A 72,089-nucleotide genomic window follows, 5' to 3' on the forward strand; every position below is an offset into this window, starting at 1 on the left:
ATGGACCAAATCACCTGATTCTGTTCCTGTGTCTTGTGTCTTACCGTGACTGGATGATGGATCCTTCTTATCCCGTATCGTCTGTGAGATGTGAGGGACAATAAAAGATTGTTTACTGAGGTCATTACATCTGCCTTCAGTGTTTAAATTTCAGTGAGTTTTGTTCTTAGTAACATTACACAGAAATGTTTAGTTCTCCTTTTCATTATTAATGTGCTTCATTGTCTCTCTGGTTAAAGTTAGACCTGTGGTGAGAGATTTATTTGAAGAAAAACCCCAACTGGAGGCAAACCACGACTGAAGACGAGGGAGCAGCAACAAGTGAACCAGCCCGAGGACTGAGAGCACCGACTGGAGAGAACCCATCTGACTCGGAGATTCCAGTGATTCAGTCAGGAGAAAGTTTGGTGAGTCTCATTCACTCAAACACTGGTCCTTTAGACATTACATTCCTGTACAAGGGAAGGTAGGAAATAGTTGGGAGTGAGACTGAATGTGCCCAGCAGAACCAGTTATGCCTCTGTCAGACCCAGTTGCAATCACTCCAGGTCTGGTAATGTGCTTCCAGCAGCCCAGCCCTTTGAAACCACTCCCATTCCCTCACAATGGTTACTCAGTAAAAGATCTTGCATCCTCTGATGTAGCTTTTGGTCAGATCTGATTGGGGAGAGGGAAAGAGAGGGGAGTGTTTTTACTGACTGTCTTTCAAAAACAGTATTTGTTTGAACTTGCTGCAAACTCTCTCCCCATACCCTGTACTTTCTCAACCAAATTATTGACATAGATGACAAGTAGCAATGGGTGTAACCCCAGGGAACGTCACGAAGCATGGAACTTGAGTCCAAGAAACAGCCTCTCATCATCACCCTCTGCCTCCTACCACCCAGCCATTCCCAGACTCTGGGGCTCTGTAACAAACTCAATGTTAACCGGAAGATTAGTCAGTGATTAAGATGATGAGAGAATTGTGGCCTCCTGAAAGGACAGGCGAGCTGAGCTGTCTGATTCACTGGACCAGTTCCACCCTCGTTGACAACGTAATTTACCCCTTGCCCATCCACCCAGGTCATGTTACTTCTGATCACCCACAGTACCCCAACCACCCTCCGTTCCACCAGTGGCCCCACACCCTTCTGACCATTCACCCCACACCGACACATAGACAGGCCCCCTTCACCCACGTCCACCCTCCCAGCTTGGGGAACCACAACAAACTGATCCCGCGATCCCGACACGGTGCAAAACTAAAACCAGGGATGCAAGACTGGAGAGCCCGGAGCCTCCAGCTGTCCGGCTCGGTCCCACCCCTTTCCCATAGCAATCAGCCCTCGATTTACACAAACCCGAGATTAACCCCTTCCTCACCGCCACCTGAACAGGAGAAACACCCGCATCAGCTGGGGTTGAGCTGCAGTTGGTCCCCATATGAGTTAAAGCTCCCCGCTGTCGGATATGGAGACCAGAATCGTACGCGGTAAAACCACATAACAATTACAGCACGGAAAAAGGCCATCTCGGCATTCCTAGTGCGTGCCGAACGCTTACTCTCACCTAGTCCCACTGACCTGCACTCAGCCCATAATCCTCCATTCCTTTCCTGTCCATATACCTATACAATTTTTTTTTTAATGAAAAAATCGAACCTACCTCTACCACTTCCACTAGAGGCTCGTTCCACACAGTTACCACTCTCTGAGTAAAGAAGTTACCCCTCATGTTACCCCTAACCTTTTGCCCCTTAACTCTCAACTCATGTCCTCTTGTTTGAATCTCCCCTACACTCACTGGAAAAAGCCTATCCACATCAACTCTATCAATCCCCGCATAATTTTAAATACTTCTATCAAGTCCCCCCTCGACCTTCTATGCTCCAAAGAATAAAGACCGAACTTGTTCAACCTTTCTCTGTAACTTAGGTGCTGAAACCCAGGTAACATTCTAGTAAATCTCTGTTCTCTCTTGACATCTTACGTATAATTTGGTGACCAGAACTGTATATAGTGCTCCAAATCTGGCCTCACCAATGCTTTGTACAATTTTAACATTACATCCCAACTCCTATACTCAGTGCTCTGATTTATAAAGGTCAGCATACCAAAAGCTTTCTTCACCACCACATGAGCTTCCTCCTTCAGGGAAATATGCACCATTAGTCCTAGATTTCCTCACACTGTCTACAAGCTTTCTCTATTTGTGAACTAACCTCCTCTCTCCTAGACTCTTCAATTTGATTCCCACCACCCAACCATTCTAGTTTAAAGTCTCCCCAGTAGCCTTCACAGATCTCCCCACCAGGATATTGGACCGCTAGGTTTCAATTGCAATCCGTCCTTTTTGTACAGGTCACTCCTGCCCCAAAAGAGGTCCCAATGATCCAGAATCTTGAATCCCTGCCCCCTGTTCCAATCCCTCAGCCACGCATTTATCCTCCACCTCATTCCATTACTACTGTCACTGTCACGTGGCACAGGCAGTAATCCCGACATTTCTACCTTTGCAGACCTTCTTCTCAACTCCCTTCCTAGCTCCCTATATTCTCCTTTCAGGACCTCTTCCCTTTTCCTACCTATGTCATTGGTACCTATATGTACCACGACCTCTGGCTCCTCACCCTCCCACTTCAGGATATGTTGGATGTGATCAGAAACATCCCAGACCCTGGCACCAGGGAGGCAAACTACCATCCGGGTCTCCTGACTGCTTACACAGAATCGCCTATCTGACCCACAAACTATTGAGTCCCCTATTGCTACTGTCTTCCTCTTCCTTTCCCTACCCTTCTGAGTTACAGGGCCGGACACTGTGCCGGAGCCACGGCCGCTGTTGCTTCCCCCAGGTAGGCTGTTTCCACCCACCCCCCCAACCAACAGTACTCAAACAGGAGTACTTATTGTCAAGGGGTACAGCCACTGGGATACTCTCTAGTACCTGACTCTTCCCCTTCCCCATCCTAACTATGACCCACCTGTCTGCCTCCCGTGGCCCCGGTGTGACCACCTGCCTGCAACTCCTCTCTATCACCTCCTCACTCTCCCTGACCAGACGAAGGTCATCGAGCTGCAGCTCCAGTACCCTGGCACAGTCCCTTAGGAACTGCAGCTCAGCGCACCTGGTGCAGATGTGCACGTCCGGGAAGCTAGGAGACTCCGGGACCTCCCACATCCGACACTGAGAACAGCAAGCTGCCCTCACACTCATAATTCCCAGCATGGAACCGTAATCCCACGGTGGATTTGTTCGGTGACTTGTGAACAGACGTGATTAATGTCCCTGCAACTGGGGACTGCATAAATAGTCTAATAATTGTAATCAGACACACAGTCTCCTCGCCTTTCTCCCTCACCCCTAGCTACTTACCCCATTTCCCTCACCACACCCTCCTCACAGTTCCTCTTCCTCATAGGGCCCTCTACTCCAACCCTCCCTTCTTGCTCCCTCTCTCCCTCACTGTCTCAACTCTCCCTCACCCCTTCCTTATCATCGCCCCTCTCAATCATCCCTCTTCCCTATCCCTCTCAGTTACACTGCTACTTGACCAGTCTCCCACTCTCTTTCACCCCTTTCCTTGCGCTCTCCTTTTTTGCCACTCTCTCTACCCCTCTAGTAATAAATCGTACTCCTCGCTCTTGTTTCTCTTCATCTCCTCACTCTGTCATGCCTCTTTTCATTTCTCTCTCACTCTCTCCCTCTGCATCTCTCCATCTTTCTCTTACTCTTCCATTCTCTCTCCCATTCCACAATCCGTCCCTACCCCTATCACCCGCCAGCCCACTCTCAATATCAGTCACCCTCTGTCTTCCCCTCTCCATCTCCTCCTCTCTCACGCACCTCAATCAAACTTGTCTCTCACTCACTCACCTCCGCCACTCTGTAACCGCCTCCATTACCGGCTCTCAACCTCTCTATCTCTCTCCCTACATCCCACCCTCCCCCCTCTCTCAAACACTCTCCCTGCTGGCTCCCGTATCCCACACTGTCTTCCCCTCTTTCTCACCCTCTAAATCTACCACTCACCCCACGCGTTCTCCCTCTTCGCTCCCTGTCAGTCCTCCTTCTCCTCCCCCTCTCTCCCATCACACCCCGCACTCTCCACCCCATCCCATACAGTGGTATGCAAATGGCTGGGCACCAGTGGTCAAACTTCCTGTTACTGTGAATAGTTAAGTGAGTAGAGGGTGAACTGGTCTCCAAAAGTCATAAAATTAAAGACAAAACATTCTTTTCAACATTTTAAGCAAGATTAGTGTATTATTAAAAACAAAAAATGCTGGCAGAACTCAGCAGGCCTGACAGCATCTATGGGAGGAGGTAGTGACAACGTTTCAGACTGAAACCCTTCATCAGGAGTTTAGTGCATTATTTCTGTTTTTGTACAATTTTAGAGTGGGAAAAAAAAAGGAAAGGAGCACCATGGAAAAGTTTGGGCACCCCAAGAGATTTGAGATCTCAGTTAAATTTTACCAAGGTCTCAGACCTGAATTAGCTTGTTAGGACAATGGCTTGTTCACAGTCATCGTTAGGACAGGTTATGCAAATTGCAAAGCTTTATAAATACCCTGACTCCTCAAACAGTCTGGGGCCTGGGATGGTGGTGAGGGAAGAAGTGTGGGGGCAGGTGTAGCACTTCTTCCGTTTGCAGGGATGAGTGCCCGGAGGGAGGTCCATGGGAAGGGATGGGGGAGATGAATGGACAAGGGAGTCGCGTAGGGAGCGATCCCTGCGGAAAGCCGAGAGAGGGGGGAAGGTGAAGATGTGGTTGGTGGTGGGATCACGTAGGAGGTGGCGGAAGTTGTGGAGGATTATCCGTTGGATCTGTAGGCTGGTAGGGTGATAGGTGAGGACCGGGGACTCTATCCCTGGTGGGCTGGCGGGGGGATGGGGTGAGGGCAGAGGTGCGTGAAATACGGGAGACGCGATGGAGGGCAGAGTTGGTAGTGGACGAAGGGAAGCCCCTTTCTTTAAAAAAGGAAGACATCTCCTTTGTCCTGGAATGAAAGGCTTCATCCTGAGAGCAGATGCGGCGGAGGCGGAGGAATTGAGATAAAGGGATAGCATTTTTGCAGGAGACAGGGTGGGAGGAGGAATTGTCTAGGTAGCTGTGGGAGTTATTTGCTTTGTAGTAGACTTTGGTGGACAGGGTGTCTCCAGAGATCGAAACAGAAAGATATAGAAAGGGGAGGAAGGTGTCGGAAATAGACCAGGTGAATTTGAGGGTGGGGTGAAAGTTGGAGGCGAAGTTAATGAAGTCCCAGGCCCCAGACAGTCCTTTCAGGTGAGGCACCACTTCACTTGCAAGTCAACTGGGATGATATACTGTATCCGGTGTTCCCGATGTGGCCATTTATACATTGGGGAGACCCGCCGCAGACTGGGAGACCGTTTCGCCGAACACAGGCGCTCTGTCCTCCAGCAGTGGCGGGATCTCCCTGTGGCCACACACTTCAATTCCACAGACCACTCCCACTCCAACATGTCTGTCCATGGCCTCCTCTACCGTCAAGATGAGGCCAAACGCAGGTCGATGGAGCAATACCTTATCTCCCGCCTAGGTAGCCTCCTACCTGCCGGCATGAACATCCAATTCTCTGCCCTCCATTGAAACTCCTGCCCCACGCCCTTACCCCCATCCCTGTCTATTATTTTAGTCTGTTTCTGTGTTGTACATTTCTAGAAGAACCTGAAATATTACAACAATTCACTCTAAGCCCTTTTAACAGCTGTGCGGACCAACCATTCACCTCAGCACGAATTTTTTATATGGCGTTAAAACTGTGGCACTTTATGTTAATAATACATAAAAGAAAATCCCAGCTGCACATCAAGGATGACTATTTGCATGAGACTGTTCCAGTTCCTGTGGGGCCAGGACCCATGCAGCTCAGGAGGAAGAGGGAATAATACCAATGGAGAGAGTCAAACTGAGCCAAGGCACAGATTGGAGACGGCAGAAATACCCCATTCTTATAGAGACAGGAAGAGCATCGGGGAGTTGCTGGTCATTCCAGATACCAGCACTCTGCCCAGTCAGGAGATGATTTCTCTGTCCAGCTTGTTTTGAACCTCACTGTAACCGTGTGATACCAAATCAAACCTTGGCAACTCAAGTGATCTCATCTGAAATGTTGTCCTACACACATTGATGGATTTTGAAAATCTTTTTACAGGTTAAAAATGAGAAGGAATTTGTCTCCAGGAATCTCAAACTTGGCACACCAGTTTTGCTGTCTCTGTCCAGATATTTAAGAAGTGGAGCAAGGGATTCAATCGACCATCCTTCCTGCTCAGACTGTGGGGAGGGATTTATTCGGTCATCTGACCAACTGGCACGCCCGTCATTTTACACAGGAGAAAGGCCATTCACCTGCTCAGATAGTGGGAATGGATTCACTTGGTTATCACAATTGAAGGTACATCCGCAAGTTCACACTGGGCAAGGCCATTTACCTGTTCTGTGTGTGAGAAGGGGTTCAGTCTGTCTTCCCATCTGTGGACACACCAGTCAGTTCACACTGGGCAGAGGCTGGTCATCTGAAGAATTTGTGGAGAAGGATTCACTCGGTCATCTGATCTAATGGCTCACCAGCTAGTTCACTACGGGGAGAGGCCTTTCACCTGCTCGGACTGTGGGAAGAGATTCATTCAGTCATCCACCCTACTGGTACATCAGCGAGTTCACATTGGAGAGAAGCTGTTCACCTGCTCGGACTGCGGGAAGAGATTCACTCAGTTAACCCACCTACAGAGTCATCAGCGAGTTCACACGGGGGAGAGGCCATTCACCTGCTCAGAATGTGGGAAAGGATTCACTGAGTTATCCAGCCTACAGAGACATCAGCGAGTTCACACTGGGGAGAAGCCATTCACCTGCTCAGAATGTGGGAGGAGATTCACTCAGTCATCCACTCTACTGAGACATCAGGGAGTTCACACTGGGGAGAAGCCATTCACCTGCTCAGAATGTGGGAAGAGATTCACTCAGTCATCCACCCTACAGAGTCATCAGCGAGTTCACACTGGAGAGAAACCATTCACCTGCTCAGTCTGTGGGAAGAGATTCACTCAGTCATCCACCCTACAGAGTCATCAGCGAGTTCACACTGGAGAGAGGCCATTCACCTGCTCAGTCTGTGGGAAGAGATTCACTCACTGTTCCAGCTTACAGAGACATCGGCAAGTTCACACTGGGGAGAGGCCATTCATCTGCTGAGAATGTGGGAAGGGATTCAGTCCCCAACTACTGGCACACCAGTCAGTTCACAATGGGGAGTGGCCTTTGTTATGAATCTCTAGGTTTTGTTTGCTGTGGACTATCACTTTAAGAGAGTGAGAGAGAGAGAAATGAAGAAGGTGAATCAGTTTGACTTGCAGCCTTTTTACATCGCTCGCAGCTTGTTTAGTTTTAACCAAGGACACAGACACTCAGAGTCAGATGGGGATGAAGGAGGAAAAATGGAAGGATCGAAACCAGGGAACCAGTGGGCAAGGGTCTCTGTTTGGAATTTTCCTATGCCCACAAGGGTGGGTTACTTATCGATTCAGGAAACGTCGAATGTGTGGTTGTTACCTTGTTTGATCCATAGGAGTGGATCTGTTTTGGGGTATTCTGTGAAGACCACTGATGTGTTAACCCTTGCCTAGATGTGGTGTGATAATTCACTTGACGATACCTCTTGTGCCAAGTCACTTTCGGTGATAGTTCGTATGTGGATTTGGAACGATGATAGATAAAATCTACAGCGACTGTTCTCTCATTTTACCACCATGGAACCTGTGGAATTCAACATAATTGCCTTCTCTCGACATTTACCCTGAATTACAAATATCTCTCTCATCACCTATTCCATGGTTGAACTGAACTTTCATACTTTACCATCTCAAGACTCCAAGCCTTGTTTCCCCCGAGAATAGTTTGGGAGTTATATTTACACACATATATACACATGACACTTAACTTTTGTTTATCTTTCTTAAGTTACTATATTATAAGTGGATTGTATTAAAGATTGTTTTAACATCAAAAACAGACTCCAGGTGTAGTCCATTGCTGCTGGTTCATTTCTAAAGCGTAACAATTCAGAATAAAATTGGGGCCTGCAACCAGAATATGAACAGATTTGGGGGTGTATTGATTAGTTATCGATTTCATTGGGGAAATTTGCTTTTGATTTATTTGTGTGTGGAAAATCTGCAGCAACGGATGTTGATAGATGTCTGGAAGCACCAACATCTGAGGCATTAGAAGTTACCAGAAGGATTGAGTTGTTGAATACTGCTAGAAGGTTCAAACTTGCTAAGGGGAAACCGACAATGTGGAGGGATCAGATGCAGAGGGTAATAGCTGAACATTATGTATCTGAGGGTGTGTATAAAGTGGAGGAGTTGGAGGTGTTTCCTGAAAGTAAACATCGTGAGCTTGAGCTCCAGGACAAGCGAGAAAAAATTAAAGATGGAAGCTGCGGAAAGGCAGAGGCAGCTTGAAACTAGACAGGCAGAAAAACAGAGGGAGGAAGCAGTAAGACGGGCTGTTTGAACTGGAAAAGATAGAGAGATTGCAGCAAAGGGGTCTAGCATTAGACTCTAGTGATAAGTTGAGGCCAGTCAAGAAGTTAAATTGGTACCACCATTTGACGAGGTAGAGGTTGATAAATACTTCTGGCATTTTGAGAAGTTTGCTCAGAGTTTAAAGTGGCCAAGAGAGGGTTGGCATATTCTCTTACAAAGTGCAATTCAGGGGAACGCTTAGCAAGCCGATTCTGCTTTGGCAGTTGATGAAGCAGCTGATTATAGAACACAGAATAGTACAGCACAGTACAGGCCCATCGGCCCACAATGTTGTGCCAACCCTTAAACCGTGCATCCCATATATCCCCCCAACACCTTAAATTTCTCCATATTCCTGTCTAGTAGCCTTTTGAATTTCACTATATCTGCTTCCACCACAGACTCAGGCAGTGCATTCCACACACCAACCACTCTCTGAGTAAAAAAAACCTTCCTCTAATATCCCCCTTGAACTTTCCACCCCTTGCCTTAAACCTACGTCCTCTTGTATTGAGCAGTGGTGCCCTGGGGAAGAGGTGCTGGCTGTCCACTCTATCTATGCCTCTTAATATCTTGTATACCTCTATCATGTCTCCTTTCATCCTCCACCACTCCAGAGAGTAAAGTCCTAGCTCCCTTAATCTCTGATCATAACGCATGCTGACTAAACCAGGCAGCATCCTGGTAAATCTCCTCTGTACCCTTTCCAATGCTTCCACATCCTTCCTATAGTGAGGCGACCAGAACTGGACACTGTACTCCAAGTGTGGCCTAACTAGAGTTTTATAGAGCTGCATCATTAACTTGCAACTCTTAAACTCTATCCCTCGACATATGAAAGCTAACACCCCATAAGCTTTCTTAACTACCCTATCTACCTGTGAGGCAACTTTCAGAGATCTGTGGACATGTACCCCAGACCCCTCTGCTCTTCCACACCACCAAGTATCCTGCCATTTACTTTGTACTCTGCCTTGGAGATTTCACCTTCCAAAATGTACCACCTCACACTTCTGAGAGTAGAAGCAAAAAGTAGTAAGGTGAAAAGTAAAAGTGGCAGGCAGGCAAATCCAGGGCAAAAATCAAAAAGGGCCAGTTTTCAACATAATTGTATAAGGGCTAAGAGTGTTTAAAAACAAGGCTGAAGGCTTTGTGTGTCACTGCATGAAGCATTTGTAACAAGGTGAATGAATTGAATGTGCAAATAGTTATTAATGAATATGATATAGTTGGGATCAAAGAGACATGGCTCCCAGGTAACCCAGGATGGGAGTTCAACATCCAGGGATATTCAATATTCAGGAGGGATAGACAGGGAAGAAAAGGAGGTGGGGTAGCGTTGCTGGTTAGAGAGGGGATTAATGCAATAGAAAAGAAGACATTAGCCTGGAGGATGTGGAATCAATATGGGTAGAGCGGCGTAACACTAAGGGGTAGAAAACTCTGGTGGGAGTTGTGTTCATGCCACCTAACAGTAGTAGTGAGGTTTGGGATGGCATTAAACAGGAAATTAGAAATGCGTGCCATAAAGGAATAGCAGTTATAATGGGTGAGTTCAATCTACATATAGATTGAGTGAACCAAAATGGTAAGGGTGCTGAGGAAGAGGATTTCTTGGAATGTATGTGAGATAGTTTTCGGAACCAAAATGTCGAGGAACCAGCTAGAGAGCAAGCCATTCTAGACTGAGTATTATTGAGCGATGAGGAAGGGTTAGTTAGGAATCTTGTCGTGCAAGGCCCCTTGGTTAAGTGACCATAATCCGGTGGAATTCTTCATTAAGATTGAGAGTGACATAGTTAATTCAGAAACAAAGGTTCTGAACTTAAAGAAGGGTAACTTTGAAGGTATGAGACAGGAATTTGCTAAGATAGACTGGCAAATGATAATTAAAGGGTTGATGGTGGATATGCAATCGCAAGCATTTAAAGATCACATGGATGAACTACAACAAGTGTTCATCCCTGTTGGCAAAAGAATAAACCTGGGAAGGTAGTGCACCCATGGCTAACAAGGAAAATTAGGGATAGTATCAATTCCAAAGAAGAATCATACAAATTAGCCAGAAAAGGTGGCACACCTGAGGACTGGGAGAAATTCAGAGTCCAGCAGAGGAGGACAATGGGATTAATTAGGAAAGGGAAAAAAGATTATGAGAGAAAGCTGGCAGGGAACATAAAAACTGACTGTAAAAGCTTTTATAGCCTTTTAAAGAAAATGATTGGTTAAGACAAATGCAGGTCCCTTACAGTCAGAAACAGGTGAATTGATCATGGGGAATATGGCAGACCAATTGTATAACAACTTGGGTTCTGTTTTCTCTAAGGAGGACATAAATAATCTTCTGGAAATATTAAGGGACCGAGGGTCTAGTGAGATGGAGGAACTGAGGGAAATACATGTTAGTAGGGAAGTGGTGTTAGGTAAATTGAAGGGATAAAAGGCAGTTAGCTCCCCAGGGCCAGATGGTCTGCATCCCAGAGTGCTTAAGGAAGTAGCCCAAGAAAAGGTTGATGCATCAGTGATAATTTTTCAAAACTCTTTAGATTCTGGATTAATTCCTGAGGATTGAAGGGTGGCTAATGTCACCCCACTTTTTAAAAAAGGAGGGAGAGAGAAACCGGGGAATTATAGACTGGTTAGCCTGACATTGGTGGTGGGGAAAATGCTAGTGAGTTATCAAAGATGTGTTAACAGCACATTTGGAAAGCAGTGAAATCATCGGACAAAGTCAGCATGGATTTGTGAAAGGAAAATCATGTCTGACAAATCTTATAGAATTTTTTGAGGATGTATCTAGTAGAGTGGATAGGGGACAAGCAGTGGAAGTGGTATATTTGGATTTTCAAAAGGCTTTTGACAAGGTCTCATACAGGAGATTAGTGTGCAAACTTAAAACACATGGTGTTGGGGGTATGGTATTGAAGTGGATAGAAAATTGGCAGACAGGAAGCAAAGAGTGGGAATAAATGGGACCATTTCAGAATGGCAGGCAGTGACTAGTGGGTTACTGCAAGGCTCAGTGCTGGGACCCCAGTTGTTTATAATATTTATCAATGATTTAGACAAGGGAATTAAATGCAGCATCTCCAAGTTTGCAGATGACATGAAGCTGAGTGGCAGTGTTAGCTGTGAGGAGGATGCTGGGTGACTTGGATAGGTTAGTTGAGTGGGCAGATTCATGGCAGATGCAATTTAATGTGGATAAATGTGAGGTTCTTCACTTTGGTGGCAAGAGCAGGAAAACAGATTATTATCTGAATGGTGGCCAATTAGCAAAAGGGGAGGTGCAACAAGACCTGGGTGTCATTGTACACCAGTTATTGGAAGTGGGCATGCAGGTACAGCAGGCGGTGAAAAAGGCAAATGGTATGTTGGCATTCATAGCACAAGGATTCAAGTACAGGAGCAGGGAGGTTCTACTGCAGTTGTACAAGGCCTTCGTGAGAACACACCTGGAGTATTTTGTGCAGTTTTGGTCCCCTAATCTGAGGAAAGACATTCTTGCCATAGAGGGAGTACAAAGAAGGTTCATCAGATTGATTCCTGGGATGGCAGGACTTTCATATGAGGAAAGACTAGGCTTATACTCGCTGGAATTTAGAAGATTGAGGGGGGATCTAACTGAAACGTGTAAAATTCTAAAGGGATTGGACAGGCTAGATGCAGGAAGATTGTTCCCGATGTTGGAGAAGTCCAGAATGAGGGGTCACAGAGGGGTCACAGATAAAGGGGAAGCATTTTGGGACCGAGATGAGGAAAAACTTCTTCGCACAGAGAGTGGTGAATCTGTGGAGTTCTCTGCCACAGGAAACAGTTGAGGCCAGTTCATTGGCTATATTTAAGAAGGAGTTAGATATGGCCATTCTGGCTAAAGGGACCGTGGGTACGGAGAGAAAGCAGGTACAGGGTTCTGAGTTGGATGATTAGCCATGATCATACTGAATAGTGGTGTGGGCTCGAAGGGCCGAATGGCCTACTACTGCACCTATGTTCTATGTTTCTATCATCCGAACATCAACTCCCTAATCATTCTGCATCACTTATTAATTCCTTTTTAATTGATTATGGCATAATTGAAATTTGGAGGGATATGCATCCTAGTGATAGAGAATACTCTTTTCTTTCTCACATGTTCATAATAAATATTCGAAAATTGACTATTTTATAGTCGACCCTCAATTTCTATTTAATGTTCAGAAATGTGAATATGATGCAATTGTTATCTGTGATCATACTCCTTTAAGCCTAATATTTGAACTGAAAGATGTTGCTTCTACCAGACCACTTAGGTGTTTTCCAGAACATTTGTCAACAAAGCTCTGAATTTGTTGAGTTTATTGAAACTCAGATAAAAAATTTCTTTTTCTCTTTAATAACACAGGAAATGTCTCAAAGTTAGTAATTTTGGATACATTAAAAGACTTTAGGTGGTCAGTTTATTTCATATATAGCTAAACTGAAGAAACAGAATGGAATTAGATAAAATCTCAAAACAAATTAAAGAATTAGATAAAATCAATGCTATCTCTCCAAGTGTTGCTTTGTTTAAAACAGGAGTGGAATTACAATCACGGTATAATTTATTACTAACATATCCTATGGAAGGATATTTAGTTAAATTGAAAAGTCCGTTTTATATTTTTTGGGATAAAAATAATAAGCACTTAGCTTCCCAATTAATGGCAGCTGGAGCTGAAAGACAATGTTTAAAGATTCGTAAAAATAATGGAGATATATCAAGTAACGATGAAGACATCAATAATACTTTTCAGGATTTTTATTCTGATCTTTATAGATCTCAACTTTCTGCAGATTCCTCCAAAATGAAGGCTTTATTTTTACATAAGATTAAATTTACTCACATTACTGTTGAAGATCAACAGATGCCTGATGCTCCAATTATTGAGCATGGAATTCAGAAAGCTATGTTGTTAATGCAGTCAGGTAAAGCTCCTGGACTTGATGAGTATTTGGTAGGATTTTACATAAAAATTGAAAGGTTACTTTCTCCATACCTTTTGGAAATATTTCATGAATCCTTTGAGAAAGGTAGTTTACCTTCTCTATTTCCTTAGCTTCTATTTCCTTAATCCTTAAGAAAGATAAAAATCCTACTGAATGTTCATCATATAGACCTATTTCGTTATTAAATTTGGATTCAAAATTTCTCTCTAAGATAATGTCTAACCACTTGGAAAATATTTTAACTAAGATTACCTCGATGGATCAAACAGGCTTTATTAAAGGCCGTTACTGTTTCTCCAATGTTCAGAGATTGATGAACATTATATATTCATCTCTATCTAAGGAACCCCAATGTGTTATCTCTTTCGATGCAGAAAAGGCATTTGAAAGAGTTGATTGGTCATATTTGTTTAAAGTTTTAGAAAAAAAATTGGCTTTGGTAATAATTTCAATAGGATTCAAATGATTTATAAGAATCCTATTGCCACAGTTATTACTAATAATTTCAGGTCCCCTTTTTTCACGTTCACGGGCACAAGACAGGGTTTTCCATTATGCCCTTCATTATTTAATCTTGTACTGGAGCCTTTGGCCATAAAACTCTGTGAAGCTAAAAATAATCATGGTATTTCTATAAATTGAACCATACATAAGATTTCTCTTTACACAGGTGATCTTTTGGTTTTTATTTCAAACCCTGTGGAATCAATTCCTAATCTTTTGGAAACACAAAGATTTTGGTAAATTTTCAGGATATAAACTTCAATAAAAGGGAATTGTTTCAATTAAATGCCCCTGTGTTTATATATAATGATATTCCATTTAAAATTGTTCATTCTTTTAAATATTTAGGTATTATAATTACTAAAAAATATAAAGATCTTTATAAAGCTAATGTAGTTCTTTCAATGGACTCCATGAAACAACTATTTTCTGGATGGTATTCACTTACTCTTTCTTTAATGGGTCGTACCCATGCCATGAAAATGATGATTTTACCTAGATTTTTATATATTTTTCAGAAAATTTTCTTTTCATGAATCTTCTATTTCCTTAATTTGAATTATTTTCAATGGTTCCCTTCCAATTTTATTTTACATAAAAAGATTTTTATATATTTTCAAAAAAAAAGTTTGATCAAACTGACTCACTTATCTCGTCCTTTATTTGGAACAATAAGGGACCAAAAATTAATAAGTATCATTTACAATAATCTAAAAAAAATGGTGGTCATGCACTTCCTAATTTAAGACTATTATGGGGCTGTTAATATTCGACAATTATGATTTTGGCTATATTGGCTTGATAAGAGCCCAAAACCAGCTTGGATTGATTTGGAATTAAAAGCTGTCAAACAATTTCATTTAATCTCATTATTAGGAGCTCCACTACCTTTACTGCTCTCTAAAATTCCAAATTTAAATCTCTACGCAGTCATTAAACAGTCCTTACGGATTTTGTTTCAGTTTCACAATTTTTAAAATTTTAAACAACTTAAATTGTCTGGTTCTTTATATCGAATTTTTTTATTTAAACCTTCAATAACTGATCCCATTTTTCTCCTGTGGAGAAATCACGGGATCCGTTCTTTTGCAGATTTATTTTGTGATGGCTGATTGATGACTTTTGAAGAGTTAATTAGCAAATATTCTCTCTCTCATATACACTGCAATATTTTCAGGTTAGACATTTTTTTTACAAGAATACTTATCTAAGTTTCTATATATGCAAGAACCTGATTTGTTGGATACAATTTTGAATTTGAATCCCGTAGTAAGAGGTTCCATTGGTAGAATTTATAATTTATGTTTACTATAAAAAGGTATCCTCTCACTAAAGATTAAAAAAGATTGTGAGAGAGAACTTCATATGACCTTTGTTAATGAAGATTGGTTGCGAGTTCTGAAAATAGTAAATTCTTCTTCGATATGTGCCAATCACGGTTTAATTCAATTTAAAATTGTTCACCGTTATTATTTAACAAAGGTAAGATATCCAAAATATTTCATAACATAGACAATAACTGTGATAGGTGTAAAACTGAAATAGCCACTTTGTCACATATATTCTGGTCATGTTCTTCATTAAAATCTTTTTGGAAATCTTTGTTTTCTACAATTTCTAAAGCTCTGAAAATTAATTTACAACCTAATACATTGACTGTTTTAATTGGAATAGTTCCACATCATATTCAGGGTATTGCATCTTCACAGAAACATATAATTGCATTTGTTACATTGTTGGCAAGAAGGGCTATTTCATTAAAGTGGAAGGATACCTCTGTCCCTACATTAATTCAATGGTTTTCTCAAGTAATGTTATATCTGGGTTTGGAAAAGAAAAATGGAAGTAGAACTTTTGATCCTTGATTCGATTTTGAGAGAACATGGGGCTGTTTTGCCAAATTATTTAATTTGAACTATTTTATATGGTTTCCTTCCAATTTTATTTTATATAAGGATGAATTGGCAGTTAATGATTCTTTTTCTTTATATATATATATATATATATATATATATATATATATATATAGAGGGAGGGAGAGGGAGGGAGAGGGAGAGAGAGGGAGATAAATAATGGTAAGATGTATTGCTCTGAGAGTTGATTCCTAATGTTTTTTTTCTCTTTTCCCTTTTTTTGTAGTTAGGGTTTGTAGTGGGGTTTCTTCTTTTTAGTTAGTTGGGGTTCTCCTTTTTCCCTTCTTTTCCTTATATATATATATTCATTTTCATATATTTTGATAAGCTTTTTTTTCTTCAGCTTTATTAATTGTATATATCAATATATATCAACTTGTTGAAGTTTTGTATCATTTTATAGCTGTAGATTATGCATCAATAAAAAGTTTCTGAAAATGAAAATGGAGATTCATTATTTTTGTTAAAGGATTTATGATTTAATCATGATGGCATGAAGTCGATCTGGTATTGAATTGAGAAGCGGCAAGACCTTTCCTGAAATGGAACAAACGGAACAAATAAAGAAATCGGAGAAATCTGTTACTTTCGCAAAAATACATGATATGAAACTTGAATTTGGTTCGCTTACAGATGACGGATGCCAACAGAAAGCTTGACAAATCTATCTCGACTGTTCAAGAATCTCTGAAGAATTTGGACTTTCAATTTCAGATGCTCAAACAGACTACCCATCGAATTGAGAGGGCACAGTAACTATTCAGGCAAACAGTTAACGAACAAGAATTGAAGATGTCATCTATGGAAAAGAAAGTTAATGATGTCACATTGGAATTATCAAGAACAACGAGAAAAAAAAATGATTGATTTAGACAGCAGAGCACGCCGGAGGAATTTTCGGGTTTGCCTGAAAATACTGAAACTGGTGACCTGTTAAAATTCTTCTGAGATATGCTACATTCACTTTTTAGTGAGATCCTTGAAGCGAACCCTTTACTGGACAGCGCACATAGAATTCCGAGATTTTGGCATTTATCTGAATTACGTCCACGACCACTCATCCTTTTCTTGCATTGTTATACAAGCAAAAAAGCTATACTCCGAGAGGCTAGAAAAAGAGGACAACTAATCTACAATTCAACTGAAATTAGTATAGTGGAAGATTTTGCTCCTGAGATTTTTGCCGAAAGCAGGAAATACTGGAAAGTGGTGATTTTTTCTTTCTCAATAATAGAAGTTTTGAGTCTTTTTTTTCTATGAATAGTTAAGAGGAGTTGTGGTTCCTTTTTTATATTAGCTCAATATTATACTCTACATGATTTTGACAGTGCATATTCCTTTCTTTGCACTTTTATTGAAATATACATTTGATAGATCTTCTCTGACTCTCAAGAGATCTCATCTGAAATGTTGTCCTTCACCCACTGATGGATTTTGTATATCTTTTTACAGGTTAAATTTGACAAGGAATTCTTCTGTGGGAATTAAAACACAACAAACCAGTTGTGCTGTCTCTGTCTGGATATTTAAGAAGTGGAGCAAGGGATCCAATCAACCATCCTTCCTGGTCAGACTGTGGGGAGAGATTCACTGGGTCATCTGACTGACTGGCACACACATCATTTTACATAGAGGAGAGGCCATTAAACTGCTCAGACAACAGGAATGAATTCACTCAGTCATCTCATCTGAAGGTACATCAGCGAGTTCACACTGGGCAAGGCCATTCACCGGTACTGCGTGTGGGAAGGGATTCAGGCTGTCTTCCCACCTGTGGACACACCAGTTAGTTACACTGACAGAGGTTGGTCATCTGCTGAACTTGTGGAGAAGGATTTATTCGGTCATCTAACGTAATGGCTCACCAGCAAGTTCAAAGTGGGGACCGGCTGTTCACCTGCTCGGACTGTGAGAAGAGATTCACTCACTCTTCCACCCTATGGAGACACCAGCGAGTTCACACTGGGGAAAAGCCGTTTACCTGCTCAGAATGTGGGAAGAGATTCACTGAGTCATCCACCCTACTGGTACATCAGAGAGTTCACACTGGAGAGAAGCCGTTCACCTGCTAAGAATGTGGGAAGAGATTCACTGAGTCATCCAATCTACAGAAGCACCAGTGAGTTCATACCAGGAAGAAGCCGTTTACCTGGTCAGGCTGTGGAAAGGGATTCACTTCATCATCTAATCTACTGACATACCACCGAGTTCACACTGGAGAGAGACCATTCACCTGCTCAGACTGTGGTAAGGGATTCACTCAGTCATCCAAACTATAGAGTCATCAGCGAGTTCACACTGGGGAAAAGCCATTCACCTGCTCAGACTGTGGGAAGGAATTCATTCAATCATCCAATCTACAGAGTCATCAGAGAGTTCACACTGGGGAGAAGCCGTTCACTTGCTGTGAATGTGGGAAGGCATTTTCGTCATCTCATCTACTGAAACACCAGCAATTTCACACTGGTTAGAGGCCGATCACCTGCTCAGACATTGGGAAGAGATTATCTCAGTCATCTCCACCAAATGTGCATCACTCAGTTCACACTGGGGAGTGACTGTTCACCTGCTGTGAGTGTGGAAGGGATTCTCTCAGTAATTAACCTTGTGGTTCACAATAGGGAGAAAGTTTCAGTAAGCTGCATACTGGATATTTGTCCATCCCCATTGCTGAATGCAATTTCGAGAGTGACTGTCGGTGCTGAACTCTGCAATTATTGCTGCTGCTCACCACACCCAGTTCTGCACCCTGGTCACCAGGCATGGGTGGAGTTTCTTCTACTGCATATTCACCTTTAATGGGACTGGAGTTTAATATTCTGGCTCTGAGACAAATAAATCAGTTCTATTTTGAACTCTGTCTTCGGAATCTGTTGAATTTATAACACTGCTAGTGTATAGTAGAGGGTCAACTCAGGCCAGCTGGACCCTGCCAGTTATACTGTTCCAGGTCAATCCTTTTAAATCCTCCCCTGTTGTTCACCTCGCTCTGCCAGTGGTGATGGGTTCCAAGCAGTCACTATCCTGTGGGTGAAGAGGTGTCCCTTGAATTTCCTGCAGACTGAAGAAGTCGAGCTGACTGCAGTCCTGCCTGAGATGTTCTTCGCCCCTCAAATCTCTGGGCTGAGGAAGAATGACATTGGTAGTTAACCTCCTTATTCATGGCTCATTTCCACATTATGGGTCATTTTCCCTGCTTCTGAAGGGTTATGAAAGCACTCTGTCCCCTAAAGACTGAAAGCGGAATGGGGAACCATCTGTCGGATGTTCAACGGAGCAGGGTCAGAAACCAGAGGCAAATCGGCACAGGGCAGAGTTTGGGGCTCGGCGATGATCAGGGTAAAAACGTATGATGAGGAGAAGGGAATCAGCAGCGGAGCGTGGCAACGAATGACGGAGTAGCAAGATTTGGAAGCTGATTGACAGAGAAAATAATTTGGTTGACTGATGACACAAACAATACCTGTGGTGAGGTGCTCCACGTGTCGAGGAACGTGTGTGTTGGGAACGGTTTTATCTATTGGGGGGAGTTGTTCCTGCTTGTTTATCCTGTAATGTTATATCTGGATGGTTATTATGAGTTGTCCTGTCTGAAATAATGCATTGATTATCATGTAATTTGTAAGATTTTGACTCTAAAACTGGATCACGCTTGAATTTATGGTGGCTTTTTGAAGTGATGGAGGTCATTCATCAGTTTGTATTTTAAAGCAATATGTTGGTGAACGATATTTGCCACTTGATTGTACTTTTGTAAGTAATTCGATTGAGTTAAACTGCTGCAGGATCCTGGATTGTGTTGGATTGTGTCTGGTTTCACTTGGCATTTTGTGCACTTACTGCCTTGTTTGTTTGTATCTGATGTATTTTTGATTTTTTTTTACATTTTGTTAACCACCTCGTCCTGTATTTATGCAAGGAACCCCTCTGTTTCTGGGAAGAGGTCTCCAACTCTCAGTCAGGTTCTCGATGCTTCCCTGTCACCGTCTAGTCTGCTCAGATCGTTGGGATGTCTCCCATGGATGGTCATACTCATTCAACTGGTTAATGTTTTCTTCCAGAGTGAAGACTCATTTTTCTGAGTTGGCCTCTCATTTAAGTTTTCTGGTCTGTATTTCTTATTACGATTGCATATCCACACATGAAGTGCTGAATCCAGTTCATGTTTGTTGAAAAAAAATACTTAGAAGTTTCATCTGACTGTTCTGTGATTTTTTTTCAAGTGTATGATTTCCCTCCCTCCTGTCCAAAGTCTAAGTGGGTTTGAGTGTAAATAGTCCTTTCTAAAGTTGCTATTTATCTTTGTAAAGTTGCTAATTGAAATAGGACCAAGATATTTTTATTAAAGAAAAATCAATGTTGGTATTGATGAAGGTGTTTATTGCATTTGTTGTATTTGTTAACTATTTAGCTCTGTTTGACAGGGTTTTTTTAAGCCTTGAACTAAATTTTGTCAAAGGTTTTTCCAGATACGTGGGAATCAAGAGTCCTGATGAAGGGTCTTGGCCCGAAATGTTGATTCCCATCCATAGATGCTACCTGACATGCTGAGCTCCTCCAGCACTTTGTGTGTAGTTCTCTAGCATTTGCAGGTCCTCTTGTTTCTCAGATACTTATATATTTCTTGAAAGAATAAGCCAAGAACAAGCTGCTATTTGGGTTGTGTGGCTCTGTTGGTAAAATATTAAATAAAATCATTGGAAAGAAGTGGCATGGGGTTGGAAGGTGTAGAAGCTCCTTGGGTAGAATTACCGAGCAGCAAATGTAAATAAAATCCCTGATGGGAATTGTATAGAGACCTCCAAACAACAGTAAGTATGTGGTCCACAAATTACATTGGGAGATAGAAAATGCGTGCCAAAAGGGCAATGTTACAATGGTCATGGAGGATTGTCATGCAGGTGATTAGGAAAATTAGGATGGTGTTTGGCTCAAGAGGAGGAATTCCTAGAATGCCTTCAAGATGTCTTTTTTTTTAGAGCAGCTCGTGGTTGAGCCCACTTGGTGATCAGCTGTTCTGGATTGGGTGATGTAACAAACCGGAATTAATTAGGTCACTTAAGTTCAAGGAACCCTTCTGGATTAGTGATCTTAATATGATCAAATTCACCCCGACATTAGAGAAGGAGAAGCTAAAGTCAGATGTGGAATATAGAGAATTGGAGCGGCATCAGAGAAAAATTGGTCAAAATTGATTTGAAAAGAACACTTCCAGGGTGAAAACAGAGCAGCAACGGCTGGAATTTCTGGAAGCAATTCGGAAGGCACAGGATATATACATCAGAAGGAGGAAGTGGAATTCCAAAGGTAAGGTGACAAAACCGTGGCTGATAAGAGAAATCAAAGAAAACATGAAAACCAAAGAGAGGGCATAGAGCAAAAATTACTCGGAAGTTAGATGATTGGGAAGCTTTTAAAAACCAACAGAATGCAACTAAAATAATTAAGAAGGAAATGATGGAATACATAGGTGAGCTAGCCAGTAATGTTCAAGAGGATGCCATATTTTTCTTCATGTATATATAGTGTTAAAGAGAGGCTGAAGTGGATATCAGACCACTGAAAAATGATGCTGGAGAGGTAGTAATGTGGTGGGGGTGCATGGGAATGGCAGATGAACTGAATAAGTATTGTACATCACTCATTACTCTGCCAGGAACACGGAAGTCCCAGATGTCAGTGGTCAGAATGTGTAAAGTAACGTTACTCAGGGGAAGGTTTTTGGGAAACGCAAAGGTCTGAAGTTAAATAGTTCACCTGGACAGGTTGGTGTACACTCCAGAGATCTGAAAGAGGTGGCTCAGGAGATGTGGCGGTATTAGTAATGAACTTTTGAGAATCGTTAAGGAAATTATATCCTGAGAAGATTCTTCCTTCATTACTCCCATTCTCCCAGTTTCACCTGCCATCTACCACTTCTTCCATCCCTCTCACCCCCACACTTCTTCCTCTGATGTCTCATTTCCCCCCCCCCCAGTCCTGATGAAGGGTCTCGGCCCGAAACGTCGACTGTTTACCATTTCCCATATACGCTGCCTGGCCTCCGAGGTTCCTCCAGCATTTTGTGTTTGTGTTGCTTGGATTTCCAGCATCCACAGATTTTCTCCTGTTTTTGATAAAACAAAAGCGGGATCACGTAATATAGCAAGAAAACAGTGGGAAGTTAGAGGATTGGAAAGCTTTTACATAACCAACAGGAGACAACGAAAAGAAGACACACAGGAGGGAGAAGATGAAAAATTAAAGTAAGTGAGCCAATAATATCAGTTATCAAGAGCTGTTCATACATATAAATAGTAAAAGAGGGCGAGTTGATATTGTACTGCTGGAAGATGACGCTGCCGATCGAGCAAAGAAATAGCGGCCGAACGTAACAAGTATTTTGTGTCATTCTTCACTGTATAAGACTATAAGATATAGGAGCAGAATTAGGTCATTCAGCCCATCAAGTCTGTTCTGCCGTTCTATCATGGATGATCCCGGTTCTCACTCAACCCCATGCACCTGTCTCCTCGGAATATCCTGTAATGCCCTGACTGATCAGCAAGCTTCTGGATTCTGCCTTAAATGTACCCACAGACGTGTTCCTCACCGCCGTCTGTGTCAGGGAATTCCACAGATTCACTGCTCTCTGACTGAATAAGATTCTTTTTAACGAAACTGAAAGGTCGCTGCTCAGTGTTGAGGCTGTGTCCTCTGTTATCGCAACCCCCACCATACGAAAAGTCCAGTCCTCAGCCACCCTTTCTGGACTTTTCGCACATTCGTTGGGTTTCAGTGAGATTTGCCACCCCGCCACCCGCATTCATTAAACTTAGGTCAGTGCAGGATTACAGGCCCAAGGCTGGCAAACGCTCCTCATATCTTAACCCCTTCATTCCCGGAATCATCTTCTTGAATATCCTCTGGACTCTCTCCAACGTCAGCATACGTTTTCAGAGATATGGGTTACAAATGCTCTAATTGCGGCCTAATATGGTATTATAAACAACCAGCATTATCTCCTTGCTTATATCTTCCACTTTACTCTAAATAAATGCCAGCATTGCATTTGCTTTCTTTACACAGGCTCGTCCTGTAGATTAACCTTCTGCGAGGCTTGCGCCATGATTCATATTTCCTTCTGTACTTCTGTTGTTTTAACCTTCTTCCCAATCAGATAATAGTTCACTATTGTTCCTTTTGCTAAGAAGCACTATCGTACATTTCCCAATATTGTATTCCATCTGCAACATTTTTGCTCATTCTTCAAATTTGCCTGTGTCCTTCTGCAATCACATTGCTTCCTCAGCACTATCAACGCCTCCATCTATCTTTCACAAATTTGTCCCATAGCCCGAGCTTCGGACGGGCTCCACGTCCGGATTACCTCGGTTGTGTCAATCATAATTTGCACACACTTTACTGAATGACAGGACACCATTTAAAATTGTTACTGACAATTTTATTTATTTAGGTATAAAAATTACCAAGAAATATAAAGATTTATTCAGATTGAATTTTTTACCTATGCTTCATCAAATTCAACAACTTACTACTAGATGGTCTCCTTTATCCTTATCATTGGTTGGTCGGATCAATGCTGTTAAAATGATGATTTTACCGAAATTTTTATATTTATTTCAAGCCTTACCAATTTTTATTCCTAAGTCTTTTTTTGATAGCATTGATTCAAAAATTTCCTCATTTGTGTGGCAAAATAAAAACCCCAGATTAAGTAAAAAAACAGTTACAGAAATCTAAAATAGATGGTGGTTTAGCTTTACCTAATTTTAGATTTTACTATTGGGCGAATAATATTCGAATTTTAATATACTGGAAACTAGATTTAGATTTACCATTGTGCCCACAGTGGGTAAATTTAGAATGTAATGATGCACAAGGATATTCTTTATTTTCAGTTCTTGGTTCCTCTCTCCCTGTTGATTTAGTTAAACTTAATAAACAGATATCTAACCCTATTGTCAAACATACATTACGAATTTGGTTTCAATTTCGTCAATTTTTTACTCTAAAAAACTTCGTTCTTGATAGCCCTATCTTACTTAATTTTTTCTTTAAACCTTCTTTAACAGATCAAGCTTTTAGCATATAGAAAAGGAAAGGTATAATATGTTTTCGCGATCTTTTTTTCTGAAGGTAGTTTGATGTCTTTTGATCAACTTTCTAACAAATTTAAGTTACCTAAATCTAATTTTTTTAGATATTTACAAATTAGAATTTTTTTGTATAAAGTTTTATCATCCTTTCCTAATTCAACTTTGATAGATTTTTCAGATATGATTTTTAATTTAAATCCCTGTCAGAAGGGATTAGTGGCTCTTATTTATAATATGATTATGAAGATACAACCAGAGGTATCGGGTGGAATTAAACAGGAATGGGAAAAAGAACTTCAATTCAATATTTCAACGGAAAAATGGGAAAAAAATTTACAAATGGTTAATTCTTCTTCTATATGTGCTAAACATGCTCTAATACAATATAAGATTGTACATAGAGCTCATATGTCTAAAGATAAGCTTGCTCGGTTTTATTCTCATGTTAATCCTCAATGTGACAGATGTCATTTAGATGTGGCTTCATTGACCCACATGATTTGGTCATGTCCTACTTTACATAATTATTGGAAGGACATATTTGCTACCATTTCCTCAATTTGGAATATTGATTTACAACCTCATTTTATCACTGCAATTTTTGGTATACCATATGAAGATGATAGTCGATTCTCCCTTTCAATTAGACGAATGATTGCCTTTGTAACATTAATGGCCAGGAGATCTATATTACAAAATTGGAAAGAAGTAAATCCTCCTACCACATTTCAGTGGTTCTCTCAAACTATTTCTTGTTTAAGTTTAGAAAAAATTAGAAGTACTATTTTTGATTCATCAATTAAATTTGAACAAACTTGGGGACCGTTCATTCGACACTTTCATATGAATTAATTTGGCCTCTTCCAGACCTTTACTCTTTTTATTCTTGTTCTGGTATGGAGTTCCGGAGTTTTTGACACTATCATATACATATAAACTATTATTGCTGCCCATGTTAGTTTAGGTTTATTTTTTTATTTCTTTAAATATATTAAAAAATAAATAATAATAATAAAAAATCATAATTTTTCAACAGTGAAAACCAGGATCTAATTCTGACTTCGCTTGTTGTTTGTTTCTCCGATTCGTCCAACCACACAAGTCACTGATAAAAGGAATCACATATCTAGTATATCCACTTTCCAACTAGACCTGATCATCAGGGGAGACGGCCGGCACCAGTGGATCTCCCAAGAGTTTCTTTACTCATTCAGTCTTCTGGTTTTTAATGGAGAATCCTGCCGGGCAGATCTTCAAAAATTTCCAGAAGAAGTTACACGTAGGTTAGATTCAGGAGAATCGTTGGATGTTGTGTACTTGGATTTTCAGAAGGCCTTTGAGAAGGTGCCGCTCATGAGGCTGTTTAACCAGTTAATATTCAATGGCATAAGACCATGAGACCATAATATGTAGGAGTGGAATTAAACCATTTGTTACATCGAGTGTGCTTCGCCATTCCATCGTGGCTGATCCAATTTTCCTTTCAGCTCCAGTCTTCTGTCTTCCACCCACACCTACATATGTCCTGAACAATCAAGAATCTATCACACTGTGCATTAAATATACAGAAACACTTGGACTCCGCAGATGACTGTGGTAAAGAATTCCACTGATTCACCACTCTCTGGCTGAAGGAATTCTTCCTCAGTTCCGATTTAAAAGGATTGCCTTCCGTAAAATCCTCTCCACACCCACTCTATCAAGACCTTTCACTATTCGATAGTTTTCAATGAGGCCACTCTTAGTTTTTCCGAATTCCAGTGAATACAGACACCAAGTGGTCAAACATGTTTCAGGTGGCTCGCCATCCAATCCTGGAATCACTTCCGTGAAACTAATTTGAACCATCTCCAGTCAAACACATTTAAGGTAAGGGGCCGAGAACTGCTCATAACACTCCAGGTGAGGCCCCACCAGTTCTTTATAAAGTGTCCGCATTATCTTCTTGCTTTTATATTTTGGTTCTCTGGAAATCCACGCTGACATTGCACCCATTCTTCACCGGAGACTCAACCTGCAAATTTCCCCTTTATGAACTGTCACACAGGAGTTCCCAGGTCCCTTTCCCCCTGAGTTTCTGTTTGTATTTCCCCTCCGTTTAGAAAAGAGTCAATGCTTTCATTTCCCCTACCAATGTTCATGACCAGAGACGGTACTGCCTTCCATCTGCCATCTTTTCGATTATTTGACACTTTTCCCAGGTTTATGGAAATGTAGTCGTTGTGTACGTTCACGTGCTGATTTAGCACAGACAATAAAAGCACTTATCAATAAATACAAACTCCTTCTGTACCTAACTGATCATTATTGCTGATGGGTAATCCTTGTAACACATTCTCTCAATCGTCACAGATACATCTGACATCATCCGAAAGTCAGGACATAGCAGCATTAAACAATGAGGCCTACACAATACTGATGTCAGTCTCCAGAACGCCATGATAGTTTACACGAATAGAGTGGCTGGAAAGTTCACACGGATTGAGAAGTAGGTGTGTGAGGTTTACTCGTGCCTCAGGGTTTAGCAGCCGGAGCTGAGAGCAAAAGGAAAAATAATACCATTGATAATAATTTACCTGTTTAAAAACAGGATATAAAATTGTAGCATCATGCATCCCACAGCTATTCGACACTCACTTAGATAATCACAATATAATTACAGAAGAGCAGAAAGTATGCCGTGAGGGTGTAAAAATATGTAAAGATAACTGATAATAGATTCTGTAATTCTAAATCAAGCCCGAATGAATATGTGAAAGCTTTCATGTTGTTATGTTGACTACAAAAATCATTCAATTCTGCCCCACACTAGAGAAACATGTCATTTGGACTGGACAACCGCAGAACATTAAACATGTTTGTATAATCTATATTTTCATTTCTATTTATCATCTGTTATGAGCGGAGAGACAACATCTGCCGGAAGTAAATTCCTTGTATGTGTACAGGTACTTGGCGATTAAAGTCTGATTCTGAATCTGATTCTGATTCTGATAATGAAAGGTGCAATAGAGCGAGTAGAGCAGCAAGGTCCGATACTCCCGATGGATGGAAATGAAACAGATAAACACCTGGGATATCAAAATGCAAGCAAACTAGATCATGACGTGATAAATAGAAATAAACCACTTCAGGGCTCAAGAAAATGCACCAGAAAGAGCTCAATAGTGAAAATATTACAAAGGCAACACACAGGCTTGCTGCAAATACTTTATATTTGTTTGTCAAAGCCTATCTGGAAAACTGATAAAGAAAAATAACAACTGAAATGAAAATTTTAGAAAATGTTCTACTTGAGATCATGCACTTGAGAGCAATTTTCTTCATGCACTTGCGAGCAGGTACCTCGGACAGAGGCGGAAGATAAATACCTTAAATGAAAGTACAATATAGGAAAAATAATAAAATTCTCACTTCAGACCAGAAAGTTATCCGATGGAAGAACATGACCTTCCACGGAGAACATCCCCACGATCTGAACAGAGTCGATGTCGACAAGGAAAAGTCGAAGGTTTGGCTCAGAGTTGGAGTCCTTTTCCCAGGAACGGTGCAACTCAAGGTGGTGAACTCTGAACCAATATAAAATACAGAAGAACAACAAATTCAAGCCGACAATGTCACGAGAAAGCAGAAACAATTGACCGCAGCACAGGATCCTGCAGCAGATTAACTCAGTTTGATTACTGATACAGGTGAAATCAGGTGGCAAGCGTCATTCACCAAGTTCTCGCTTTAAAATGCTAACTCATAAAAGGTGTTTACATTTGTATCAGTGGAATCCTGATCCAGGTTTAGATTCGGAATCCTACCATTACATTAAGGCTGGTCCATTATCACAAATAGTGCCAATATATAACGCCCGTCCGTAAATCACCCCACGTACCTCATCGTCAGCAGGAATACTCCGGTTCCCACCCCCGCCAAATTAGTTTAAACCCTCCCGAACAGCTCTAGCATACATTGTCACAATAGTAATATTCACAACTGGTCTCATCCCAAACACACTATACAGTATTTTTAAACAGTTAGGCCTTCACAGCAATGTTTATGTCAGCCTCCAGAGAGCCACAACAATAAACAGCTCCAGAATGTTTATGTCAGCCTCCAGAGAGCCGCAACAATAAACTGCTCCAGAATGTTTATGTCAGCCTCCAGAGAGCCACAATAATAAACTGCTCCAGAATGTTTATGTCAGCCTCCAGAGAGCCGCAACAATAAACTGCTCCAGAATGTTTATGTCAGCCTCCAGAGAGCCACAATAATAAACTGCTCCAGAATGTTTATGTCAGCCTCCAGAGAGCCACAATAATAAACTGCTCCAGAATGTTTATGTCAGCCTCCAGAGAGCCGCAACAATAAACTGCTCCAGAATGTTTATGTCAGCCTCCAGAGAGCCACAACAGTAAACTGCTCCGGAATGTTTATGTCAGCCTCCAGAGAGCCACAACAGGAAACAGCTCCGGAATGTTTATGTCAGCCTCCAGAGAGCCACAACAGTAAACAGCTCCGGAATGTTTATGTCAGCCTCCAGAGAGCCACAACAGTAAACAGCTCCGGAATGCTCCGAAAACTCCCCAGCTTGAGCTGAGAGAACAAAAAAACTTAAATAGTAATCAGAATGAAAAGCTTCATTAGGCGTGTGATAGACGGGGTTGGTAATGCTGATTAACTCCCACAACACAAAATATCTCTCAATGGTGAGTTGTCTACACTGTCTGAACAAGCCCAGCTCCTGACCTTCACATGAGGTTTAACTACTAAGCCCGGCGGAACCATTTCTATTGACAGGATGAGGAGCAAAGGCGGCTCACCATGGCTTCGGACGGATGGGGCTTGTCAGCCGGGGTTGGCACTCATCATGCGATGGAAAATTCTATTCTCAAACCTACGACAAAATCCAGTCCGTGGGAAAGCCTCGGTAGCAAACTACGAGGAAAAGTCCGGAGCAACAGCTCCACGGCAAAAGCGTGCTCTGTGTATTCTGTTGTAACGGCTTTCATATTGTCTTGTGTATCAAGGAGACAACTCGGTCGCATCATCCACGGTCCACACTGGCCAATGGAGAGAGTCATAATAATGCAAAACAGTAAATAAATAAATGAATGAATGAATGAATGAATGAATGAATGAATGAATGAATGAATGAATGAATGAATGAATGAATGAATGAATGAATGAATAAATACATACATATATACGTAGACAGATAGGTAGATTCGGAGATAGATAGATAGATAGATAGATAGATAGATAGATAGATAGATAGATAGATAGATAGATAGATAGATAGATAGATAGATAGATAGATAGATAGATAGATAGATAGATAGGTAGATAGTTAGATAAATATAGGTAGATAGAAGTCAGATAGACAGGGAGGTAGATAACTTGATAGATGAATACATCACATCAATATTACGAGAACATGACTTTCAGAGCCATTGAAAGTGTGTCCAGGGTTGGGGAATCTGTTCAGTTTTGCGCTGAGTGCAGTAATCCGCATTGTTTCAGGTGCCTGATGGTAGGAGTGAGGAACTGTTCCTGAACCTGGTCTTGTGTCTCTTTCCGAGGGCAGCCGGGATAAAAGAGAATCAACTGGAAGGTGGTCGCTCTTGCTTGTGCCTTCTGCTTCCTTGTGACGTCACACGTTGTAGATGTGTCGCTACTTTCCTGTGTTTTCACCTGTCGGGTGTGTGGGACTTTTCCTGTGATGGGATGGGATGCATCCACTACCTTGTGCAGGTGTTTCCGTTCTGCGGCATTGGTGTTCCCTTACCGGGCCGCCATGCACCCGGATCAATACTGCACTCCGTGCGGAGATTTATAGCGCAGTCCGAGCCCAGATTAGCAAACCAAAATCAGAATCAGGTTTATTACCACCGGCATGTGACGTGAAATCTGTTAACTTAAGAACAGCAGTTCAATGCAATACATAATCTAGCAGAGTTAATAATAAAAATAATAAATAAATTAAAACATAATAAATACACAAGTGAAAGGATCATCAAAAATTTGTTAAAAACAGAACAGAAATGCTGTATATTAAAAGGTGAGGTAGTGTCCAAAGCTTTCAAAGTCCATTTAGGAATCGGATGGCGGAGCGGAAGAAGCTGTTCCTGAATCGCTGAGTGTGTGCCTTCAGGCTTCTGTATCTCCTCCCTGATGGCGGAGGGGAAGAAGCTGTTCCTGAATCGCTGAGTGTGTGTCTTCAGGCTCCTGTACCTCCTCCCTGATGGCAGAGGGGAAGAAGCTGTTCCTGAATCGCTGAGTGTGTGCCTTCAGGCTTCTGTATCTCCTCCCCGAAGGTAACAGTGAGAAATGGGCATGCCCTGGGTGCTGGAGGTCTTTAATAATGGACGCTGTTTTTATGAGACACCGCTCCCTAAAGATGTCCTGGATACTTTGTAGGCTAGTACACAAGATGGAGCTGACTAGATTTACAACCTTCTGCAGCTTCTTACGGACCTGTGCAGAAGCCCCTCCACACTCAGACAGTGACGCAGCTTGTCAGAATGCTCTCCACGGTTCAACGATAGAAGTTTTTGAGCGTATTTGCTGACATGCCAAATCGCTGCAAACTCCTAATAAAGTACAGCCGCTGTCTTGCCCTTTTAATGACTACATCAATATACTGGGACAAGGTTAGATCCTCAGAGATCTTGACACCCAGAAGCTTAAAGCTGTTCACTCTCTCTACATCTGAACTCGTTCCCTCGTCTGACGGTTCATTATTGTAAAACTCAAAATCAAATTTCAACATACTTTCATTTTCACATTCTGCTGGCGTGTTAGTTCCACCGCATTTGGGTCTCCCGAGGTCTGTCACGGATCAGTTGCCTGAGAACTGGATGGTTGCAAATGTATTCGGTTACTTAAGATAGATTCTGGGGCTAATTCCTTGAACACGACGTCAGAAGTGGGTACATTATTAGCAGATATTCTACGGGATCGTCTATGTAAACATTTGGGTAGACTGGGCCTTCTTAGGTCTGTGCGTGTTCGGTCGTGCCTCACCAATCTTAAAAAAGTTTTTCGCGGAGGTTACCAGGAAAGCTGATGAAGGAATCGCAGTGGCTCATGCCTGCCTGGACTTTAGAAAAGCCTTTGTCAATATCGGGCCTGAGAGGTTGGTCCGGCTGTTCCGTCTTCTGGCACTGAGGATGCGGTAGTAAATTGGACGCAACATTGGCTTACGGCAGGGGTTCCCCTCTTTGTATCCACGGACCCCTCGGTTAATCGTAGGGCTCCATGCAATAAACATATTGGAAACCCTGTCCTAGGGGCAGAATTCAGTGGGTGGTAGTAGGTATTGGCCTCTCTAACTGGAGGCCTGCAGTTACTAGTGTAACGCAGGTGCTGCTCTGGGTTCATTGCTGTGAGTTTTATAGATCAACAATCTGACAGACAGTCTGATAAATTCACTCAACAGATTTGCGAATGACACCAATATTGGATGAGTGGTAAACAGCGAGAGAGGCTGATGGTCTTGAATACAGGTTAGTGTGTGGTGTATCACTTTGGGAGGACTAGCCATGACACGATTTACACTGTAAAAGGGAGGGCATTGAGTACTGCGGTATAACAGAGGGACCTGGGAAGACTGATCCATTATCCCTTGAAGGTGGCGTCGCAGTCAGATAGGATTGTAAAGAGAACTACAGGTACATCGGCCTTCAGACATCGAAGCGACGAGTACAGGGGCTGTGATGCTATGCTAAAGCTATATAAGACGTTGGTAATGCCTAATATCGGGTATTGTATGTGTTCTGGTCACCACATTGCATGAACGATATCAATAATCTTGACGGTGTAGATAGAAAAATTAGAAGGATGATGCCGGGACATGAGGAGGGGAGTTGGAGGGAAAGATTGAGTAGGTTAGGAATAGGTTTTTTATTCCTCCAAGCGTTGGGGTAAGAGAGAAGGATTTTAACAGATGTTGCAATTTATGAAGTGTATAGATAGCGTAAATACAAGCAGGACAGTTGCCTTTTCGGGACGAGACACTTTGTCTTGACTCTTCATAGAATCCATGCTATACAGATCTCCGAGGAGGGGATCTCTGCGCACAATTAACCATTTTATTCTCATGCACATAGAAAGGGGTTCGAAAATTAGTGCCAGGATCCTCCCTGATTTACCATCAATCCGCTTTCCCCGGCACTCAGATATTTGCACGGCTCTAATCTGAAGCCAGTGCACGCCCGGAAGCTCAGTTATTGATGCTGGTTCTTAATGCGGCGTTCTTTCCAATGCGTCTCTCCATTGACCGTCTCTCTGTTCCTGATGTGCTGTAGCGGAAGTGACGCAATTGGCCCGTTGTATGTCATGTTTTATGAAATGCCAAAGAGCCCCCGGCCCACTGCTTCTCCATGTTTCTCTATCTAAACACGAGAACAGCGTGCTTCAGGAATAGCTGTGTTTAATTATCCCGATGCTTTACTGTGTCTCTGTATTTATGCCCCATTACGCAGTTCATCTCTGTTTAGCAGTTTAATACACACTTTTTTCCTGAATCAATTTCTTTCTGAAATTCAACTTCGAATATCATCTAGTAACTCTGTAACATATTTAATATCGTCAGTGCTACTTGTTTGCATTAAGACCGGTGTTGACACAATATTTTCTGTTTTACTCTGTCTGGTACAGCAGCGGACAATGTCTGTAATGCTGGGTTCACTGGTTTGCATTTCGCGCCGCATACTCGCCAACATCTGTGTTTGCGACTGACTCCGGTAACAGTGCAAACAGTGAGGGTTTGCGCCAGAAATCATTCATGTTAATGTCCATTAAAATTCAATCCCCGCAAGCAAAGTGACAGTGAATCACATGAAAGGTGCGTCATCACGGGGAATTAACGAGACAAAGACTCCACTCGCAATGTGAGTGTGGAATCAGCGCTGATGAGGTGGACTCACCCACAGGATTACAGACTACTGTCGTCCCCAGCGATGCGCAGATAATGTCCTGTCATTACACGGAGTAGTTTGACAACATCACATTTGGTGTTGCGAGCCCAGCATCGGCCGTCTCTTGAGGCTTCATGACAGGTGTTGAGTTCAGTTGAATGAAATAAGGCATGTTATTTCCCCACTGGCATTACGGTTCGTTAGAGCAGAGATATTTTTGCTATCTAGCGTTAATTAGCACCAGTCACTGTACAAGTTGTTTTCATTTTTGGTGACCGATTTTTCTATATAAGTACGTCATTTTGTGCTTCAGCTACATTGAGGACGGAAACATCCAGACGCGGTGGACTCTCAACAACGTGTGATCCGTGAAGAGTTTTACCCAGTAGCCGCAAAGGAAATGTGCTCTCCGGGCTTTTTTATAACTGTTTGAGTTCATTTACTGGCTATTTACAATTTCTATGACAATTAGAAATTGGGAACATTCCAAACGGAACAGCCTTGGATCAACAATGTTTCTAGAGAGGGCTATTTGTTACACAGTCACTGTAATTGTCGGTATCCCGGGTAAGTACCTTTCGAATATTTATACGAAAGCAGAGACCTCACGCCGCTCTCGGCGGTGATTTAATAGGTGATTATTAAAAATCCCTAAAATGCTGTTCCGTTCATCTCAACCTCCTGCCCTGTTGTCGTTTTAACCTGGGTCGTGCAGACTTGTCACTGGACTGCTTCACCAATCCCACCCCCCAAAAACAAATTCTCTTCCCTCCTTCTGAAAAGTAAACTCATATTTCCCCCTTCTCTTTCTCCGGGCACTGTTCAATTAACGGCCAATCTGTTTTCTATTCTTTGACAATTCCTTTTTTTTTTCCCGTCACCAAATTCTGAGCTATGTTCCTTGGTGTCAGCACAGTTCCCTCTAAAATGCGGGGGTGCGCAGCCTCGTCATAATTGAAACTCCCCCGCGAACATGGCATTTGTGGACAAGCAGCTGGAATTTCTTTTACACGATGCTAACATCATTTTGAAATTTTGCGAAAATCTTTCGAAAACTTTGGTAATATAACGATGAATTTAACTGTATTAATGAATATAATCCATAAATGTGCTAAACACTAAACGTACCACATTTACAGTGAAACATTTTAGCTTCAGCGAACGTGCATTGTCATTGTTTCAAGTTACAACACTGTCACAAATGGTCAACATGAAGACAGAATGGAAGTCGGTCGCTCACTGTTCAGAAACCACCATCGCCGTCCCGTCAGAACTTTTCACTGTTGCATCCTCCCTGTCAATTGTGACTGTCTGACAGTGTTTACGTGTCTTGTGTGTTATGTTTTGTCATCGATTGAATTGCATATTACAGATTTAAACAATATTACAAGTGCCGAGCACTTTTAAGACCGGGTAACGATGTTCTGCTCAGAGCAATGGTTTGTCCCCGAAGCAGTAAAATAAATGAGAGGGAAGGTTGCTGCGGTGCAAGATCTTGTTTTCAGAATCTGACCTTGCAATCGAATCAAACTCAGACTTTCGGAAAGAAGCGTAGGTGCGCACTTCAATAGCACTACCCCTCTCCTTGGAGATACCCCGCTTGGAGTTCTGTGAACAGTTTTGGTCGCCCTGTTATAGGAAAGGCAGAAGTCCGCTAAAAATGGTGCAGACAGTATTCACAGAGTTGCTGCAGGGAATCTTGGGATCGAGTTGCAGGGAGAAGTTCGGCCGAGTGGCATTTTATTGCAAAAGGCAGGTGGTTGGCGGACGAGGTGAATTAAACCATTCAACTCCGTGGGGTAGGGGAATCGTGAACAAAAGGCGGTAGATTTTTCAGAGGGCAGAAATGTAGCTGGATTCCCAGCGACGTTTCCTCACATAGAAGTTGCTCTGTGTATTGAACAGCCTGACAAAGGAAATGGGAGAAACAGAGTCGTTAAAAATATTTAAAGTGCACGTGGACAGTTTGACGAATCTGATCCAATCACGAACAACTGTATCAGATGGCCACGTCGGTCGGCATGGAGATATTGGGCCGAAGGACCCGTTTCTGTGTTCTATCATTCTTTGACTCTGCTCATCGCTGCTGCATCCGTGAACGTGAAGAGATTAATGTGAGCATGCGCAACTTTAAAACGTTTTATGCTGCGGTCACGTGTTCAAACAAGTAAAGTATCTTTTAACTTCCACTGATAATGTCCAGCAGAGATTTAATTTCAAGAGAACTATTGACGGCTGTGTTTCTGCCAAAAAGTACGTTTGATTTTGTTTATTCTTATTGCTGGTCATCTTTGCTTCACTGCAGTTAACCTTGTTGCAATCATCATTCTCAGCCGAGGAAACTGCGGTCTCTCCAAATGCGTCACGCGGTACCTGGTGGCGATGGCTGCGGCGGATCTAATGGTGGTGATTATCGAAGTCCTGTTTTACCAGATGAGTCGAGCTTACAGATTTCATTACGGAGTCCTGGGCAACGCTCCGTTCTGCCTTGTCCACTACGTCCTGTGTCACGTGGCCGTTGACTGTTCCGCTTGGTTTACTGTCGCTTTCACTTTCGATCGCTTTGTGGCCATTTGCTCTGCTAAATTTAAAACGAAGTACTGCATCTCCAAAATTGCGAGTTTGGTGATCGGCGCAATATCTATCGGTTTCTGTTTAAAAAACATCCCATTTTATTTCATATATATGGGAGGAACAGCATGGTTGACGAGTGATAACTGGGTCTGTTTCGATAGGAGTGTATTTCTTATTTCGGGATCGTTTGAGGGGTTTTATTGGGTGGACCGTCTGTTGAATCCGCTACTTCCTTTCTTCCTCATTTTGACCCTCAATGCTCTGACCGTCAGACAGATTCTGGCGGCGAGCAGATTACGCAGGGGACTGAAGGGACGGGGAAATTGCGGGAAACAGCGAGATCCGGAGATGGAGAGTCGGAGACAATCCATCATTCTGCTCTTCAGCCTGTCGGCGAGTTTCCTTCTCTGTTGGGCGACAACCACTCTGGTCTTCATTCTCATGCGATGCCTCTACACAGACCTGGAAACGTCAATCCGGTTTTTTAAGGCACAGTTTTCGGGTTCTGTGATTCAGAATTTCAGCAGCTGCACGAATACATTTATCTACGGAGTGACCCAGACCAGATTCAGAGAGCAGATGAAAGCTCTTCTGCTCTCTCCGGCTAATTTAGTTTTGAAGATTTTTGGAAGTCCATACCGAGCAGGAGAAAGCATCAGATAACTTCCTCGTTTCGGAATCAGAATCAGGTTTATTGTCACCGGCAGGTGTCGTGCAAAATAAACCCACATCAGCCATGAATAAATTGGACTCTCTGAAAACGTTCTTGTTCTCAAACAATACCTTTGCTCCCAACAGTTCAGCTTTCCCTTTTCTTCAGTAAAATACTCTCATTTCCTGCTATAATTTACATAGAAACATAGAAAACCGACAGCACAATACAAGCCCTTTGGCCCACAATGCTGTGCCGAACATGTACTTACTGAGAAATTACCTCAGGATACCAAAAGCCCTAAATTTTTCTAGGCTTCATATAGCCATGCCGGGGTTTCTTAAAAGACCCTGTCGTATCTACCTCCAACACTGTCGCCGAAAGCCCATTCCACGCACTGGCCACCACGTAAAAACTACGACTAGAATCTCTTCTGTACCTACTTCCAAGCACCTTATACCTGTGTCCTTTTGTGTTAGCCATTTCTACACTGGGCAAAAGCCTCTGACTATGACTATCAATGCCTGCCATTAACTTGTACACCTCTCATCCTCTGTCGGGTCCCAGGAGAAAAGGCCGAGTTCACTCAAACTACTCTCATAAGGCATGCTCCCCAATCCAGGCAATATCCTTGTAAATCTCTGCACCCTTTCTATGGTTTCCACATTCATCCCGTAGTGAGGGGGACAGAACTGAGCACAGAACTCCAAGTGGGGTCTGACCAGGGTGTTATATAACTGTCAGTTGCTTGTTTACTGTCCTTCTGTAAAATGTATTTTACCTTGCACATTATCTCACCCGAGTATCCAATGTTGAAAACGCATCGATCCATTCTCGAAGCGTTCATTAGCTGAACCTTTGGAATGGACTGGCCGTGGCTGCCAATCCCGACATCCAATCCCTTTCTGTATTGCTTGGTATTTCCCTTTACCTAATGTTACAGTTTGCTTACTATAGCCAGCATTTTACTAGCAGACTTTTTTCTGCCTTTTTTTCTGTCTGAATGGACCCCTCTAGTTTCAGCACAAATCGGAACCCACACTCTGAATGAGATATGCTTTTGCTTCGGCCCAATATCGCTGTAATTTGAGAACACATCAGTCTCCCATGTCCTATTGAGCTGGCTGCTTGATGGAGAACATATCGATTCAAATGGTCTAAATCAGGATGTCTGGAATCGTACCGTACAATCCAGAATTACTACAGCACTTTAAAACATTAATTTATTAACGAATAGTTTCCATCTGTATAAATATCACAACCGTCCCGAAATTGTTGCAAAGGTTGCACCACTTTGTTTCACATTAGCCTTTTCTGAACGAAATGTTGTAGACAGGGTGTGTTTGGCGTAAAATCAGTTTAGCAATCCGGAACTCGTATCTGCTTCTGGGTGCAATCACTGTTTGATGATTGCCTTCAAATTCAGACATTTGAATTTCCGTATTTGGACCCTAACGTGAGAATCCGTCTCTGACGGACAAAGACGTATCTCACACGTATATTGCTGTGGCTTCTGGAAGCTGCTGACCCTCCCGCTGCTCCTTTTATAATGCTCCTTCTGTGATCAACCCGTATAATGCGCAGAGCACGATCTGTAATGGTGCTGCGTCATGGCCCAATGGGGCGAAATGTCATTTAGCCATGAATGCTCATTTAATATTGAACTGTTTTATCAAAGGATCTGTCGGAGTTAATGCAGACCCTCTCTCAGAGTTTACCAGCGGAAGTAGCGTTTGAAGCTAGCGAGTATCAGTGTGATGCGAACAAACGTAAACCCATTACATGACTGTTTACCGCGATTAAAACTGATAGCAGACCTGAAGAATGTTTCACAATCATATTGGCAATGGCGATCTGACCGCTAATCCGGCATTGAAAACAGATGAAATCAATTAAACTCAGATTCTCCCGAGTTATTTGGGCTCCCGCATTTACTTTTCCGGTTCCTTGCACTGCAAAGCCGTTGATCCATATCTCCCGTCACGGGGTGCGGTATCGCTGAGCGGGTCGGCAACGATCACAGAGCCTAATTACAAATGCACTGAGTAAACTGTTTGTACTTGTCAGTAGGCAGCGAATGTCTTTACGTTTTTTATGGTCTGGAACAGGCCGGACCGTAGATTTACACAGCTGAACCTCCCTAGTAACCCAACTGATATATACATATATACAGCCACATGTTCGTGTGGAACTAACTTTCCCAACACTGCGTGTGTGTGTGTGTGTGTGTGTGTGTGTGTGTGTGTGTGTGTGTGTGTGTGTGTGTGTGTGTGTGTGTGTGTTGGGGGGAGGGTTATTCTATTGGTTTACTTAGTTTAATTCCAATTGTCGGAAACGCTGTCGAGTTATGAACAGATTCCCCGATACTCAAGCGTATTAACAACATGACGGAATAAAAACAAATTTCCACCATGATCCGTGAATAGGAATGTCAACATGGATTTATAAATGTTTCTATTCCACAGTGTCAAAGATACAGCAGGAAGTTCTGCAGCTGATCCACTTATTCTACGATTGTAGCTGTTGCCGGTCTGCTGAAGGAAGTGAATTGGAAGCGCGAGCATGAGCCCGTCACCCGTGACCACATTGGACGAGCGGGACAAGCGATACTCCAACTATTCCGGAAGGCGGTAGTCATGAGTCTTTCATTGTTATGAGGATGAATGATTTTTGGGTACTTCACATTATCTTCAGCGGAACTAACGTAAAACTGTCAATTTTGCCTTAGTAAGGTATATCACAGTATTAAGTTTTACTACTCATGTTAAACCTTCATTTCTTGCCAATTAAACAAAATTTTCCAATACAATTGCTAAACTCACTTGACTCTCATTTATATGAGAGGTTTGGAGAGGTAGGGATTAGATTATCCTTGAAAGATGGAAGACGTGAGGGATCTGTCAGTGAATATATAAAAATGAAGCGCAGGAACCATGGACTGTTTCCGATCGCACTGTGAACGGTCAGTCTCGGGTAATACAAATAACGCGTCTCGATTCAGAACAGCATTCGAAACAGAGGAATGAAATGCCGCGAATGGAGTCTATCGGTCGTCACTTCGACAATTTGCATTTCTAAAGTGAAATCCCTTCCAAAATTAAAAACAAAACGGGACAGAATCCTCCAATGATACAGCGGATGAATAAGCAAGTGGGTTAGGTCCTGATTTCCAAAAGGTATATAACAGGATGCAAGTTAATTGGGTGTCAGAAAGATTAAATATCTTGGAATAATAGAAACTGTTTCTGTACAGAAACAAAACAGAACACTATTATGTTTCCCTTTTCCTGGACTGGTGGAAGAGTTACAATCGATTTCCTCAGAGATCAGTTGCAGCAGAACATTGTTGTTCTTAACATTAATATAGAGCTGAGTAAGTCTGGAGTTGAATAACCAAGTGATGCAGTACGAGTAATAGAGTAACAGGAAATATTGCATTTAAAATTGAACACTGAGGATTAAGCAGTGTTTTATAATGAATCCCGATAAGAAACCACGCCTCTTGCACCACATTCTTGCACTGACGAATTATGTTTTCAACTAGACACATAGACCTCGGCATCAGCTAACAATACGGACACCACATCTCTTCCACAAGCCTCTTCCAATCCCTCAACGCCTTGCACCCTACCGGAACCCATTGATCCGGAAATTTCAACAAGCCTCCATCACTGACCCACGCTCTCACACTGAACACACCCACCCTCCACCCACTCCCAATGACCAGACGTCACTGCAAGATCTCTTCCCAGTGAGACGCAACCGAGTCCATTCCATTACCACGGGTCCTTGCCATTGAACTTCCGGACTCCAAAAGTTTTAAACAAGCCCAATTATCACACCGCCTCCCTTAAAATACCTTCAAAACCCACTTCTTCATGATCGACGTATGACAATGGCTCTATTCCTCCCCATTAGATTTTCCCTCTGACCCCAATATTCCAACAGTTACGCCGCCACATTAACCCCTGATTGGGCAATTACACGTCGGCCATTCCATTGATCGATATTCCACCAGCACACCTCCAACTATATTTCCTACTGACCCAATCTTCGACAAAATGTTCCGTTCTGAATCCTCCTCTCCAACAGCTTCCTCCAACACAGCACATTCGCCATAGTTCCATTGAAACCATACCTTCACACTGGACCACAGCCCCAACAGATCCCACTGACCCCATTCATACCGACTTTTCCCAATGACTCTACACCTCGCCACCAAACTCAACCGGTTGCCCAATTCCCCATATGTTATCCACGATACCGTAAACCTTCCACCTTCCAATGAACACGATATTTCTTCCAGCAGCTGCCACTGACCTCACACATTCCCATGTACTCAGCAGCTCTCCGGTCCGTCATCTGATTTACACCCGTTCAAATGCTTCTTGTTCCGTTTGTATGATCTGTCCTGGACTGACTCTGCACTAAGTGAACTCCGTTTCTCAGGAATCCACGGAAGTTACAGTCCGGTAACTTCCTTGTATTTCCTGAGGTCCTGTGCCTGTTATGGGACGCAATACCTCGGTCAAGGTCAAGATTTCCATGGCAGCATACAACCTCAAGGAGGACTCAGATTGAGCATGATCTGTAGGTTAAAGTAATTGTCGACGTTTCGAATCGAAACCCTGTATCAGCGCCAATGTTCTATCTAATATTCTGTATTTCACGGGGATTTATCTTTGAGGACCTTTCAAAATCTGTTGCTTTCTGGGCCTGATGAATGCGGGAGGGGTGTTGGCGGTGAGTTGAACGTCCCGATGTGTTTTACAAAGTATAACTGCTTGTGAATTGGAGGGCGCTAGCCCGATACTGTAATGGAGTCAGGTTCACCAGGAGACTTTAAAGGCAATGCAGAGACAGGGAGCCGAGTTTTCGGGATGAATCCTATAATTGTCCGCGAAAAGAATATGGAGCGTATGACATCCTTGTGTCCAGTTCACTGGGTTAATTCCGTGGCGGACAGGGATTCTCACCCTCAAAATCTGCCCCTTTACCTTGCTCACCTTTGTTCTCACTCTGATTTAAATGATCATCACTCTTATCCCCTTGGTAACCCGGGCTATCGCTCATCCAGTCAACGTCGGTTGATATTGCTGGTCGCAGGAATGTGGTGCGGAGAAGCCCCCATTCCTCTACCCTGTCCTTCACTCTCCGGTCTAACCTTTCTGAAGATGTTATTACCAGTCTGACTCCGTCACTTCCCTTTCCACTATTTCACTTGTGCTCCATAGGTTTTCCAGGGCTTGCTGATTCATTGCTCTAAACAATCTACCATCAGCCGGACAAACCGTAGAGCATCTCATGCGCCAGGGTTTCCGTCTACACGGTTTCCCACTGATAGTGTATCAGACAGAGGTGCTCGATTCACCTCCCAGCTCTGCTCGGTGGAACTGGCTTTGAGATAATTATCTTCCACTCAAACTAGAATCACGTAAACTAACAACTCGCTTTATCAGTCTCCTCAAATACATTAGGAAAATTAACCCGTTAGCATACGGATTACAGCTTCCCCGTTCTATGAGATTTCATCCCACCTTTCTTGCATTCAAATTGAAGCAATTAATTTGACCCGGAATCCCAAGCCACACACTCCACCTAGGAGCTCAGACGGTGAGACAGTTCACACAATCCATAGACTGTTTAACTCACGAAATTAAAGGGACACCTACAATACTTTGTAGTTTGTGATGGATAGGGTCCGGAGGAACCAGGAATATTTCGGATCTTGGGTTCACTTCAGAATTCCATTGTGCATTCTGGATCGCAGTGGGCCGTCAGGTGCCGGTCACATGGGGGCGGGTTCTGTCACAAACCCGGGTCGCCGATGGAGTATTCTGGAGTTCTCAGCCTTCCTTACTGTTTTTGGTGTGTGTGCGTGTTCCCTGAGATTTAGTAATGATAGTTACAATGTATTGTTGCGTTTCTGGTGTTGATGTGTTATAGTTGAGTCTTCTCCCATTCCCATGTGGGCAGATATTGCCCTTGGATAGTTCCAATTAACTTTCCTTGAAACTTTGCCGGTGTCCAATTAAGTACCCTTGGACTTTTGCCTCTTATCACAATGGTTACCTGTAAGCTGCTCACGAATCGGGGGTTTGATTAGCTGGACAAGGATTCCTCCGAACCCTGGAGTGTATTTAAAGTGGAAGGGCTAAACCCTCGGGGCTCAGTCGACCTGGTCCTTGCGTAATGAAATTACGGCCGTGTTATTTAAAATTGTACATGAATGTGCAATTTCTACTGCTTTTGGCGCTTTTTTCAGTTTGATTAATAGAATTTCAAGTTTTGTTGAATCTTCCTGTGTGCAGCGTGACAATACAATTCACAAATTCCAAAACTCGAGCAGTTCGCAGTTAAGCCTCCTCTGTTAGGATATGAAACAGCTTCATACGTTTAAGCCGCCAGAAATCCCACAGACAGTATTTAAGATTTTTGTTTTATGACCCTGGAACCCTATGCAAGTCATGGTTCCCTGGTGTTGATGCCGGATCTATAATTAAGTACCTGTATAGTGATTTATCAAAGACCCAACATTGATCGCTGCGACGCATCACTGGTCCCAGGCCTGTATTCCTAAATAAGGACATCCCCCATCCCTCTAGCACATTGTGCCACGTATCACGATGTCAATATCAATGCTCCGGTAGTGAGTGCCTAGCACTGCACATTCTTCTAACTTTTTGTTGACATCCTCATAAAATCAGTTCAATTAGCGAAACATTATCGCCCAATCCGGCTCTTCAGAATCCCTTCTATGCATTTCTCACCAATAATATGAGGCTCACTGGCCCTCAGTTCCCCAGCTCCTCCTTATAGCCCTTCGGATGTAATGGCAATCCTCTCGTCCTCTGGTACCTCATTGATCTCAGTCGAACGTGAAACTATCTTTGCCAGAGGCATTGCTTCTCAGAAGTGCCTGTGAAAGGCTGTGAACGCCCAGAGGATTTCCATCCATGTGTTCTTCAGGTGCGACACACTTCTTGTGCTCAGCCCTTGTTCCTGTGCAGCCATGAGCAGCGCCTCTGTCTGCCCGTCAGCCCTGCCATTTCGCCATTGATAAGACATTCTTGTGACAACCACCTCTGATATCTGGCAATGATACATCACACGTGCTGTGGCTTGTCCATCCATGACCTCTAGTCCTCTGGCTCTGGTTCAGCTTCTTCTGTTTCCATATCCACTGCCTGCTCTGTGAGGTATTCCCTTAAGTGCCATAGGGACCATCTTCTTGACATATTCATGGGTGTTTCTCATTTCATCCAGGACTGTGGCCTTGAGACTTCCTAGTCCCCGTCGTCCTTTATTCCAGTGAGTGTATTGTCGCTGGACGATGGACTGTGGATAGAATCCTCCGTGTCTTGTTAGAAGTCTCCGGGTATTGATATTGATTTAGAGGATAAATTAATATATTCCGACCAAGATTACACACCCCGCGGTCCTCCAGAAACGCAAAGAATACTCCGAAGTAAAACGAGCATTAAAGAAAAATTAGATTAGGTTTCAAACCCCGGACGCTGTTAAACTTCGAGTGTTTTATGACAATGGGATGCAGTTGTACCAGACAGTGGAAGAGGCGACTAAAGACATGAAGGTCAGAGGGTTGCCCGTCAGCTTGAAAAAAACTAAAGAAAGCCTGGCTGAGGAATTGTCCCGCTTGGCTTGGGAAATAGTGCGAGAAACCAGAAGGCAGGAGACGGGAGGAAGCCGAGAGAAACATATCAGTAAGGGACCGGGAGGTTCCCAAAGACAGTCCTCACCCCCTTCAGAAGAACCATAAGATTTGGCTAACTTTAAAAATGTTGAGAAGCTAAACAGAAGCAAAAGTACCCGGTGATATACCTAACTCGAGAAATACATTATAATGTGGATTTTATATTACTTAGCAAACTCGAGGAAATCTGCAGAAGCTGGAAATTCAAACAGCAACACACACTAAATGCTGGTGGAACACAGCAGGCCAGAAACGTCGACAGCGCTTCTCCCGACAGATGCTGCCTGGCCTGCTGTGTTCCACCAGCATTTCGTGTGTGTTGTTGTTTATATTACTTAGTTGTTATTCTCTATTCGCTCACTAACTTCTTTTTCCCAGCAAAATGAGAATATATATATGTGTGTGTGTGTGTGTGTGTGTGTGTGTGTGTGTGTGTGTGTGTGTGTGTGTGTGTGTGTGTGTGTGTGTGTGCGTGTGCGCGCGTGTGTATTTGCGTGTGTGTGTGTGTATATATATATATATATATATATATATATAGGAGTACACAGGGAAATCTTTTCAGTGTAATGGATTTGTTCACTGAACATTTATGAATACTGCAATGGGGTCCCTCAACTCACAAGTAGGAGGGGTTATCCCCAACAGCTGGACATTTCCTCTAGCTCAACGCAGAGTCATCTCCTCGAGACCTCAGCCTTGGAGTCACACGTTTGTTGCCATTTTTGTTATTATTTGAGTTTCCTGGTTTTTATTTGTTCAGGGAGCAGATCGATTAAGTTTTATTGTAATTTCAATGATACATTGACAGATAAATACGGATGGTTAAGGACAAGGTAAAATTCATTTATTTTAATGTAAATGGGCTATTAATTCCAATGAAACTTAAGAGAATTTTATCCAAAATGAAAAAAAGGAACAAGCCCATGTGGTATATTCAGAGGAAATTCATTTAAGTGATAATGTTGATTTTGACCTACAAACAAAGAATACTATTTGGAAACTAAATTCAAGTCAACTAAATGATCCGTACTTTTAGGAACAAATTAAAAAAGAAATTAGTGTCTACTTAGAATTTAATGATACTGCAGAGGTTTCACCTCCCATTTTATGGGATGCTCTGAAGCGGTCTTAAGAGTGAAAATTATAACGATATCTTCAAATAAGAAAAAAAGGAATAAAACATTAGGAGATTTAGAAAATAAGCTGAAGGTACTAGAGAAAAAATACAAATTGAATTTGGCACAGGATGCATTAGGGGAAATTAAGAGAATGAGGAATGAAATAAATAATTTGGCTACGAAAGAAATCAGGAAAAACTAAATGTTTCTGAAACAGAGACATTATGGAAGTGGATCGAAATCTATGAAAATAATGGCGTGGAAGCTGAGAAAAAAAAAGATAGCAGAAAATACAATTCATATAATTAGGGACTCAAGAACGAAAATGATAAAAAAAAAACTAAGCTAAATGAAGTTCAAGAAGCTTTTGAAGTGTTTTACAAAACGCTATATTCCAAAGTTCCAAGGGGAAGCATAACCCAAATTGACACCTTCTTGAATTCTCTAGAGTTACCCACTTTAAGCGAAGAACAAAATAAAAGGATGACTGATGACATAACTGAAGTTGATTAAAATGCTTCATTTAGTCGGCTTAAATTAAGCAAGTCACCAGGATCAGATGGGTATAATGGAATGCGGGTCATTTAGAACAATATCCGTTCTTAATGTAGTTTATAGGTTATTTACCTCCATCGAGGCCAAACGATTAGAGGAGTTTCTACCCATACTGATAGGTAATGATCAGATTGGTTTTATACGACAACGCCAGACACAAGACAGTATACGAAGGACACTTCACATTATGAATCATATACAAAAATAAAATCGAAGCAATAGTGGTAAGCGTGGACGCTGAAAAAGCATTTGATTCGGTTAATTGGAATTTTCTCTGCAGAGCTTTGCATAGATTTGGTTTCCAAGACGCAATTATTAAAACTATGGAGACACTATATGACAATCCTGCTGCTGGGATTAAAGTTAATGGATGTTTATCAAATAGTCGTACCCTAGAAAGGGGCAAGAGACAGGGTTGTGCATGGCCACCACTACTCTTCGCACTATATCTGGAACCATTAGCTCAATAAATCAGACAAAATGAAGATATCAGGGGAATTCCTATTAAAGGGACAGAGCATAAATTGGCTTGCTATGCGGATGACATTTTGATCTATCTCGGGCAACCAACATACTCTTTACCTAAATTGATGCAATCCTTTGAACAATATGGTCAATTATCAGAATACAAGATCAACATAGATAAAACCCAATTACTTTCATATTAGTATAGGCCACCCAGAGAAATTGAAAGTCGATACCCCTGGGCATGGCACACAGAGTCTTTCAAATATTTGGGCATCATTATGCCAAAAGATTTGGCAAAATTATCACAATGTAGTTATCAGCCTTTAAATAAAAAAAATTAAGCAATATGTGGCATGATGGAGCCTGATTCCTGTTTTCAGTCTCAGTTCAAGGATTGAGTCTACTAAAATGAATATACGGCCCAGACTGTTATATCTCCTTCAGACCTTACCAATAGAGGTTAATCAAAATCAATTCAATCAAATGAACAAGATGCTATCAAAGTATATTCAGCAAGTTCAAGGCCTAGAGTTCGTCTCAAAACTTTGCAATTAGTAAAGGAAAAGGGGGGATGGGGCTTGCCTTCTCTTGGAGATTATTTTGCAGCACAGTTGAGAGCTGTGATATGTTGGTGCAACCCATCATATGACGCTCAATGAAAAGACATTGAGGAGCGGGTACTTCCCATCCCCATACAAGCTATTTTGGCTGACAACAACCGCAAAGCTACATAAATACTATTACCCATGGGTGAAATTGAATCTTAAAATATGGAAAACTACTATAAAAGAATATAATCTAGAGGGAGATATTGTAATTATTAAATGGTGTGCATATGACTCTGATTTTACACCAAATAAATTGGATGCTAGATTTAAGGACTGGACAGCTAAAGGAATAACAGTTCTTTGCAACATAATGAAAGAAGGAACACTGTTCAGTTTTGAAATGCTTAAAGAGAAACACTTATTAGAAAAACAAGATTTTTATCGGTATTTACAGTTGCGACAATATGTTAATAAGACGCTTAAAAATGTAACCAAGGCAAATACATGCTTGACAGAGCTCTTTAGAAAAGCATATAATTCAGATACTGGCAGTAGAATCATTTCAAGCATGTATAAGGGATTGACAAATCTAAAACACGTTCGACTTCATACATTAAAACAAAATGGGAGAAGGAAGGAGTGATAATTATATCTGAGGAAGAATGGACATCAATATGGAGATATCAATGGCAGTGCACCAATTCACAGAAATGGAGGGAGTTCGGATGGTAAAACTTAATAAGATATTTTATTACACCTTCTCAGAAATCCCATTATGATGGAAACCTCCCTGTTTGCTGGAGAAATTGTAGAAATCAAAATGCAAATCATTATCATATTTTTGGGACTGCCCTGTTATCAAAAACTATTGGGGTGGTATACATAATGCCCTAACAAGACATTTTTAAATGTGAAATACCCTTGGAGAGTAAGACAATATATTTTGGATATATACCTCAAGAATGGGTGAAAAGAGATAAATATTGAATGAATATACTGTTGGCGGCTGGTAAAAAGACTCTTACCAGGAAATAGTTATCACAGGAGAGCCCAACTTTAAATACATGGATGGAAATTACAATGGATATTTGCAAAATGGAGAAGATAACAGCATCTGTTAATCATAAGCAGGAACAATTTGATTCATACTGGGATAAATGGTTTAACTACATAATGCCTCACAGGCCTGATTTTAATCTCACAAATCAATGAATCTGTTGTAAAAAAATCACTCCCTACTTGTAAATAGTTCTTTCCTTTTGCTTGTTTTTATCTTTCCACTGTTTTCTATAAGTGTATATCCCAGATAAATACTTTGTGATTCTGTGATATATATGATTATATGATATATATGTACAATGTCTGAAATACATCTTATGGAACTGTTTGTTTGATGAACTTGTTTCATATCTGAGGTGTCTGATCAGCAGAGAAACAAGAATCCGTTGGAGACTGGTAGTACCAACCTAAAGGCGTTTATTAGTAAACAATAGAATATCAAAATGCAAATATACATATAAAACAAGTTAGCAGTAATAAACCTAAAAGTGTAGGAATAATAATAAGCAATAATAAACAAGCTCTATCGATGACTAGGAGTAAATGAATTGTCAAAAGAAAGTATAGAGTTCAGTTCATAAATGCTGAGGTGGTTATAGTTGTTGTGTTGAAAACGTTGGAGAGAGAGCGAGAGCGACACAGAGCGAGCGAGCGAGATGTAACAGCAACAGCTGTGGCAGGAAAACCTTTTGTAGCTTTCTTAATCCGTCGTGTCGTTGTGTTCATTCAGTTATGACCCCTCTGTTCTTCAGCTAGACCGTTCTCTTGTGGTGGACTCATCACTCTGGCATGAGTGGACACACACACAATTCCCCACCGTCCCTGCTGTAACACTGTGAACTTTACTGACCGATCTCCTGGTTCGGTCTCCGAGGCTCCCATCTTTCTGTGGGTTCCCAACACTCAGTCAGTGTCCACTGGTGTGTCTGAAGGGTGTCTCTCCAGACCTGTCTTTTATCCCCACTCACGGGGTCTCAGCTATCCATAGAAGATAATTTAGAAATTGACAACATTCCAAACAGAACAGCCTTGGATTAACAATGTTTCCAGACAGGGATATTTGTTACACAGTCATTATAATTGTCGGTATCCTTTGTAAGTACCTTTCGATTACTTATACGGAAGCAGAGACCTCACGCCGCTCTCAGCTACTGATGAGTGAGTGAGTGTGTGTGCCTGTCTGTGAGATGCTGATTGTGCATCTGTGAACAGTGGCAGGCATGCAATGATGTTTGTCCAACGGAGCAAATTATAGGAGGCTAGCGCGATGTGCTGGGGAATTAGCTCAAATGGTAGAGCGCTCGCTTAGCATGCGAGAGGTAGCGAGATCGATGCTCGCATTCTCCATCGACATTTTGTATTCCGAGGATTCGTTCAATCAAATTCCTGAACTAAGAATGCACAAAAGATGCGGTTGGCGCAGAGCGAGCGGAAAGTATCTCAGTCAAAGGGTCGGGAGAAAATGTCGTAGGTTTGCTGCGTTGAAAGCAGATAGGAGGGAAAGCCGGCTGGCAGCTGATGTTTCAGTAATGAATGAGCTGCAGGCGACGATTCAGGCATAAATCAGGTGAGTGGTTAGAAGGACATTGCCCTGGTTACTGGGTGAAAAGAGAAAGCTGAGTAACCTTTGATTTGAACGGGCGATGACGATCAAAGAGCTGTGTTGGAATCGTAGTGTCCCTAGAATTGTCAGAAGCGCGGTGATCGGCGTCATCCCGTGGCCTGTGGCCCCCAGTGCTGGAAGGACGAGATAGTTGCCACAGGCAGGCTTTTGCCATCGGTCGACAGATGCCGGGCTGAAATCTGCAGAATGATTGTCGGTAGGAGCCAACGTGGAGAAACTTGGTGTCGCTTTTCCTTCGATAGCTCAGTTGGTAGAGCGGAGGGCTGTAGAGGAAATGGAGTCATCCTTAGGTCGCAGGTTCGATTCCGGCTCGAAGGATCAGGACTTTTACAGCGCCCATCATCAATTCCATACCACAGCCTCGCCATGATTGAAACTCCCCCGCGAACATGGCATTTGTGGACAAGCAGCTGGAATTTCTTTTATACCATGTTAACATCATTTTGAAATTATGCCAAAATGTTTCGACATCTTTGGTAATATAATAATGAAATACTCTGAATTTAACTGTATTAATGAATATAATCCATAAATGTGCTAAACACTAAACGTACCACATTTACAGTGAAACATTTTAGTTTCAGCGTACATGCACTGTCATTGTTTCAAGTTACAACACTGTCACAAATGGTCACAATGAAGGCAGAATGGAAGTCGGTCGTTCACTGTTCAGAAACCACCATCGCCGTCCCGTCAGAGCATTTCACTGTTGCATCCTCCCTGTCAATTGTGACTGTCTGACAGTGTTTACGTGTGTTGTGTGTTATGTTTTGTCATCGTTTGACTTACATATCAGATTTATAAAACGTTACAAGTTCCGAGCACTATTAAGACCGGGTAACAATGTTCTGCTCAGAGCAATGGTTTGTCCCCGAAGCAGTAAAATAAAACAGAGGGAAGGTTGCTGCGGTGCAAGATCTTGTTTTCAGAATCTGACGTTGCAATCCAATAGTAACACAGACTTTCAGAAAGAAGCGTAGATGCGCACTTCAATTACAGTACCCCTCTCCTTGGAGATACCGCGCTTGGAGTTCTGTGAACAGTCTTGTCGCCCTGTTATAGGAAAGGCAGAAGTCCGCTGAAAAGAGAGCAGGCAGTATTCACAGAGATGCTGTAGGGACTCTCTGGGTTGAGTTACAGGGTGAGGTTCGGCCGAGTGGCATTTTATTGAGGGCAGAAATATAGCTGGATCACGAGAGACGTTTACTCACATAGTAGCTCTGTGTATTGAACAGCCTGACAAAGGAAATGAGCGCTACAGAGTCGTTAGCAATATTTGAAGACAGTTTGACGAATGTGACCCAATCACGAACAACTGTATTAGGTGGCCAGGTTGGTCGGCATGGAGATATTGGGCCGAAGGACCCGTTTCTGTGATCCATCATTCTTGGACTCTGCTCATCGCTGCTGCATCCGTGAAACGTGAAGAGATTAATGTGAGCATGCGCAACTGTAAAACGCATTCTGCTGCGGTCACGTGATCAAACAAAGTATCTTTTTACTTCCACTGATAATGTCCAGCAGAGATTTAATTGCAAGAGAACAATTGACGGCTGTATTTCTGCCAAAAAATGAGTTTGAATTTCTTTATTCTTATTGTTGGTCTTTTTTGTCACACTGCATATAACCTTGTGGCGATCATCATTCTCAGCCGAGGAAACTGCGGTCTCTCCAAATGCGTCACACGTTACGTGGTGGCGATGGCTGCCGCGGATCTGATGGTGGTGATTATCGAAGTCCTGTTACACCAGATGGGTCAAGCAAAAGGATTTAATTACGGAGTCCTGGACAACGCTCCGTTCTGCCTTGTCCACTACGCCCTGTGTCACGTGGCCGTTGACTGTTCCGTGTGGTTTACAAATTGTATTTGTTTCAGTAGACCTGTAGTGCCTTTCTCGCCATCGTTTGAGGGGTTTTATTGGGTGGACCGTCTGTTGAATCCGCTACTTCCTTTCTTCCTTATTTTGACCCTCAATGCTCTGACCGTCAGACAGATACTGGCGGCGAGCAGAGTCCGCAGGGGGCTGAAGGGACGGGAAAATTGGGGGAAACAGCGAGATCCGGAGATGGAGAGTCGGAGACAATCCATCATTCTGCTCTTCAGCCTGTCGGCGAGTTTCCTTCTCTGTTGGGCGACAACCACTCTGATCTTCATTCTCACGCGATGCCTCTACACAGACCTGGAAACGTCCATTCGGCTTTTTCAGGCACAGTTTTGGGGTTCAGTGAATCAGAATTTCAGCAGCTGCACGAATACATTTATCTACGGAGTGACCAAGACCAGATTCAGAGAGCAGGTGAAAATCATTCTGCTCTCGCCGGCTACTTTAGTTTTCAAATATTTTAGGTCTGTACCGCTCAGATGAAAGGGTCAAATAATTTACAAATTTCAAAATAAGATACCTGCTCTGCAAGCACATTAATGAATTGAACTGCCTGAAAAAGTTACTGTTCCCAGCATTTCTGCCTTTCCATTATTTCAGAAGAAAAATAATTTATTTTTCTATTATAGATTAGATTGCTTGTCGTTTCCGTTCTGTAAAATGTATTTTACCTTGCACATTATATCACCCTGATATCCGGGATTGAAAACACGCAGATCCATTGTCGAAGTGTCCATTTTCTAAATCTTGCTAGTGACCTGGCCGTGTCTGCCAATCCCGACGTCCATTCTCCTTCCCTCTTGTTCCGAATTCTCCCTTTATTTAAACTTCCGGTTTGTCTGCTATACCTGTATGTAGCTGGGAGAATAATTGCATCTTCTCTGTCCGGATGAAGCTTTCCAGTTTCAGCAAGAGTCGAATCCTACAGTCCGGATGAGATGTAATTCTTCATCGGCCCAACTTCGCTCTAATTTGATAACATATCGGGACACATTTCCTATTGGCCTGAGGGTATTTTCATACAGTAAATACAAGTTACTCTTGCTATAACAGGTTTGCAGCACAGGCCCTTTACAACAATGATGTCGAACATGAGGAAAGCGAGAAACAAGTTAAAAGAATTTACGTTTTATACTTTCAATAATGTTGAGATGTAGAACTTCAGAATTAATACCTTCGGTAGGACTAATGTGTGCCCGGCAATTTTGCTTCAGAAAGATCAATCACAGTATTGATTTTTATTATTTATGTTGTCTTCATATCCTGACATTCAAACGGTAAAATTGCAGCTTAATTGCTAAAAGCGTTTCCTATCAGTGATACGGGAGATTTGGGGAGAGGGGTTAGATCATCCTTGGAAGATGGGAGACTGTGATGGAATCTGCCAGGATGATATCGCAGTTTGTAGGACACTCAAATGCTAAGAACGTTGGCTTTCAGTTATATGGAAAATGTGGAGAAGGTAGTTAAATTATGCCTAGAAGAGAGAAGATGTGGGGAGTCTGCCAGGATGATATGAGATTGCGAAGGCAGAGTCACAGTAGGTGTAAGGACTGTGGACGGTCGGTACAGGAAGAATACACTGAATGTGCCTCGAAAAAATCTAACCGGAAATCAAAACACATTCCACACAGAGGATGGAGATGCGGGGAAGCGGCTCAATTTGCATTCACTGGGACAATTGTGATATATTAGAACAAGGTTGTTTAAAAAATCGCTTCTTATTAACACGGGGTAACCCTTCAGTGAAGCAGAGGATGCGTAAGCTCATGCAATGGGGCAGTTACTGACTTCCAAAAGCTGCTGGGCAATTGTGTTGCCATGGAGATTTGATATCGTGCAATAACTGGGAGCGCGACTCCGCAGAATCAAGCCCTGAAATGTTGCTGCTTCTCCGGACCGGTGAAGGATTCACACTGGACTTCCTCAGATGACAGTAGCATTTCCAAATTTTTATAATCACTAATGGAGAGCGGGAAAACTTTGGGAGAACATAACCGTGATATAGAGGAAGGTTAATGGGAAATATAGCAGGTGAAATAAAATACTGAAGATCGTGACTCCCGATAATAAAACACGCCTTTTGCACGACCCTCTCACACTGACTACGCGTGTCTCCAAGTAGTTACAGATACTGACCTTCGGAATCTCTCAGCCCCAACAGACACCACAACTCCTCCTCTAACCTCTTCCAATCACCCAGCGCCTTCCGGACGGGCTGTACCCACATCTCTCCACCAGAGACCGTTCTCCCTCCCCTCACCTGCTCATTAAACACACCTCCCAATAAACACACGTCTCCCCAATGACCTGTCCGAATCAGCCCAGTCCTCCAACACGGAAACCCCCTGAGTCCAGTCCATCAGCACAGACCATTCGCATTGAAATCACCGACACCCAGTCCACAAGTTTTACACACATCCAAAGACCACACACCACCTCACTGAACCCTCCTTCTGAATCTTCCTCTTCGCCATCGATACCCGGCAATGTCTCTGATCCTCCCCATCAGCTTGTGCCAGTGGGTGTTCCCCCCTCAGACTAATGGGCAGGCTGAGAGGACGGACCCGGACCCGGTGCGACCGCTTCTCTGCCCTCTGTCCGGGAATTTGTCCTCTTGGAGTGACCATTTAATCCGGGCCGAGTTCGCCCACAATACCCTTCAGCATTCACCGCTGGGTATGACCCCATTCGAATGTCAAATTGAGTTTCTGCCCGCTCAGTCTCCTGATCAGGAATTAGGTGTCGGGGTCCCCTCCGCCGAGTAATTTGTTCAAAGGGTTCTCAAGGACAGAAACTCGGAAAGGAAATTCAGCCGGGCTGCAGGCCAAGGCCAACAGATACAGGCGGCTTGGCCTCTCTTTCAATATTGACAAGCGGGTCTCTGTTCAAATAAAGATCGTCCACTGGATTGGCGGAACCTAGCCCCTCGCTTTATCCGTCTCTCTAAAGTCATGACGGAAACTGCCCCGGCAACATACACACCACATCTTCCCCGTTCTCTAAAAATTCATCCCGCCTTACACGTATCGGGATTTAAACTTGTACGTTGTCCCTACTTGGCCCCGAATCGGAAGCCACACATGCCTTTCCCTCCGCCCCTCACCACTGGGGATCATTTTACCAGTATGGGTGGGATATGGTCCGGAGGAAGAAGGGATATTTTGGATCCTGTCCTTTACTCAGAATTCCAAAGGACATTCCGGACAGTACTGGGCCGTCAGATGCCGTCCATGGTGGGATGGGATATGTAGCACCCTCTGGTCGGCGGTAGAGTATTCTCAGAACTCTGTTTTTCCCTTTGCTGTTTTTGTAATCCTCTGCTTAGTTGCTGCCTGAATGGCAAATTTCCTCCAACATTTTGTGTGTGTGCGTCTCTGTATTTCCATCAACTGCAGAATCTTTTGTGTCTTATATCTGCCTTTGTAAGAGGATTGAACGTTGGCATTAGATACCCTTTGATATTGAGTATGGGAGCCGCTTTCTGCGTTAAAGCAGCTGCTGAGTTTTCCATATACAAATGAAAACTGAAGTTTGGACATGGAACTGGCGTTTGCAGAAACTTTTAATGGCACCGTGCGTACCCATAATGCTCAGCATTAAAAAATTCGCCAGCGCTGAAGCATCGGTCATATGGGCAGGCGTGAAGGTTGTGACGGTGGCGAATTTTACGCATGCGTGCAGTTCACAAAAGGCCTCGGGAGCCCGGCAACTGGATCGGACGCAGGTAAGCGGTTATCTGCGGACGACTATCCTAAACACCGACTGAGGGGCAACTGCTGTGAGCATCCCACACTGTACCCCGCAATCCCGGGACAGCCCTGCTTGCCTCCCTCTCTCTCAGCCCCACGATCCGTGCACGGGCCCCGGGGAGCTTCCGGCTGCTGAGGGAATGGGAACGGATGGATCTGTCGGACAGAGCTGAGCTCCAGATATCTAAATGCAAGGATTAGGAACTCGGAGAAAGGGAACAAATTTTTTTACATCACCAGTTGAGAAAATCACCTTTGTTTCTCTTCCAATCACAAACTCTGCAGATGCTGGAAATCGAAGCAACACACACAAAATGCTGGAGGAATTCAGCATTAGTACTCTTTTCCATAGATGCTGCCTGGCCTGCTGAGTTCCTCCAGCATTTTCTGTGTGTTGTTGACCTACCTCCTCTCGTTCTCGACTTTTCTACCCGTGACGACATGTTTTGACCCATTCTGTCTGGAAGTTAATGACATCAAAAACCTTTGCCCTTGGGCAACAAGTAACTTTCACATCCCAAATGTGCCAGACTCCAATGAGACAGACTATTACCCTTCCCTTCATATTTATAATAGATTCTACCTTCTTTTGTTCTGGACTTTTCTACCCGTGACGACATGTTTTGACCCATTCTCTCTGGGAAGATAATGACATCAAAAAACTTTGTCCTGGGCAACAAGTAGCTTTCATATAACAAACGTGCCAGAGTCTGTTATTCCTTTCGCTGTGGTAACGTTCCCAGTATCGTAGCAGCAGGAACAGTTTGTGGTTGTGGTGAACTGGGTCCCCAATATCCTTAGGGCATGTTTACACACCTGTCTCTGTAAATGGATTGAATAGTGGGAAGTTGACATCTGCAGATGTGCTGGGCTGTCCGCACCACTCTCTGCAAGTTCCTGCAATTACGGGAAGTACAGTTTCCCATACCAGGCAGTGACGCAACCAGTCAGGGTGCTCTCAATTGTGTTCCTGTAGAATGTTCTTGGTATTTGGAGCCCCAACCCAAACTTTTCAGTCATCTGAGGTGACAGAGGTGCTGTTGTACTTTTCTTTTACAACACAGCTGGTACGCACACACGAGGAAATCTGCAGATGCTGGAAATTCAAGCAACACACACAAAATGCTGGTGGAACACAGCAAGCCAAGTAGCATCTATAGGAAGAAGCACTGTCGACGTTTCTGGCCGAGACCCTTCGTCAGGGCACCATGTGATATCCTCGGTGGTGTTTATGCCAAAGAACATAAAGTTCTTCACCTTCTTAACCACAGATTGATTAATGTCAATAGGGGTTAGCCTGTCTCCATTCCTTCTGTCGTCCACAATCAGCTCCTTTGTTTTTGTGAAATTGAGGGAGAGTTTGTTTTCTTGACACCAGTCAGATTTTGTTCAGACCTCAGACAAAGTCAGCAATCACATGGAGCATGGTGCGATGAATGTGCTGAGCTGTGTATATCACAATGCAAGAAGCCTCGTAGGAAAGCCAGATGAGCTCAGGACAGGGAATTGTGATATTGTAGCCATTATTGGGACTTGTTTACACCCAACAGTCTGAGGGATTCAGAGGAACAAATCTGTAGAGAGATTGCAGACCATGTCAATAAACATAGGTTGATTCAGTAAGTGATTTTAACTTTACTGGGACTGGGACTGGGACTGGGACTGGGACTGGGACTGGGACTCCCACACTGTAAAAGGACTAGATGGGGTAATGTTTGTCAAATGTGCCCTTAGTCATTACGTAGAATTCCCGACGTAGAAGTGCGCAATAAGCTGTTAGGAAATGATCCGAGGCTGGTGACAAAATTTAGTGATCATAATGCCATGAGATTCAAAATAAAGATGGTATAAGAAAGGTCTGGACCATGGGTTGAGATTCTAAATTGGAGAACGGTCAATTTTGATGGTATCAGAAAGGGTCTGACAAGTGTGGTTTGGGACAGGCTGTTTCCTGGCAACGGAGTATTTGTAAGTGGGAGGCCTTCAGAAGTGAAATTTTGAGGGTGTAGAGTCTGTATGTGCTTGCCAAGATAAAAGTTGAGAGATAACTGGTGCAGGGGAACTTGGTTTTCAAGAGATAGCGAGGCCCCAGATGTTTTGTTCCTCTAAATCCCTCAGACTGTTGGGAGCTACCAAGACCCATTAATGACTACAATATCAGGATTCCACGCACTAAGCTCATCTGAGTGTTTTTAGTTGTCTGCTGTTGGTTTCTAAAAGTTTTTGCTCTATCATGTGCCCTCTATCTGGCTTTATGTTGGCTTTGACTTCTCATTTTAGCCACGGTTGTGTCCACCTGTCTTTCTAAATATTTCTACTTATGTGGAATCACTCAGCTCCCAAATTGCTCCCAGAAACTCCAGCCTTTGTTGCTCCGTTGTCACTCCTATCTTTCCCTTCCAAAAAAGTTTGGCCAGCTTCTCTGTCATAGAACCACGAAAAAGTTCAGTACGGAAATGGACTATTTGGCCCATCGAGTCAATTCTGAAAAAAACATTTAAGCTGTCTAATGCAACGACCCGCACAGGGACACTCGCCCTTCATACCCCTAACATCCAGGCTCCCATCTAAACTTATTTTAAATGGTAAAACCGAGCTCATCTTCACCACTTGTGCTGGCATCTCATTCCACGCTCTCACAACCATTTCAGTAAAGAGCTTTTCCACATGTTCCCATTAAATATTCACCTTCCCCACTTCCCCATGACCTCTGGTTGTAGTCCCACCGAACCTCCGTGGAAAAAGCTGCTTGCATTTAACCTATCTATAATCTCATAATTTTCTATACTTCTAACAAATCCCCAATCTAATGTACAATTTCCTTCTTTATGTTTAGAGCCTCTGTTAGGTGTATAAAATGAAGAGGGGCATTGAGCGTGTGGGCAGCCAGAGGTTTTTTCCCAGGGTTGAAATGGTTAACTCGAGGAGGCATAGTTTTAAGGTGCTTGGAAATAGATAATGAGGGATATCAGGGGTAAAAGTTTTACACGGGGATTGGTGCGTGCGTGGAATGCACTGTCAGCAGCGGTTTTCCAGGCAGATACAATGGGGTCTTTTAACAGCCTCTTAGATAGGTACATGGAGCTTAGAAAAACAGAGGGCTGTGTGCGAGGGAAATTCTAGGCAGTTTCTAGAGTAGGTTACATGGTTGGCATCACATTTTAGGCTGAATGGCCTGGAATATGCTGTAGATTTCTATCTTCTATTTTGAATAGTGAAGTAACTACTTTTCTTTAATCTGTATAGGGTCCACGATTTGAATGGCACTTTTCCACACTCCCATAGACTCTTTGTCCATCTCCTGAGTAAACAGAGATGGAAAAATATTGAAGATTTAAGATATCCACCATCTGCTTTGGTTCCACATGTGGATTGCCATTCCGGTCTTCCAGAGGACCAACTTTGTGCCTTGCAATCCTTTTGCTCTTAATCTATCTCTAGAATCTCAGAGAATTATCCTTCATCTTTTCTGTGAGGGCAACCTTATGCCTTCTTTTAGCCATACTGGTTTATTTCTTATGTGTTCTCTTGCATTTCTTATACACCATAAGATTCTGCCTGCCTATACCTTGCCATAAAGCAGCCTGTCCCAATCCACAGTTGCCAGATCCTAGTATCTTGATTCCAGGTGTTGATCCATGTCCTGAAAACATCTGCCTTTCCTAAAATGCTCCTTGTATTGAAATATACAGAGCTCAGCATATTCACTGCATCATGCTCAACTTTTTCATTCCTGACAATTGAGGACTGAACAACAACTATCTGTACAAACACTCCACTCTCTGTTCAGTTATTCAGGCTCCCATTCCCCCTGCAACTTTCATTTTACCCCCCCCCCCCGTTACCCCAACTTCTCAGCATGCCGCTCTATCACCCCTTTGGCTTTCTCCTCCCAGATCAAAAAAAAAGGAGACGCATACCAGGTACAGGCAGATAGGAACAAATGGGGTACTTAAGAATTACAAGGAAATTCAAGAGAACACTTATGAATGAAATAAATGAAGGCATGAGGTTGCCCCAGGAGACAAGTTGAAGTAGAATTCTCGGGGAATCTGCAGATATGTTCAGAGTAAAAAAGATTACATGGGAAAAAATTAATCCTCTGCAAGATCAGAATGGTAATCCATATGAGGAAGCAAAATAGATGGGGAGGTCAAGGCAGTGGATGTTCTCTGCATGGACTTTAGCAAGGAGTTTGCTCAAGAATGTTCAGTCATTCAGCATTCAAGATGAGATAGCAAATTGGATGATCAAACCTTGGCAATTCAAGTGATCTCACCAGAAATGTTGTCCGACTCCCATTGATGTATTTTGTAAATCTATTTACAGGTCACAAATGAGAAGGAATTTGTCTCCAGGAATCTCAAACACAGCATGCCAGTTTTGCTGTCTCTGTCTAGATGTTCAAGAAGTGGAGCAAGGGATTCACTCGATCATCCTTCCTGCTCAGACTGTGGGAAGGGATTCTCTCGACCATCCTTCCTGCTCAGACTGTGGGGAGGGATTCTCTCGATCATCCTTCCTGCTCAGACTGTGGGGAGGGATTCACTCGATCATCCTTCCTGCTCAGACTGTGGGAAGGGATTCACTCGGGCATTTGACCAACTGGCATGCACGTCATTTTACACAGCAGAAAGGCCGTTCACCTGCTCAGACAGTGGGGACGGATTCACTCGGGCATTTGACCAACTGGCACGCACGTCATTTTACACAGCAGAAAGGCCGTTCACCTGCTCAGACAGTGGGAATGGATTCACTCGGTCATCTCAACTGAAGGTAAGTTCACACTGGACAAGGCCATTCACCTGTTCTGTGTGTGAGAAAGGATTCAGTCAGTCTTTCCACCTGTGGACACACCAGTCAGTTCACACCGGGCAGAGGCTGTCATCTGCTGAATTACTGGGAAAGGATTCACTCAGTCATCTGACCTAATGGCACACTAGCGAGTTTACAATGGGGAGAAGCCTTTCACCTGCTCAGTCTGTGGGAAGGAATTCACTCAGTCATCCAATCTGCTGAGTCATCAGCGAATTCAAACTGGAGAGAGGCCATTCACCTGCTCAGTTTGTGGGAAGGGATTCACTCAGTCATCCCAATTACTGGCACACCAGTCAGTTCACACTGGGGAAAAGCAGTTCACCTGCTCAGAATGTGGGAAAGGATTTACTGAATCATCCACCCTGCAGAGTCACCAGCAAGTTCACACTGGGGAGAAGCCATTCACCTGCTCAGAATGTGGGAAGGGATTCTCACTGGCATCCCACCTACAGAGACACCAATCAGTTCACACTGGGGAGAGGCCATTCATCTGCTCAGTCTGTGGGAAGGGATTCACTAAATCATTGCATCTGAAGGTACATCAGCAAGTTCATCCAGGAGACAGGCCGTTCACTTGCTCAGACTGTGGGAAGACATTCACTCAGTCATCCCATCTACAGAGGCATCAGCAAGTTCACACTGGAGAGAGGCCATTCACCTGCTCAGAATGTGGGAAAGGATTCACTCAGTCACCCCAAGTACTGGCACACCAGTCAGTTCACATTGGGGAATGGCCGTTGTTATGAATCCCTAGGTTTTGTTTGCCATGGACTGTCATTTTAAGAGAGAGAAATTAAGAAGGCTAATCAGTCTGACTTGCAGCTTGTTTGCATCGCTCGCAGCTTGTTTAGTTTTAACCGAGGACACAGACACTCAGAGTCAGACGGAGAAGAAGGAGAAAAAATGGAAGGATTGAAACCAGGGAACTGGTGGCCAAGGGTCACTGATTGGAACTTTCCTTTGCCCATAAGGGTGGGTTAATTAATGATTCAGCATACATCGAATGTGTGGATGTCACCTCGTTCGATCCGTAGGAGTGGATCTGATTTGGGGTAACCTGTGAAGACCACTGATGTGTTAACTCTTCCCTGGGTGTGGTGTGGTAATTCACTTGAAGACAGTACTCTTTGTGACAAGTCCCTTTCGGTGATAATTCATATGTCGATTTGGAACGAAGAGGGATAAAATCTACAGCAACTGTTGTCTGGTTTTACCACCATGAAACCTGTGGAATTCGACATAATTGCCTTCTCTCAACATTTACCCTGGATTACAAATATCTCTCTCATCACCTATTCCATGGTTGAACTGAACTTTCATACTTTGCCATCTCAAGACTCCAAACCTTGTTTCTCCCAAGTTCAATAGTTTTGGAGTTATATTTACACATATATTTATACACATAAAAATGTTAACTTTTGTTTATCTTGCTTGTTACTATATTATATGTAGATTCTAATAAAGGTAGTTTTAACTTCAAAAAGACTCCAGGTGTAGTTTATTGCTTCTGGTTCATTTCTCAAGCGTTATGATTCATAACAAAATTGGGCCCGTATCCAAGATATTAACATTTTTCGGAGCATTGACATTAATTATTGACTTAATTGAGGAAGTCCATTTGATTTATTTGTGTGTGGAAAATCAGCAGCAAAGAATGTTGATAGATGTCAGGAAGCGCCAACCTCTGAGATATTAGGGGACACCAGAAGGACTGAGTTGTTGAGTCTTGCTAGAAGGTTAAATCTTGCTAAGGGGAAATCGACAATAAGCAGGGCACAGATGCAGAGGATAATAGCTGAACATTATGAATTTGTTGGTGTGTTTAAAGTGGAGGAGTTGGAGGTGTTTCCTGAAAGTAAACCTCGTGATCTTGTACTCCAGTACAAGTGAGAGAAATGAAAGATAAAGGCTGCGGAAGGCAGAGGCAGTTTGAGGATAGGGAGGCAGAAAAACAGAGGGACGAAGCAAAAAGACAGAGGCTGTTTGAGCTGTAAAAGATAGAGAGATTGCAGCAAAGGGGTCTAGCGTTAGACTCTAGTGAAAAGTTTAAGGCCAGTCAAGAAGTTAAATTGGTACCTCCATTTGACGAGGCCGAGGTTGATATATACTTTCAGCATTTTGAGAATGTTCCTGAAAGTTTAAAGTGGCTGAAAGAGGGTTGGCCTTTTCTCTTACGAAGTATAATTAAGAGGAAAGCTCAGCAAGACTATTCTGCTCTGACAGTTGTTGAAGCAGCTGACTATGACATCGTGAAACAGTCTGTGCTGAACGCTTACGAGTTGGTCCCAGAATCATACAGGCAAAAGTTTGGAAATTTGAGGAAATCTGTGAAACAGACATATGGAACTTGCTTATGAGAAATTTGTGTGTTTTGACCGGTAGTGCACATGTAAAAATATAAATGATGATTGTGACAGATTGAAAGTTTTGCTATTAATTGAAGAATTCAAAAGGTGCTTTCCTGATGACATAAAGACCTATTTAGATGAAAAGGATGCTGCCACTTTGCCGGAGTCTGATAGAGCAGCAGATGAGTTTGTTTTTACTCATACGGTTAAGATTATCTGGAATAAGAGCTTCCAAAAGAGTAGCAGGGATCACCAGGGTAAACCAGAAATTAAAGCTGGGACTAGTGACAAGTGTAAGGATGAAGGAGAAATATTCTGGTCTTACTTGTTACTATTGTAAGAAAGCTGGTCATACGGTGGCTAATTGTTCCATCCTGAAGAAGAAAAAGGAAAAGGAAGCAGTCCCAAATGTCTGTGTTCAGTATGTTGAAGCAGCTATCAACCCACAGAGTTCTGAACATTCTGTTTCAGGCTCAGTTAATGTTTCAGAGATCTGACCGTGTTATGAAGGGATTCGATCATTTTATGTCAGATGGGTTTGCATTAGTAAAGGAAGGGTCACCCCGGTAGCAGTGAAAATTCTTCGAGTTACTGGGGCTTCTCAGCCACTTATATCAGACAGTGCTCTAATGTTTGGTGATGAGACTGACACTGGTGAGGTAAATCTTATTAAAGTTATTGGGGGCGACATGGTTTCCGTGCCATTGCACAAGATATCTTTACCGTCAGGGTTGGTTTCAGGACCTGTTGAGATCGGATTATGCTCCAGTTTACCAGAGCAAGATGTTACTTTGCTGTTAGTGAATGAACTGGCAAATGGTAAAGTCGTTCCTGCAGTGCAGTTAACAATTAACCCAACCACTGATGACCCACTGATGGATTTTAACATTTATCCTTCCTGCACAGGAACTCGGTATGGCTAAAATGTCTGCCAACGCAGACGAGTTTATCGCAGAACAGAACCGAGTCCTCGAGATTGTAGCTTTAAAAGAAACAGCTTTCTCAGATGACGAAATTAAGAAAGTGCCAGAACGGTATTATCACAAGGATGGAATGATAATGAGGTCATGGAGGCCACCTGCTATACCAGCGAGTGAGGAATGGGCAATTGTTCACCAAGGTGTAGTTCCTAACGTTTATAGGACTGAAATTTTAACTTTGGCCCACTGTCTGCCCTCCGGTGGCCATTTGGAGTGAATAAAACTGTAAACAGGGTTATGAAATAATTCTACTGGCCTAATCTGAGGAAAGATGTTGTGACCTTTTGCAGAACCTGTCACATTGGTCAAGTTGTGGGTAAACCTAATCAGATCTCCACAGTGCCCCACTGCAGTCTATATATAACTGCATTCGGTGAACCCTTTTCCAAAGTTATAGTGGATTGTGTTGGCCCATTGCCAAAGACTAAAGCTGGCCATCAGTATCTGCTAACTATTATGTGTACTGCATCCAGATTCCCAGAGGCAATACCTCTCAGAAATATTAAAGCTAAAACTGTGGCGAAGGCTCTTACCAAGTTTTGTTTTACTTTATTTGATTTGCCTGAAGAAATCCAGTCTGATCAAGGAAGCAATTTTACATCTGGATTATTCCAGCAGGTAGTGTATGTACTGGGAGCTATACAAATTATATCTTCTGCGTAATTCCAGAATTACGATGGGTTCTGGAAAGATTTCATTCTACCCTCAAAACAATGATTAAGACATAATGTGTTCAACACTGTCTCTCTTTCTCACTCCGTGCCTTGTAAAGGCCTGAAAAATACAGAATCGGATGCACGCACGCACACGCCAAAAAAAGACATACTGTGTTGAAAATGGAAAAGAGTGAGATGAAGGAATATATTTGCTTTTGTTCGCAGTAAGAAAGTTGGTACAGGAATCACTGGGCTTTAGTCCATTTGAATTTGTATTTGATCATAGAGTGAGGGGAACTTTGACCTGGTTAAAGGTACAGTGATTTGATGGGGATGTGCATGTTAACTTGTTAGACTAAGTTTTGAAGTTCAACAATGAACTACTCCAGGCTTGTAGTCTAGCGAGACAAAACTTAAAGATTTCTCAAAACAAAATGAAGTGTTGGTTTGATAAGTGGGCTTGCGAAAGAAAATACCAGGTGGGGGATAAGGTGCTTACCTTCTCTCCAATGTTGACAAATCCACTTCAGGCAAAACTCAATGGACCGTATGAAATAGTCTCTCAAATTAATAATGTGAATTATGTTATCAAAACACCCGACCGATGTAATCTAACACAGGTGGTACAGATAAATATAATAAAGCCTTATTTTGACAAGCAGGCACCATCTGTGAGTGTTGTTGTCAAAACATATGAATCTGGCAACCCTGAGAATGAAGTAATTGACTTGTCTGAGACTTTTCACAAGCAAAACATTGTCCTAGTTAGGCTAATGAACTCAGTTGTTCTCGAAAGCATTGATAACAGGTTGGCTCACCTGCAGCCAAAGCAACAACAAAAGCTGAAGGAATTAATTCTGTAGTTTAAAGATTTATTTCCCGATGTTTCCAGGAAAACCATGGTTGCAATACTTGATGTAGATATTGGTTAAACCGATTAAACAACACACTTATCGCATGAACGTAGAAAAGTGTAAATAGGCTGAGCAAAAAATTGACTATATGCTCGAAAATGGCATTATCGGTCCTTCAGCATCAGATTGGAGCTCACCCTGCATTATAGTGCCCAAACCTGATGGTAGTGTTAGATTTTGCAAATGCAGTAACAAAAACAGATGCCCATCCTATCCGTAGGGTGGATGATTGCATCAATAAGGTTGGAAAAGCTGAATTTCTTACAAAGATTGATCTGTTGACAAATTATTGGTGTGTTGCATTGACGGACAGAGGTAGAAAAAAATCTGCATTTGTGATACCATCTGGGTTGTATGAATATAGTGTCTTGCTGTTTGGAATGAAAACTGGTCCAGGAACATTCCGGAAAATGAATGACTCTGTAATTCGTGGGTTGGAACACACAGATGCCTTTATTGATGACTTAGTCACAGGGAGTGACACTTGGGAAGAGCATATCCCTGCAGTAGAAAAACTGTTTGACAGGTTTTCCCAGGCCAGCCTTACAGTTAACTTAGCTAAGAGTGAATTTAGCCATGCCAATCTGACCTGTCTTGGCGATGATGTATTCAATGCAAGTTGGCTCCTGTTCGGGCAAAAGTCCAGGCAATTTCTCAAGAACCTATTCTGACTACTAAGAAGGCTCTTCGGAGGTTTCTGGGAATGGATGGATATTACCGTAAGTTCTGTAAAAACTGCTGCTATCGCTCTTCCTCTGACTAATCTCCTGAAGAAGGGTGAAAAGTTTGTTTGAACCGAGCCTTGTCAGGAGGCCTTTGGTCGATTTTAAGTTATTATGTGAGATTAGGCCAATCAATGTAGTGCTGTCGGAAAATTTAATTAGCAGATTGGAGTTGTGGGTGGCAACACAAGTCATGGGTGCACAGAAAGTAAAGGAGAGGGACAAAGAGACAACCCTGTGGGTTATGTGTCCTGAGGGTCAGAGGAGATGGAGCCCACTCCTACCACCTGCCGGCGATCTGACAGGAAGTCCAGGATCCAGCTACATAAGACAGGGTGAAGGCCGAGGTCTCTGAGCTCCTTAAGGAAACTTCATGCTTTGTATGGCTACTGCTCTGCCCATGATTGCAAGGAACTGCAGAGAACTCTGGACAGCAGAGAACATCAGAGCGGAGAACATCAGCCCCCACTCCATGGACTCTCCCTACACTTCCCCTCCCTCGGAAAAGCAGGCCATGTACACAAAGAAGCTCATAACCTGGACATTCTTGCTGCAAACCCGCTCCCACATTGGCGGAGAGATACAAAAGCTTTAAAGTTCGTAACACCAGACTGAAGGACGGTTTCCCGTCTGCACTTATCAGCCAAATTAACGATAACATGGACTCGACCTCACAATGTAACTCCACGTGACCTTGCACCCTATGTCTATCTGCACTGCACTTTCTCTGCAGCCACAATGCTTTGTTACAGTGAGTGTAACTTTGTTACTATTATTGTTTTGTTGTATATCTGCTCGATGTGCCGTCGTAATGTATCGATCTGTTTGGATGGTACGTCGGGCAGGATTTTCACTGTAGCTCAGTACATGATGATAATAAACAATTTCCCCATTTTAATTGTCTGGAAATATTAGTCAGACTGAGCTTCTGCTCTGGAACCGCAAAAAGAAACTGAACTGTTGTCATTTCTGTGGAAAGCAAATATGTGGAAAATGCTTCAATCTCACATTACGATCTGCAGTAACTGGGATCAGGTGACCGGTGATGGGCTATGGGCCTCCCATATCAATATCAGAATCAGGTTTGATAGCACCGGAATATGCCATGAAATTCGTTGTTCATTGTTAATTCTAAACAAAAGATTTTAACAATTGTGATTTAAAATAAGAATATATATATATATATCTATATAGTAACGTTCTCCTTCGCGTGTAACTGATAACGTCGAATTCAACGTCGAGATAAACCACAGTCAATGAGAACCAGATCGCAGTAAGATTAACCATTTACTGTTCACTCTTCACATTAACATACGGTGAAAACTGTTGATAAAACAATACAAGATTGATACAGTATTTGTTCCTTCCTTAATATCACATTTCTATTGTAAATACTTGCAAAGATGACTATAACTACATTACACTAAGGTGCAGTATACAGGCAGAGTTTACCTGCTCCATTGACTACTTTAAATACACTTCAATGCAAACTATCCGCAACTCTTTAACTAACGAAAGCATAAACATTATCGACCGTCGTTACTTCTAACAGGATCGGCATTAACATCTTAGTTCAATATATCGATTATCTATTAACTTACAGCGTTGCACTCACTGTGATTTCTCATGCCTGCAAAACAACTTCTGCTCAGGTGTGCCTCGTGGTGAGCCCCCACCCTCGCGTTAATTTCAAACCGGTACTTTCCCACAAGACGCGGCGAAACCAGATGTGATGTCATCGCATGTCGATATATTTTACATGCAATGAATATACTTTGAACACTTCTAATTCTAACTAGAAAACACTATCAAATGAATTACTAAGCGAAAATATTATGAACTAAATAACTGTCGTAAAGACAGCATACTCCCCGCTTGACCTTCGTAAGGACACAATGAGCAGAGTACAAAACTTAGTCTCTTAATCAGTCATTGGGTAGAAGTAGAATAACTTCTGTAACTGGCCTTTGGTAAATTTTCACATCGCCTTGGTCGGTAGTCTTCAATTCGATCTTCCTGACATGTCCATCCCCACTAGGGAATGTAGCAGTGATTCTGGCCTTTGGCCAGCTGTTGCGGGCGATTTGCTTGTCCCTGAGCAGGACTAAGTCTCCAACTTGAAGATTCCTGCGGGGTTCTGTCCACTTTTGTCTCTGTTGCAACAAAGGTAGATATTTTTGTCTCCAGCGAGACCAGAGCTGATTTGCCAGAGCCTGGACTTGTCTCCATTGCTTTGTGTACAAATCCTTGTCTGAGAAGTCTCCTGGTGGAGGAGGTGTAGCTGCCTTCTGTGTAGGGAGCATTGATGGCGAAAGTATGAAGGGGTTTTCTGGGTCAGAAGACACAGGTAGGAGTGGTTGTGCATTTATAATGGCTGTGACCTCTGCCATTAGGGTGCACAGTACCTCGTGGGTCAATCGGGTGTGTTGCTGCATCTCAGGTTTCCTTTTCCGGGTTTTCCGTACGGACGTGAACCGTTTGACTGCCTGCTCTTTGTTATCTGGTGAGCGCTGGCGCGGTTCTCTGAAAGGCGATGGGGCAACCCCATTATTTGCTTCATCTCAGAAAACCTTGTTGTCCTTTGTTTTTAAAGAAATGGCATCTTGAGCTGATTGTGCAAGTTTATTTCCGTGCTCGGTTTGAACGAAAACTGACTGACCTGACGTCTCGTCAGTTACTTTACGCTTGTTAACGTCTTGTTGTGCTTCCTTGATATACATGGAACTTGGGCAGGGTTGAAAGATTGAATGGCGGCCACTCTCTAGCACATTGGTCTTGAGTGTGTTAACCATCGGTTTGTGTACGACACCGGGGCACACCTCTCCTATCACCACCCAGCCCAGATCCAGACGTTGCGCGAAGGGGGCGTCGAGTGGTCCATTGACCTGCTGCCTAACCTTGTGTACCTGGATAACATCTCTTCCTAATAGCAGTATTTCCGCTTTTGGATCCAGTTCTGGGATGTGTTTGGCGATGTGGTGGAGATGTGGCTGGTGTAGCACCACACTTGGTGTCGGGATCCCAGTGCGGTTATTCATGATTCCATCGCACTCTAAGAGCGGAGGGAGACAGATGACGACTGTAACATCCAGGGACTCGATCTGGATGCCTTCTGCCTTCCTTCCTTGGGTTTCCATGTTGCCTGAGCAAGTTTTGAGGTAGTATGGGAACCGCTCACTCTCAATGTTGAACAATTTAAAGAACTCTGGACTGACTAGTGAGTGCTTGCTCTGATCGTCCAGAATCACATAGGCTTTGATGGCCTTGTCTTTGACTCCTTTAGGGTACACCTTAGTGAGGCAGATCTTGGAACAAGAACGGCTTGACTGAGCTTGACCGCAAACTTCTGTACAGTTCGTGCTGACAACTGTTGACCTGTTGCTGGGGTGAAGGAGCGCTGTCGGTTTGCGGTGACAGGTCGGGATGCATGGCCCCGACGTGATCTGGGCTATCACATTCCGGACACTTCACGGCGATCGTACACTCTCTGGCGAGGTGAGAGGTTGAGGAACAGCATCTAAAACATATTCTTTTCTCCTTGAGAAGGGCCGTCCTCTCTTCAAGGGGATTTTCCCTAAACATTCTGCATCCTTTGAGGGGGAGAGGTTTGTTATGCAATGGACAATACTTGCTAGGGTCGTTGCTAGTTGTAAGGGCTTCGGTCTTGAGCACTGAGACGGGTTTATCAATGTTGAAAACATTCGAAGAGGATCTACTTGGCTTGGTGTAAATTGTATGCTTCCTGGACCCGCGAGGCTAGGGTCGTTTCGCTTCTTCGCCTCCCTGCACACAAACCTAGCGAGCAGCTCAAAGGGAGGTGGTTGATCATCGTGCTCTTCCTTGAACTCTGAGGCAACAGTCAGCCACCTGTCCTGCAGCCCAAAAGGAAGTTTGTCCACGACTTGACTAATCCCAAATGGAGTATCTAGGTATACTAGACCAGCTGAGTAGCCATCTTCTTTGGAGCCTTGGATCTCCATGAGTAAATCTCCGAATTCTCTTAACTTAATGTGATCTTTGGCTGACACCTCAGGAAAGTTTCCCAGACGTCGATATAGCGCCGCTTCAATAGCTTCGGGGGACCCATAGTCCTCCCGAATTCTCTCCCACGCTTTGCTTTAGGCTAGTTCGGGTTTGTTGATGTACACTGAACGTATGCGTCTCACCTGGTCGCGTGATTCTTTCCCCAGCCATTTCGCCATAAGGTCCAACCTTTGGGTTGCACTGAGCTGGACTCCGTCGATCGCGTTGGTGAATGTGGAGTACCATGCACGGTAATTTTCAGGTTTATCGTCAAACTGGTACAGTCCCGAAGTGACGAGATCCCGTCGTGCTAAATACTGCATCGTGGGATCGGCTGTAAGCGGCATGCGGGCTGGAGAAGTACGTTGGCGCCTATTTGACTGAGAGCGCACGTTTCTCATGGAATTTGCCATCCTGGATTCGACCTCCGCGTCTCTTCGCATCGAACTTTGTAAGTTTGGTGTCAAGAAGTATCGGTTGTCAGCTCTTTCATTCTTGACTTCATCACGGAGTCGCGAGGGTAAATTTTCTTCCTCGTATGGATGTGATGCAATCGTGACTCTCCGAGGTTCCTCGTAGCTGGGGAAGTTATCGAATACGTATGGAGAGGGGAGACGAGCCTGCCTGTCTATTTGAGATTGTACATAGTCGCTTGTGCGTTCCAGTCTGGTCCTTTCTAAAGTAGATCTTACTGCGGTCAGATCACGCGACCCTTCAGCTTCTTCTATGTACTCTTCTTCCGCCATGGCAGCTTCTTTTTCTCTTTCTAGCTGCAGCACTTGCAACTCTGTCGATATTTTTGCCATTTCCAACTGGGTTTCGGCTTCTCGGGTGGCCCATTCCTTCTGGGTTTCGGCTTCTCTGGCGGCCTCTGCTCTTTGTCTGGCGGCCCTTTCGGCTTCTCTGGCAGCCTTTTCTTTCTGGATTTCGGCTTCTCTGGTGGCATGTTTCATTTTCAAAACTGCTTCTTGTCTGTCGTAACGCAGTCGCACCTTGGCGGCTTCTGCCTTGGCTCTTGCCTGGGTGGACTTACTTGATGTCGCTCTACTGCCCTTGTCGCTGGGCGCCATCGACTTGATCCCGGATCGAGCTGACATTGCAGCACTTGGAACACCTGATAATGCCGGTTTTTCACTGTAACGTTCACCTTCGCGTGTAACTGATAACGTCGAATTCAACGTCGAGATAAACCACATTCAATGAGAACCAGATCGCAGTAAGATTAACCATTTACTGTTCACTCTTCACATTAACATATGGTGAAAACTGTTGATAAAATAATACAAGATTGATACAGTATTTGTTCCTTCCTTAATATCACATTTCAATTGTAAATACTTGCAAAGGTGACTATAACAACATTACACTAAGGTGCAGTATACAGGTAGAGTTTACCTGCTCTATTGACTACTTTAAATACACTTCAATGCAAACTATCCGCAACTCTTTAACTAACGAAAGCATAAACATTATCGACCGTCGTTACTTCTAACAGGATCGGCATTAACATCTTAGTTCAATATATCGATTCGGAAGTGAAGCTTAACTGAACTTTTCACATTTATGAGAAGCTCAGATAAATACAAATGGCTAAATTCTCACATAAATGGGTCATACACCCAGAAACATTGGCAGCACCTCAGCACGTCGAAACAGTGAATGAAACATGCAGAAAATATTACAGAAAAAAAACATTGTCCACCCACAGTGAGAGGACGTGACAGATCCGGATCTCACTGCCTTGTCTGAACGGGGAAAGATGAAGCTACACGTACACGTAGAGCAGTGACCTGCAAATACTGCAGATCTGCAGAAAAACGTGAACAGGAAAGGGGATCAGGTCACGGGTGGAGGGACTCCCTCCTGAACCGGTGGCTCTGCTCCTCGACCCTCACACGCAGCCTGACCCACCCGCCGCATTCCGCACATTGTTCCATATTTACACCAGGTACATGTCTACTCTTCCACACCATATCTACACCGATCCCTTTCCCTCCACCCCCAGGTCACAGAGTCACGGGCTCGATTCCCATCCCGGTCCGAATCATAATTCAAGCCCAAACAGGAAGTGTTCACGTTTCATTTAAATCAGTTCTGTGTTTATAAACACTAATTTCTATTCACAGTCCTCCGGCTTCAGTGGACAGGAACACTGAAACATCAAATAAGAAACAGCAGGAGGTGGCCATTCGGCCCCTGTAACCATCAACAAGATGGCGGTGGCTCTCCCATCTCAGACACGTTTCTGTCCGATCCTCATTTCCTCGATCCCTTCGGTCTCCACACTTCTGCCGGCCTCTTTTCTACGTGAGGATGATCACTGAGTGTTCACCGTCCTCTGTGGAGGGGATTTACAGATATTCACCACCCGCAGAATGGAGACTTTTCCCCTCATCACAGTCCCAGAGAGTCCAACCCCTTTTTCAGAGACTGGGATCCCTGCTTCAACCGGTAATGATGTTGTGCATTTAAATGTGTTCTCCTCTCAGTCCTCGATTCTCCAAAATGACATTTAGAGTTATCACATTTGACCTTTCTTCAAGTTATGACATCACCACTCCAGGGATCAGTCAGGTGAATCTTCATTGCACTCTCTACAAATACTCTCTAACCACTTTGTTCATCCTCTATGGAATTAATTTCCATCTTCTGCAGCCCCGTTTTGCCCCAACTACTCACTTTCCACCCTTGTCACCATTTTCCGCTTCCACCTCCCCTGTCAGCTTGATACACCTCTCACTCCCCAT

General features: G+C 42.9%; 1 protein-coding gene and 1 non-coding gene across 3 annotated transcripts; both read left to right on the top strand.

Moving 5' to 3' along the window:
- Nucleotides 1-136: 136 nt before the first annotated feature.
- On the top strand, nucleotides 137-20,295 carry LOC132387174 (gastrula zinc finger protein XlCGF17.1-like). Of its 2 annotated transcripts, none has more exons than XR_009509793.1 (2): nucleotides 137-407; nucleotides 17,379-20,295. XR_009509793.1 is itself a non-coding variant. In XM_059959522.1 (2 exons), the coding sequence occupies exon 2, from the start codon at nucleotides 6,572-6,574 to the stop codon at nucleotides 7,205-7,207; it is 636 nt and encodes a 211-aa protein (XP_059815505.1). In that variant the 5' UTR covers nucleotides 137-407; nucleotides 6,165-6,571; the 3' UTR covers nucleotides 7,208-7,627. The 2 variants fall into 2 exon arrangements, 1 of the variants encoding a protein (XP_059815505.1); XM_059959522.1 differs by lacking the exon at nucleotides 17,379-20,295 and adding an exon at nucleotides 6,165-7,627.
- A 28,601-nt stretch (nucleotides 20,296-48,896) lies between these two features.
- On the top strand, nucleotides 48,897-48,969 carry trnaa-agc (transfer RNA alanine (anticodon AGC)). Its single transcript has one exon. It is a non-coding gene; the product is annotated as a tRNA-Ala (tRNA).
- Nucleotides 48,970-72,089: the final 23,120 nt, after the last annotated feature.

The sequence above is a fragment of the Hypanus sabinus genome, unplaced genomic scaffold, assembly GCF_030144855.1.
Source record: "Hypanus sabinus isolate sHypSab1 unplaced genomic scaffold, sHypSab1.hap1 scaffold_1596, whole genome shotgun sequence".
In the NCBI taxonomy this organism is placed as follows: Eukaryota; Metazoa; Chordata; class Chondrichthyes; order Myliobatiformes; family Dasyatidae; genus Hypanus; species Hypanus sabinus.

Coding starts and splice junctions, on each gene's coding strand:
- LOC132387174 (XM_059959522.1), top strand. CDS start 6,572: ATGGCTCACCAGCTAGTTCACTACGGGGAGAGGCCTTTCACCTGCTCG.